Source organism: Coloeus monedula, assembly GCF_965178545.1.
Source record: "Coloeus monedula genome assembly, chromosome: 33".
NCBI classification, from domain to species: Eukaryota; Metazoa; Chordata; class Aves; order Passeriformes; family Corvidae; genus Coloeus; species Coloeus monedula.
The window spans coordinates 1,117,246-1,186,478 of NC_138813.1; the positions used below are offsets into that span (position 1 = coordinate 1,117,246).

Here is a 69,233-nt window from a genome sequence, read left to right on the forward strand (position 1 = left end):
AGCAGAACCTGGTGGAAGAGGCCGTTTTGAGTGGCTCCATGGCACAGGAATCCAATGGGGAGGAAAAGCCGCGGAGATCCCGCAGGAGGAGGGGCTGCAAATGCAGCCCAGGATGCTCTGAGGAGGACAGACCAACCCTGTGCTGGGAAGGCAGCCTGAGATCGAGCCAGAGCTCAGACCTGGTGGTCCATGAGCAGCTTCACACTGTGGAGAAGCCCTACAAGTGTGGGGAATGCTGGAAGAGCTTCAGCCAGAGATCCCACCTGATTGCCCACCAGAGGATCCACAGTGAGGAACGGCCCTATGAGTGTGAGTAATGCTTGAAGACCTTCAGCCACAGCTCCAGCCTCATCCGCCACCAGATGATCCACACGGGGAAGTGGCCCTACAAGTGTGGGGAATGTGGGCAGAGCTTCAGCCGGAGCTCCAACCTGATTGTTCACCAGATGATCCACACTGGGGAACGGCCCTACGAGTGTTCCGAGTGTGGGAAGAGGTTTCCAAAGAGCTCCAGTCTCCTCCTGCACCAGCGGATTCACACAGAGGAGAGGCCCTTCCGCTGCCCCGACTGCAGGAAGGGCTTCAGGCACAACTCCGCCCTCGTCAGGCACCGGCGCATCCACACCGGGGAGAGACCCTACGAGTGTCCCCAGTGTGGGAAGAGCTTCTCCAACAGCTCTCACTTGACCCAACACCAACGGAGGCACCGGTAAGGGAAGCCCTGCGAGTGCCCCGAGTGCAGGAAGAGCTTCATCCTCTACTCCAACTTCATCCCCCAGTGGGGGACCCACGTTTGGCAGAGCCCTGGTGACCCACATTCCCCGTGATCCAGTTTGGGAAGAGCCCTGGCTGGTGCTCTCCACGTCCTCCTGGATCCCCGTAGGCACCTGGGTGAATGCAGGGGCTGGAACATCCATCGGGACTCTGATTGAACTCGGAAATTCATTGGGAAGAGCTGATTTGTTGAGTTTACGGCCCAAAAATTCTTACCTGCTCTGTCCAGTTGTTTCTTCTGTTGGCATCCAGCAATCCTGGATGATCTTGGAGGTCTTTTTCAACCTAAAGAGTTTCCTCCTTCATCCTGTCAAAACAACCAAAATTGGGGTAGAAATAAAGGAATTCAACAAAGGTATCTAAAGCAGCACCATTTTCCCGGGATTTGGGGGTGAATTTGGCATTGGTTCAGGGGAATATTCGGGAGGATTTGGGTGCTGTGAGGCCATGGGCTGGGCAGACGGGGCCACGATCTCGTAGTTGTGCTGGCAGAACGTGTCCACCTGAGCCCGTCTGTTCTCCAGGGCTTGTGGGTGTCTGTCCCAGTCCCTGGTCTGGGTCTCCCCGTTTGGGGTGTGCCCTCCAAAGTGCCCAAATCGCTGCTGAAGTGCCTGAGCTGGTCCCGGCTGGGGATGTTCCTGTCCACCAAGCTCTCCTGGTGAGTGCCATGGGGGGCTGGGAGGGGATAGAGGGGCTCGTGGGGGGATTGGGAGGGGCTTCTGTCACTCTTGATGGGCATTTGTGGTGCTTGGAGGGGGCTTTTGGGGAGGTTGTTGAGGGAGTTTTGGGGTCTTTACTGGGCTGTGTGTCTTGGAGAGAATTTGGGTGGTTCTTGGGGTCATTTATGTTGCAGGGAATGGTTGGGGGGGTTCCTAGCACAGAGCTGTGGGTTGGTTTGAGGGGTTTGGGAGTGGCTGTGGGGCTGGGAGGGAGTTTTGGGGCGCTTGTGATTCCCCAGAGCCCCAAAACTGCCACCAGACCCTGCCCCCCAAGATGCTGCTTGGGTTTTGGGTGCTCCACGTTGGGGTTCATCCTCCTGGCGCTGCGGGAGAAGGTGAGGGGTGTCCCCAGGGGCCGTGCGTGTCCCCCCCAGAGCGTGTGTGACCCCCCCCATCCCGGTGTCACCCCCTTTTCCCTCCCACAGGGCTCCTGAGCCAGGCCCTGCTGCCCCCGGGAGGGAATTTGGGGAGGGGGCAGAGGGGGTGCACAGCCCCCGCCAGGGGATGACCCCGGCCCAGCGCCCTTCGGTCAGCACCGAGCTGGGCTTGGGGCCGCAGGAGGAAGAGGCCGATGGGAAGCAGATCCTGCAGGGGGACAGGGCTTGGGCTCAGGGCAAGGTCCTGCCGGGCACACCTGGCTCAGGTGTGAGCCTGCCCCGGGAAGGGAGCGGGACATTCCCATCCCCAGGGATCGGGGCTGGGAGCAGCGCTGGGAGCAAGGACATGGAAATCCTGGGAGTGACTGGGACCGCACTGGGGGGTGAATTATCCCCCCCAGCACCTTTCCAGGCCGCCCTGTGACCTGAGAAATGCTCGCTGGGCCTCGGCCTTGGCCAAGAGCCCCCGGGCTCAGCTGCTCTGAGCTCAGGCGCTGCCGGCTCCCGCAGCCCGCCCAGGGCCGCCCTGCCCGTGCCGGGGCTGTGCTGGAATTCTCTGCTGCTGCTGGGCCACTCGGGGGGTCTGGCCCAGCAGGAAAGGTGACCCTGAGCCAGGAGCTTTCCTTGGCCTCAGCAAAGCCTCAGTACGGAAAGACCTTCCCAGCGCTGTGCCCTGGGCCGGGAGGGATTGTGCCACCAGAGCTGTCCCTCCATTTCTTCTGCCAGGCAGCTCTAGGACATGGAAAGTGGAGAAGCCAGAGCTGACTCTCAGCTTTCCGCAGTTCTCCAGAAGGATCCTGTGTGGGAAGCAGCCTGGGAACAGGGTTTCTGTGCCAGGGCAGGGGAATTCAGAGCCCTTTCCTCCCGTGTGGGCCGAGGCTCTGGCCCTTGCCCTTTGCAATGGCCCTGCAGCTGCCAGAGGGGCCTTTTTGGCTCAGCTGAGAGCAGTCCTGCTGCAAGGCTGTCCTCGAGCTGCTTGGGCTGCAGATGTGCCCAGGGAATGCTCATTGCTTGCAGTCTCAGGCGCTGTGGGTGTGCAGGTGTAAGTACTGCAGGAGGGAACAGCTCTGCTGGGGGGAGTTCTCTTTTTCTTGGTGTGTTTTTTATGTTGAATGAACGTTCCCTGCCAGCTCTGGGCAGAGCTCTGTACGTGTATGTGCCACTTGTCTGTGGCACTGTGGCTCAGGAGGTGGCCAAGGGGAGCTTGGCCGAGGTGTGGGCAGAGGAATGGCCATCAGGCCAGGCTGGGGGGTCAGCGGCCGGTCAGTTGCGTTGCGTGGCCGCGGCTCTGGAGGCTTGTGTGGGAGCATGTGCAGGGCTGGAAGGCTGGGGCTGCCGCCGCTGTGTCCCAGAGCCGGGAAGGCCGGGGCTGGCCCGGCCCTGGCCCGGCCCCGCCAGCTCTGGCAGCTGCCGGCGGGGACACAAAGGGCAGCTCCGAGCTGCGGCCGCTGCGCTGCGGCCGCACAAAGGCAGCGCCCGCAGAGCTCCAGGGCAAGGTCCTGGCCCTGGCTCGGGGCTGGGCTGGGGCCAGCGGCAGAAAATCAACTTGCAGCTTGGGCCCCGCAGCAGGGAGGAGCAGCAATTGCTGGCTGAGAGAGACTCTTGCCAAGCGCCTGCGGGGCCGGGCCCCAGGGAACGGCTTCCCGCTGCCCGAGGGCAGGCTGAGATGGGATGTGGGGCAGCAATGGTTCCCTGGCAGGGCGCTCAGGGCCTGGCACAGGCTGGCCCGAGAAGCTGCGGCTGCCCCCGCATCCCTGCAAGTGTCCCAGGCCGGCTCGGCCATTGGGGCTTCCTGCCCAGGAGGGCTGGGCTGGGCTGGGCTGGGGCTGCTGAGGGGGGGATGGGCTCTGGCTGAGCCAGCTGAAGGCTGCGCATGATGAGGCCGGGGGGACCCCGTTCCTCAGTGGGTTCTGGGATATCCCCCATTCCTGAAGGGATGTCAGGCTATATCCCGTTCCTGAGGCACTTTGGGGGTCTCCCCAATGCTTCGGGAGGGGTTCTGAGAGTGGGGCTCTGGTACTTGGAAGTGGGACCTATTGGCAGGGATGCGGGGAGCCCATTTTGAGAAGGATGCTGCTGTTTCTGGCAATTTTGAGAGGTTCTGAATGGGCTGTGGGGCCCTGGCTTCATTCTGGGACTTGAGGTGAGCCCATGGGCACAGCGAGGCCTGAGGTGAGGTTCCAACCTCCGATTTTGGATGGAGGGATTGAGCGGTTGCCTCCAATAAACTCAATCCCAGCCCCAATGTGTCGATGGCAGCTGCAAATGGCTCGATCCGTCAGCCCCAAGCCCCGTGTGTGGGGAGTCAGGAACCACAGAAGGGGAATTGGTGTCCAGGAGGGCTGGGATGGGATGGGATGGGATGGGGATAGCATGGGATGGGGATGGCATTGTGGGGGTGGGATGAAGTTTGGGAGTGATGGTGTGGTTTGGGCACTTGGTGTGTGTCACTCCAGGGAGGGAAAGCAGGAGCTGCTTTTGGGGAGGCTCCTGCTTCTTTTTGGCAGTTTTGGGGCCTCTAAGTGTCTTCTGGGAGGTTTCAGGGAATTTGGGGAAGGTGATGTAAAGCCCCCGCAATTTGGGGGGCTGAGGTGAAGTTCCCCACATTTTGGGAGGGTGAGAGGACCCCAATTGGGAGGGGATCCTGCTGCTTTGTAACCCTTCAATGGGGTGAGAAGCGACTTGTGAGGGAAGAAAGAGAGAAAGAGAGAGAAGGAATTCGGAAGGAAGGAAAGAATTCGGAAGGAATTCGGAAGGAATTCGGAATTCGGAAGGAAGGAAGGAAGGAAGGAAGGAAGGAAGGAAGGAAGGAAGGAAGGAAGGAATTCGGAAGGAAGGAAGGAATTCGGAAGGAAGGAAGGAAGGAAGGAAGGAAGGAAGGAAGGAAGGAAGGAAGGAAGGAAGGAAGGAAGGAAGGAAGGAAGGAAGGAATTCGGAAGGAATTCGGAAGGAAGGAAGGAAGGAAGGAATTCGGAAGGAAATCAAAAGACTAAAATCAACAAGAAAATGAAAAAAAAGGAAGAAAAAAGAAAATAAGAAAGAAGGAAAGAAAGATTCAATAACATGAAACCAACAAGAAAATAATTTTTTTAAAAAGACAAAAACTGAAGGAAGAAAGAAACAAGGACAGAAAGAAAGACACAAGAAAAAATACTAGGAAAAAAGAAATAAAGAAGAAAAACAGAAAACAACAAAAAAAACAGGAAAAAAGAAAGAAAAAAGGTAAAAGAATGAAGGAAAAAAACTAAAAGAAATCAACAAGAAAATGAAAAAAGCAAAGAAAAAGAAAAGATGAAAGAAAGACTCAATAACGTGAAACCAAGAAGAAAAATGAAGAGAAAGAAAGAAGAAAGCAACAAGGAACCATATTTAAAAAACACATTAAATATGAAGAAAGAAAGCAAAAAGATAATAAAAATGTAAGAAAGAATGGAAGAAAAAAAGAAAGACTAAATAACATGAAACCAACAAAAAATAAATGTTAAAAGAAGTCAAAAAAAGAAGAAAGAAAGAAACAAGGGAGAAAGAAAAGAAATAAGAGAAAAAAAGACACGAGACAAAAGAAAAAAGGCAAAAAGATAAAAAAATTAAAGAGAAAATCAAAAGACAGAAATCAACAAAGAAAATGAAAACAGAAGAAAAAATAAAAGAAGGAAAGAAGAAAGGAAAAGCAACAAGAAACAAACAGAAGAAAAAAGCAAAAAGATACAAAATGAAAGCAAGAAAGCAGGGAAAAAAGACAAGAAGGAAGAAAGAAAGGAAATGAAAAGACAGAAATCAGCAAGAAAATGAAAAAAGGAAACAAAGAAAACCAGAAAGCAACAACAAAGAAAAAATAGGAAAAAGGAAACAAAAGAATAAAAAATAAAAGGAAGAAAGGAAGAAAACAACAAGAACCGAAAATAAGAAAAAAATAAAAAAGAAAAAAAGAAAGAGAGAAAGAGAAAGAAAGAAAGAAAGAAAGAAAGAAAGAAAGAACGAACTTAAGTAAAAACACAGACAGCAACACGAAAAGGAAAGAGAAAAGAAGAATAAGAAAGAGAAAGAAATAACATGAAACATCAGAAATCAACAAGAACATGAAAAAAGAAAAGAAGAAAGAAACAAGGAAGAAAGGAAAAAAAGAACAAAAAGAAAGAGACAAAGAAAAAAAAGAAAGAAGGCTAAAAAAGAAAGAAGAAACACAGAAAGCATCAAAAAAAAAAGGACAAAAAAATTAAGAAAGGAAAGACTGAAAACTAAAAGTAATCAACAAGAAAATGAAAAAAAGCAAAGGAAAATACAAAAAGACTCAATATTGTGAAACCAAGAAGCAAAATTTTAAAAAAAGAGAGAAAGAAGAGAGAAAAAAGCAGAAAAAGAAAAAAATGACAGAAAGAAAAACATGAGAAAAAATAAAAGTAAAAAAGAAAAGAAGACAGAAAGCAACAAAAAATAGGAAAAAGAAAAATAAAAGAATGAAGAAAGAAAGAAAGCTCAAAGAAATCAAGAAGAAAATGAAAGAAGTGAAGAAAAATAATAGATTAAAAAAGAAAGACTCAATAACGTGAAACCAACAAGAAAAATGGGAAAACAATGAAAGAAATAAGAAAGCAACAAGAAACAATAAAAAACTAAAAAAAAAGAAAGAAAGGAATAAAAAAGCAAAAAGATCATAAAAATGAAAAAAAAAAGGAAGAAAGAAAGAAAATCAGAAGACAAAAATTAACAAGAAAATGAAAAAAGTGAAGAAAAAAGAAAAGAAGAAAGAAAGAAATTAACAAAGTAAATACCATGAAACCAACAAGAATATGAGAGGAAAAAAAAAAAGAAAAAACAAGAAGAATGAAACAAGGAAGAAAGGAAAGAAGAGCAAAAAAGAAAGATGGAAGAAAAAATAAATGAGAAAAGAAAGAAAGCAAAGAGAGAAAGAAGAAAGCAACAAAATCAAAAAAGGAAAAAGAAAGAAAACAGATTTAAAAATGAAGAAAGAAAGAATACTGAAAGAAATCTACAAGACAATGAAAAAAGGAAAGAAAAATAGAAGAAGAAAGGAAGGCTCAATAATGTGAAACCAAGAAGCAGCACGATGTAGCGGGTTGGGTTTGTAACCGGGCGGAAACACCAATTTCGTGTCGTGGTTTGGCCCAAAATACTCATTACTGTTTATCTTATGTGAGATAAGAATTAGGAGAAACGCAAACCAGGCACCAAACTTGAAAGAATATAAAGAAGTTTATTAACAGACCTAAAAGAGGGGGGGAAAAAATTCTACCACACCTTCAGAGCTCTCCTCCTCCCCCCACCTTCCTCCCTTCTCCCACTGACAATGGAAAAAGACAACCCTTGAGATGTTCAGTCTGTTACCACTTCCATAATAACCTTGTTCTGTCCATTTAGAAAGAGAAGTCTCTTCTTGCTCGTGCTATGAAAACATTATCACAACGAGCCAGCCGCCCACTTCCAAGTATTGTTCAGTCCATTTAGGAAGAGGAGTCTCTCTGCTCGCATGTGAGTCCCTTCCCCCGACTTGCAGCTTTTCCTGCAACTGCTTTCGAGGGTCCACTCTTGAAGTTTTTTGGGGTACAACTTTAAGGTTGAGCCGTTCAGAAACAAAAACAGAGGCCCTTCTCCTTCCCTGGGAGCAAAGGGTCTTCCTCATCTTCATCTCTAGGACTATCTCTGGGAGCATCTCTCGGGACTGAGGTTTTCTCCTTTCCCATTTGGAGCCAAAGTCCTCATCTGGTCCATCTCTCCCTGTCCAAACTTCTCATGAAATTACAGCTGTGTCAGCATCTGCCCATCTCAGCGCAGGTGCTTTTGCCTATGGGTTGAACACTCCACTGTAGGAACCCAGAGTGCTGAGATTATTTCTCTGCCTGTTTTTAAGCGGTTTTACCCCCCTGGACACCACTGGTATAGCTTTAAACCTTGGAAAAAATTACCAACAGTCAGACAACAGCTAGAAAATACAGTGGTGTGAATTAGGTTATAGACTATTATGTAAGATTTTCATACGGTGAAAAATTTAGAGGTTTTAGGTTTCTCTTTGTAGTAAATAGATAAGAGTAAAAAATATCAAAATGGAGGATTGTTGTTGTTCTCTAGACCTTCTTCTCCTTCTTCTACCACTCCATATTTTGCAGTAAAAGTAGTTTGGAATGATTGGATAGAAAATTCCGCAGTTCCTGCCTGTGTTACTGAATAATTGGTAAGAAAGTAAAAATAATGTACGTTTTTAGTAACTATTGGTTAAAAATGTCTTTAAAAGGCTGTGTAAATCTTGATAATTGGTCTCTCTCACTCTCACTCCTACTTTTTCTCCTTCCATGCTATACCTGGGTGTTGGGGTTTTAGTTTAGTCCTAGTTTTTTTTCCTGTTAAAGGAATTTTTTCCCATATGCATGTTGCTAGGGGACAAATGGCTGTAGTTAAGAAAGACAAAAGAGCTGCCCATTAGGGGTGGGGTGGGCCTGGCTACTCCTTTGTTTCACCTGGGTGTGGGGTCAGTTCACTCTCAGAGTTTGGAGAGAGAAGCTGCAGAGAAAGGAGCTGCTGGTTTTTTTTCTTCAGCCGTTTTTCTTTTCTGCTGGAAGCAACGCCGGGTTCCCAAAGCCGCTTTCCCTGCCCTGCTGGAGGCTGGGCTGTGGCCGCCCTGCCCCGCTGCTGCTTCGAGCCTTCGCTACGCTGTAGCCGTGCTTGCCCTGCCTGCCCGACCTCCAGGGGGTTCCCCGTTTGGATACATCTCGTCTGTCCTCTGGGATCTGTGCTCGTCCCTGCCACTCCAGCCTGCTGTTCCCGAGAGTCCAGCCGGACACCGGGATCGGCTGCCCAGCGGTTTGTGAAGCTCCTTTGTTCCATCCCTTCCCGGGATCCCAGGGCACCGGTGCCGCGTGCTCCCCGAGCTCGCTCCGGAGCGCCCCCTGCAGCCGCGGGGGAACCATCGCACCTGCCCTGCTCACCGGGAGCCGCCAGCGCCCCTGCCGGCTGCGAGCGGAACTGCACCCGAGGGGAAAGGGCCTGACAGCCGAGAAGGCTGGCACTGGGTTTGGGATTGTTTGCTGTTACTGCCATAGTTATTGCTGTTTGTTTGACTGGTTATATATATAATAGTAAAGAACTGTTATTCCTATTTTCCCACATCATTGCCTAAAAGCCCTTGATTTCAAAATTATAATAACTCAGAGGGAAGGGGGTTACATCTGCCATTCCTAGGGAGGCTTCTGCCTTCCTTAGCAGACACCTGTCTTTCAAACCAAGATAGACCTTGGTGCCCAATGGGGGGCTCGAAGGCATTAAGAGAGAGAGCTGAAAAAGGAATAACAGTTCCTGGATAACTTAATTTTGTGTACTGGATATTGGAACCTTGTTAGGCAGCACTGTGTGGTCTACTTTACCCTGGTTCAGGTGGCAGGTGGCCGTGGCTCTATTCTTCCCCTTTGCAGCTCCTTACCTAAACATGGGTCCTCTGACTAAGGCTACCGTTGCTGTTATCCAGCTTGCGCTATGGGTCGAGAAGGTGAGGAATTCATGGCTTTTAAACTTCCTCCGGAATGTGGGCACATGGATAAACGGCTATCACACACTGAGCGCATGTTTTTGGGGTTATGTTAAAAATGGTACCTTCTGTGAGGAAATGACACCAGGGGAAGTTTTCCCCCAACACCTCAACCAGTTCTTTGGACCCACCCCATCAATTTTCGAAGGGTTTAGACTCCCTCTGAGAACTAACCACCTACTGCTGGTAGGCCTACTCTCTTTAGCACTCAAGGATAAGTTGAGATTGGCTTGGATAACTACCCAGACACCAGCCCCAGAGACCAGAGATCCTACCCCAGAGCCTGATCCTGCCCCAGAACCTGACATGGCCCCAGAGAGTAGAGTTCCTACCCCAGAGCCTGATCCTGCCCCAGAGCCTGACACAGCCCCAGACACTAGAGACCCTGCCCCACAGCCTGATACCGCCCAACAGCCCACCTCAGAAATGGACTACACGAACTGGGTGGGGGTACTGGCAAAAAGGATGCAGGAGATGTGCCAGGAGATGGGCCAGGTGCGCCAGGGGATATGCCAGGAAATGGGCCAGGTGCACCAGGAGATATGCCAGGAGATGGGCCAGGTGCACCAGGAGACATGCCAGGAGATGGGTCAGGTGTGCCAGGAGATATGCCAGGAGATGGGCCAGGTGCACCAGGGGATATGCCAGGAGATGGGCCAGGTGCGCCAGGGGATATGCCAATTGCTAAGGGAATACACCTCCTCAGCTAGTGAAAAACCCTCTCCCTACCCCAAAGAGGGTGAGTCCGATGGTGCAGCAGTGGAACCCACGGATGTTACAACTGTCCAGGCTTCAGCTGAACCACAAGGACAACCACAGCCAGCAGCAGTCGCCCCTGTGCAAAGGAGGTGTAAGACCAAATCAGTACGACCAGTTAATGATGATGGGCAGCCAGGGCCCTCACAACCAGCAGGAGAGCCAGAGCCAGAAATCATCACCGAGTCCCTGTCGCACGACAGTCTCCGTGCTATGCGAAACGACATTGCGCGAAGGGGGGTGAGCCTTATACCACCTGGCTGCTTCGGCTTTGGGACCTTATGGGCACAAGTGTGCAACTGGATAGTGGCGAGGCAAGGTATCTGGGATCGTTGACCCAGGACCCGGCTGTGGACCAGATATTTGTGAGGGAGCCAGGGCCTCTTTCTCTCTGGGAGCGGCTCTTAACGAGTGTGAGAGAAAGGTTCATTCACAAAGAAAGAATGCAGGAGTATCATCATAGAATGCAGTGGAAGACACTCGAGCAAGGGATCCAACAGCTAAGAGAAGTGGCAATATTAGAGGTACTCTTTGGGAAGAATGGACAGCATGATAATGACCCCGATAAGGTCAGGTGCACAGGACAGATGATGTGGAACCTGGCAAGGCTAGGGCCATCGCAATACACCACCTTCATTGCAACGATTGATGCTGACAATACCCGAGAAACCGTGGGCTCTGTCGCCAACAAGCTCAGGAATTATGACAGTATGGTCAGTGTCCCGCTGAAAGCTCATGTCTCTGCTGTGGTCCAGGACCTCAAAGAGGAGATGAAGGAGATCAGGAAAGAGGTGAGGAAGGTCAGTGTGGCACCAGTGTGAGTCACAGGCCCCCAAGTCAGAGCCCGTCATCCCCCTGCTAGAGAGAGAGGGTACACCCCACGAGCTGAGCTGTGGTTTTTCCTGTGTGAGCATGGGGAAGACATGAGAAGGTGGGATGGGAAACCCACCTCTGTCCTGGCAGCGCGGGTGCGTGAACTCAAGGAGGGAGGCACTAACCAAGGGGGTTCCACCAAGGTGAAAGTAGCCTCAGCCTCCGTGACCGAGCTGCCAGGTATTACAGAAGGGAAGATGATATGTCGGATCCCCTTGAAGGTACCTCGAGCATGTACACCCAGGGAAAGAATGATAACCAGGGCTAGAGGGGCCCTGCCTCTAGCCAGGAAGAGGCACGGGAGAACCGAGTTTTCTGGACGGTGTGGATCCGATGGCCTGGCACATCAGAGCCACAAAAATATGATGCATTGGTTGATACTGGGGCACAGTGTACTTCAATGCCATCGGGACATGTGGGGGAAGAACCTGTCTCCACTGCTGGGGTGACCGGGGGATCACAGCAGTTGACCCTTTTGGAAGCTGAGGTGAGCCTGACTGGGAAGGAGTGGCAAAAGCATCCGATTGTGACCGGCCCAGAGGCCCCGTGTATTCTGGGCATAGACTTCCTCCGGAATGGCTATTACAAAGACCCAAAAGGACTCAGGTGGGCATTTGGGATTGCTGCTGTGGAGGCAGAGGGCATTAGGCAATTGAACACCCTGCCTGGACTATCTGAGAATCCTTCTGCAGTTGGGCTCCTGAAAGTGGAAGAGCAATGAGTGCCAATTGCCACCTCGACAGTGCACCGCCGGCAGTATCGGACAACTCGAGATGCTGTGATCCCTATCCACAAGATGATCCGTGAGCTGGAGAGCCAAGGGGTGGTCAGCAAGACCCACTCACCCTTCAACAGCCCCATCTGGCCTGTGCTCAAGTCTGACGGGGAATGGAGATTGACTGTGGACTATCGTGCCCTGAATGAAGTGACTCCACCGCTGAGCGCTGCCGTGCCGGACATGTTGGAGCTCCCGTACGAGCTGGAGTCCAAAGCAGCGAAGTGGTACGCCACTATTGACATTGCCAATGCATTCTTCTCCATTCCTCTGGCAGCAGAGTGCAGGCCTCAGTTTGCCTTCACCTGGAGGGGCGTGCAGTACACCTGGAACCGACTGCCCCAGGGGTGGAAGCACAGTCCCACCATCTGCCATGGACTGATCCAGGCTGCACTGGAAAAGGGTGAGGCTCCAGAACATCTGCAGTACCTTGATGACATCATTGTGTGGGGGAATACCGCAACAGAACTGTTCGAGAAAGGAGAGAGATTAATCCAAATTCTCCTGGAAGCTGGTTTCGCCATCAAGAAGAGCAAAGTCAAGGGACCTGCCCAAGAGATCCAGTTCCTGGGAGTAAAGTGGCAAGATGGACGACGTCAGATTCCCACCGAGGTCATCGATAAGATCACAGCAATGTCTCCACCGACCAACAAGAAGGAAGCACAAGCTTTCCTAGGCGCCATAGGTTTCTGGAGAATGCACATTCCCGAGTACAGCCAGATCGTGAGCCCTCTCTACCTGGTTACCCGCAAGAAGAACGATTTCCACTGGGGCCCTGAACAGCAGCAAGCCTTTGCCCAGATCAAGCAGGAAATCGCTCACACCGTAGCCCTTGGCCCAGTCAGGACAGGACCAGAGGTGAAGAACGTTCTCTACTCTGCAGCCGGGAACAATGGTCTGTCCTGGAGCCTCTGGCAGAAGGTGCCTGGTGAGACTTGGGGCCGACCACTGGGATTCTGGAGCCAAAGCTACAGAGGGTCCGAAGCCAACTACACTCCCACAGAGAAAGAAATCTTGGCAGCCTATGAAGGAGTCCAAGCTGCCTCTGAGGTAATCGGCACAGAGGCACAACTCCTCCTGGCACCCCGACTATCGGTGCTGGGGTGGATGTTCAAAGGAAAGGTTCTCTTTACGCACCATGCCACCAATGCCACATGGAGCAAATGGATTGCTCTCATCACACAGCGCCCGTATCGGAAAACTGAATCGCCCTGGGATTTTGGAAATAATCACAAATTGGCCTGAAAGTGAAAACTTTGGTCTCACTGATGAAGAAGAATAAGTGACATGTGCTGAAGAAGCTCGACCGTACAACCAACTGCCATCAGAAGACACACGCTATGCTCTTTTCACTGATGGTTCTTGTTGCATCGTAGGGATGAAACGAAAGTGGACAACAGCCACTGGAGTCCCACACGACAGGTTGCAGAAGCTACTGAAGGAGAAGGTGGATCAAGCCAACTCGCTGAACCCAAAGCCGTTCAATTAGCTCTGGACATAGCTGAAAGAGAGAAGTGGCCAAAGCTTTACCTCTACACAGATTCATGGATGGCAGCCAATGCTCTGTGGGGATGGTTAGAAAAGTGGGAAAAAGCTAATTGGCAGCGTAGGGGAAAACCAGTCTGGGCTGCTGAAGAGTGGAAAAACATTGCTGCCCGAGTAAGAAAGCTGGTTGTGAAAGTCCCCCATGTAGATGCCCATGTCCCCAAGAGTAGGGCTAATGAGGAACATCGCAACAACAAGCAGGTAGATCAGGCTGCAAAGATAGAAGTGTCACAGGTAGACTTGGACTGGAAACACAAGGGAGAGTTGTTCCTAGCTTGATGGGCCCATGATGCCACAGGTCATCAGGGCAGAGATGCCACCTATAAGTGGGCATGAGACCGAGGGGTGGATCTGACCATGGACAGTATCTCCCAGGTGATCCATGATTGTGAGACATGCGCTGCGATCAAGCAGGCCAAGCGGGTGAAGCCCCTGTGGTATGGTGGGCAGTGGTCCAAATACAAGTATGGGGAGGCCTGGCAGATTGATTACATCACACTGCCTCAAACCCGCCAAGGCAAGCGCTATGTGCTCACAATGGTAGAAGCCACCACTGGATGGCTGGAGACCTACCCTGTGCCTCACGCTACTGCCCGGAACACCATCCTGGGCCTGGAAAAGCAAGTCCTTTGGAGGCATGGCACCCCTGAGAGAATCGAGTCTGACAATGGGACTCATTTCAAGAACAGCCTTATAAACACCTGGGCTAGAGAACATGGCATAGAGTGGGTGTACCACATCCCTTACCATGCACCAGCTGCAGGCAAAGTGGATTGTTGAAAACCATCTTGAAGGCAGTGGGTGGGGGAACTTTCAAAAATTGGGAACAGCATCTGGCAAAGGCCACCTGGTTAGTTAACACCCGAGGTTCCACCAATAGAGCTGGGCCAGCCCAATCTGAATCCCTGCATACAACAGATGGAGATAAGGTCCCAGTAGTGCATGTCAGAGGTCTGATAGGAAAGACTGTGTGGATCAATTCTGCCTCGAGTACAGAAAAACCATCCGTGGGGTTGTCTTTGCTCAGGGACCTGGTTGCACATAGTGGGTAATGCAGAAAGATGGAACATCACGTTGTGTACCACAGGGAGATCTGATTGTTGGGTGAGAACCATCTGTAATGTGGAATGCCTGTGTACCACTGCTTGCTGATTGTCACTGTCACTGTTTGTACATAGCTGTATATATATATATGTTTATGTATTAATGTGTGTGTGTAGAATTAGAATATCTTAGTTTGGGCATTGAGCCAACGATATCGGATAAGGGGTGGAATGTCTTGGGGTGACTTTATGATGTGTATCCCATATCGCTGCCTTATGCCCAGAAATTAATTCTTGTGCCTTTTTATGCCTCTAAACTGAGCCTGAGAGGGGGAAGGAAAAAACTGAGCAAAACTTTTTCAAAGCAGTTTGCAGCTTGTTCAAGGTCACACAGAGATACTTTTTTTTCAGCTGTGGCAGGAGAGTGAGAGGGAAGGGAAGCACCCGGCTTGCTTTTCTTTCCAGCCAGCTTTCAGCAGTTTTTTTTCCTCAGTTTTTTGAATGTTTGTTTTTTCTGGGACTTTTTTCTTTTTTCCTTTTTCTCTCTGCTGGGCAGTTTCAACATCAGAATACATGGGAGGACTTTCCACTGAGGCCTTGGCCCTGGAGGTGGGCCCACCACCCCGTCCCAGCTCCAAGGAGGGGGAGAGATCGATCTATGGCAGGACTCTGAAATTTTCCCAAGTTTCTCTCAGCAGATCGAGAGGTTTTATTATTTAGCATTATTATCCTTTCCCTGTTTGTTTGTTAAATAAATAGGTTTTATCTCTTTCACTTTCCTTTGAGGAAAATTTATTTTTTCCCATACCTGGTGGGCGAGGGGTGCTTGTGCCTTCTCTCAGAGGATATATTTCTAAATTTGATGAAACCGGCACACAGGAGACCCCTATGGAAGGAAGAACAACAACAGCTCTTTACAAACACATGCTCTGAATCTGCTCAGAGACAGGGACACAGACTTGGACACAAGGAAGTGACACCAGAAACCATCAGCTCCACAAAATGGTACTGATTGACACACACTGCTGCTCAGCCAAGGTCCTGCTCAATTCCTCGACTTCCAGAACAACAACAAAGCCGGAACAGAACCATGGACATCGTTTCCTATACAAAAGGGGACAATGATGAGCCAGTTTGCACATTCTCCCAGAGGTAATTAAGGACATGGACACCCAGCGGGGGTAAAAAGGGAAGTTGAGAAGGGGTCTCAGCAACAGGGGACGGATGGTGTTGGTGTGCTGGGAAGGGATTGGTTGAAGGGAGTGTGCAGGAATATGGTTAAGGCAAACAGCAGCAGGAGGAATCTATGTGGTAAGAAAGGAAAAGGAAGACGGAAAAAAGGAGGAAGAGAAAAATACTGCGAATTGGAATGTTTTACAGCATCATTCCCAGTCTTACCCTCCAAGAGGGCCAAAACCCTCTTATCCTCACAGCCAGCTCCACCTCCTTTGTATCCCTGCTTTCTAGGACAGGAAAACAAGGAGGTCAGGATTTCAGGGGGTTTCTCTGTGGTGGGGAGCAGCAGGACAGGGCAGCACGGGCTGGGGTCCTGTGGGGAGCTGTGGGGCCGGGCCGGGGCTGTGGGGCAGCCGGGGCTCAGCGCCGGGCACTGCCTGACCCCAACACCCCCCGGGCAGGGCCGGCAGTGGCCCCCGGCCCCCAGGAGGCTGCGGGATGTGGAAGGATCAGGATTTTCTTTCATTGATCTTGTTTGGGTCACTGGAGAAACGAATGATTTTGCAGAAAGCTCAGCAGCTGTCAGAGGATGAGCACCCACAGGCACTGAGGGGGCTGCAGGAGAGGCACAAGAAGCCCCTGCAGCACTTGGCCAGAAAGGCTCAGCAGGGGAATGTAAGAAGGGATGAGCAAAAGGCCAAGGTGAAGGCAAAGGCCATGGCAGAGTTTCTACAGCCCCCCAGGGATGAACCGCAGGGCCCAAGGGGGCCCCAGCACCCAGGGGACGGCGGCGGCCACAAGCACCTGGCACAGGCATTGCCCTCCTCGGCACGGCAGAGCCGACCCAAACAGCCCCTGGCAAGGAATCAGGGCTCCAGCTGCAGGCCACAAGGACACTGCAAGCACAGACAGCAGCACCCTCAGCACGAGCAAGTGCACCCCTGATGGACATGGATTGTCAGGGCTCTCAGAGCTCCCAGCACACCAGGGACCCACCGCACCAGGGCCCTTGAGAACATTCAGGGCACGTCTGGATCGAGACGAGGCCGCTCCTGATGGACACAGGGGCCTCTCGATCCACTCTGAATCTGAGACCTAAGGGGGGAAATTGTCAAGAAGTTCTTTCATTATTCCGGCAATAAGTGGGAAAGATGAGCAGGGGGGTTTTATTCAACCACTATCAGTAGATGTGGGGGATGGGTTTGAAATGCATCAATTTCTGTTTGTTCCTATTTGTGATTGTAATTTACTGGGAAGGGATTTGGTGGCTCAAGTGGGAATGCAAATTCATATTGTAAAAGGAGCTACAGAGGCTAATGCTGCTGTACCTTTGTGTCAAATGTCTGCGAAGGCCTCTGCTGAAGGGAACCCAGAAGTGTGGGCAGCCCCACGGAAATAGGGAAAATCAGATATGGAGCCTCTCCAAATTCCTCTGAAGCATCCAGGACAAGTGGTGTCTAAAAGCAGTACCCTGTTCCAAGGGAGGCAAGGAAGGGGTTACAGCCTCTTACTGAGGCCCTGCTAAAGGCAGGGCTTCTGGAGCCAGCCATCTCTCCCTCCAACACTCCTCTCCTGCCAGGCAAGAAACCCGATCATGGACACCAGAAGGAAAGCACAACTTTCAAGGCTTCAAAAGCAGATGAACTGAGCCTCCTGCCCTGGCCCTCCCAGACAGAGAAAAACCATTTGAATTGCATGGGGATGTTAATCAGGGCCATGCCAAAGGAATTCCTGGGCTCAAATGTTTAACCCAGTGGCCAGAGAGTGGCCTCATTGTCTGCAGAATTGTGCAGCCCCGGCTTTAATGGGAACTGAGGCCTGAAAACTGACAGCAGCAGAATCTCTGGCTGTTCAAGCCTGGCATCAAGTTAAAGCTTTGTTAACCAAAGGAGCCTCTAAACGGATGAGCAGCACTCGGTTCTTACAGAATGAAACTTGTTGGAGGAACAGGAGGATTCAGAGTTGAGGACAGAGGAAGGGTTGAACCCAGCCTCCTGTTTGAACGGCCCTGGACACGGGGCTGGCAAGAAACCCATGGCTGCAGCCAAGTGACAGAGCTCCAGACCTGGGCTAGCAGAGATTTACCAGACATTCCCTGGCCTGAGGGAGAAAATGTGTTTAGGGATGGCTCTTCAAGGGCAGCAGAAGGGAAAAGAGTGACAAGACACGCTGCTCTTAAGGAAAGGGAATGAGACAAAGCGCAGCTCAGCGCCCGCATGCTCAGCTCAAAGGGCCGAGCTGGGGGTGCTTGGAAGAGCCTGGCACTGAAATGCCCTGAGCAGGGAGGCTTCAACATCTTCTGCTGACAGCATGGCAGCTCACAGCAGGGCAGAAGCATTTCCGACTGCTTCAGCAATCCCTGCATCAGTTCTTAAGGCATGTTTGGAACAAACAATTCCAAGCTATGGGATTGTGGAAGCAATAGACTCAGACAGGGGAACTCATTTTACAGGAAAGATCCTTCAGGGTGTTCTGGCTGCTTTAGGAACACAGTGGCACCTCCAAACGCCCTGGCACCCCCAGAGTTCGGGTCGGGTGGAAAGAATGAATGGGGAAATAAAGAAACACCTTCTGAAGCTGCTGAGAGAAACCAAGATGCCCCAGGTACGGCTGCTGCCATTGGCTTTGGCAAGAAGAAGAGCCAGACCCAGGCCAGATACTCAATTATCACCCCTGGAATTGATGTTTCCAATTCCTCACCCTGGGAATTCCCCACCTGCTGGGGGATGGAGACCAGGGATATCTGTTTCAAGCAGTCTGTGGCCAGAATCCTGTCTCTTGTGAAATCTCTTCCACAGGAAGCTCGGCTGGCACAGACCCTGCCTGGGGACTTTGCTGTCCACAACATCCAACCAGGACATCGGGTCCTGGAGTGCAAAGAAGCACCACTGGTGGCCAAGGGCGTGGCCCATTCCAAGTGTCCCCGAGCACAGAAACAGCCGCCAGCACAGCTGAACACGGGGGGACCCCTCAGCCTCGCCTCAAGCTCTCTGAAGCCCCGTGGATTTGCACTCCCCGGCTGCAGGAGGACCATGCGAGGCCGCCACTGACCTTGCACAGAAGGGGCCGCAGCAGCAGCCAGGGCTCCACAGCGGGGGAAACCCCGGGGGCTGCCCACAGATCCTCTGCTGAAATAGTCTGGCTGGGCACCTCCTCTGGCATCTCCAGGCACTGGGGACCAATCCTCGCTGGCACCGGGCGAGCTTCAGAGCTTTCTGTGCCTGCACTCGCCACAGCTGCTGCGGGAGACAGCGGGAGAATTCCACTCTGGCTCTCAGTTACACTCACACTCTGGGCTGGGTGGGATTCGATTGCTGGAAAATATACCAAGTTCAGAATTGTTTTAAAATTTTATTTCGCTACTGAGGCTTCGTTTGCCTCTGCCTTGGGGAAAGGAATTTGAAAGTGTTTGTTAAGGGATGTTACACCACTCAACAGAGATGAGCTTAACATCTCAACAGACTGGGAATAGCCCAAAAGATAACGCCCATCAGCAAACATCAAGGAACAGCTACCCCAGACACTGCCCCCGGCACAGCTGGAGACCCCTGCTCTGGAAAAGGCCGAGAAGGAAATCAAGGAGTGTGGACCTAATTAACATCAGAGGCCAAGCAATCCGGGGCCAATAGGAAACTAAATACTAAGAACTACCCAACGTGGAACCAATGAACATTAAACCTATGGATTTCTATGGGTTTAGACTGCATAAAGTTGAGGAAAAATTGAGTAAAACTCGTGTGCCATGGAATGATTTTCTCTGCACACCCGGGCTCTGTGTGCATGAAATGATTTCTGTTGCACATCCTGGCCAGAATAAAGTAATGCCTTGATCCTCTAACACTGAAAAGGTCGTTGGAGAGTTTTTGTTCTTCCTGCAGTTTCTGTGACAGGATGACACCATTAGAATGTTTTTTCTTAATAATCCTACTTTGATATTGTCAGTTGGGTTTGGGCCAAAGGTGTGAGAGTCAATTTTTAGTCCGAGGAGAAGTAGCAAAAATCTTTATTGCTTTGGGGCATTTTTCGTCTATGCGTATGTGTGTCTGTTAGTGATGGCAGAATTTTGGAATGAGTTTTTCGATGTTCACGTTTAGGTTGCATTTTGCAAAACTGGAAGAGCTTTAAAACTGACCCTTTTCCTCATAAACAGTTAAAAAATACTAAAGAAAAAAAGAAAGCTGCTTTTGGGGGGGCCACTTGTGAGTCACCTGATGGCTGCCCTGGAAGAGAAGCTTCCTTCCAGGCAGCCAGCAGAGGAGCTTTAGAAATGCAAATTAACTCTGCTGGGGGAAGTGTGCACAATGTCCCAGGCTCTCCTTGCCTGCCACAGGAATTGGGCTGATTCCCTCTGCCCCTCACCCCAAGCTCTGCCTCCCTGCACAGACGGAATTTGCATCGCTAAAGGCAGAGCCCACACTGAGCATCTCTGACTCTGCAACAGAAATCCCTGAAGCTGCAAAGGAAAACAGCAAACGGAGAATGTTGGGAGAACTTCACTCACAAAAGCGGGGGAGAATCATCCCTCTCCCCACTCCAACATCTGCTGGCACTGTCTGTGTTATACAGGGCGGGTTTGACCACTGGGCTGCTTTTGCTGCCACAAGTTCAGCGAAATCACTTGGGAATCCAAGGATGCGATGATTTAATCAGAGAAAAGCGGTCAATTGATGCATCCCTGGCTGGAGGGAGCACCCAAAAACGGGGAAAAGATCAACGGCCACCAGAACAAATCCTACAACACCATGGAGCAGCCCCTAGGAACCCGAACAAATTCATACCAGGTGCCAGAGAACCCACTGATCATTTCAATGCATCATTAGATTACAAGCTGTCCTCCAAATCATAACCAAGCACACAGCTCCAGCTCCTGACCTTCTCACCCACCAATCCACTCCCATGAGCAACGCCACATCTCACCCTGGGATGGCATCAGATTCTCTTCCAGCAGAAGGACCAGGAGGCTGTGGAAAATTAAATGACTCAAACTGCTCTTGGCAAAGAGATGGCCAAGAAAAAGTGGGGAAACAGAGAACAAACAAAATAAGAAAGCAGCTCATATCCCTGTTCAAATGTGGAAAGGATGGGAATGGGACACGTTTTCGTGGTTCCCTGGCAGACCATGCGTTAAACCAATGCTGTTTCTCCTCTCAGGTGCTGCAGCAACGCTCATCTTTTTACCATGCACCACACCTTGCTCAGTGCAGCTCATTCAGCAGGGGATCAAGGGCATGCAGGTGGCAGCCAGGCCTTCTGACCCAGAAACGGCTACAGAAGGACACAGAACGAGGTCACTGAGAATAATCCCAAAACCAAAGAAGGCCCAGGAAGAACAGATTAAGGCATTTTTAAAGTTTGTAAAGAGAAGTACTGAGATAATAAGAAGTGGGGAATTAAAAGGAAAAAAATGAACGTGTCTTTACAAACAGATGGTGTGAATCCCATTGGAGATAGGGCCAGGGACTTGGAGATAAGGAAGTCACCGGAGAAAACATCAGTTTTAGAAAATGTTACTAATTGACACGAACTGCTGCTCAGCCAAGGTCCTGCTAAATTCCTGAACTTCCCGAAGAAGAACAAAGCCTTCACAGAGCCATGAATATCGGATGTTATACAAAGTGGGGGTGCACATTTAAGGGGCACATGCAGCAGGCGGATCGGGAAGTCTGTGCCTTCCAAGGACCTCAGCCACTGGGGAAAAGGACACGGAGATGCGGCCGGGCAAATCGGGACAAAAAGGAGGCTGCGTCCTCCCAACACTTGGACAGACCCCACGGGAAATGCCCCGTGGCCTCTCCCTTTGCCCAGGAATAAAGTTACTTTTACAAGACTCCTCCGGCTCCTCTGGGGACACAAACCTCTGGCCACGGGAACTTTCCCGCACACTCCCGGCCACGGGGCAGCCACCTCTGTCCTACCCACAGCAGCCGCGACGAGCCAGCGCTGCTCCGGCACCGGCTCCTGCCGAGGCAGCAGCGGGAAGGAGACCGCGGGCAGCCGCTCCCGCAGCGCCCTCACGCCAGGGCCAACACGGCGCCCACACGGCACAATGAACCCGCCACAGCCCCCTGCCGCCCCCTCCGCCCGCAGCCAGCCCCGAGCGCGGCTCCCACCTGCGCTGGGGCCGCCTCCGAGCTCCGCCGCCGCCTCAGCGGGCTCCGGCCGCCGCCGCCGCTCCCGGGCCCGCACCGACGCTCCGCCAATGGCGCCTCTGCTGCGCCACGGCCGCCCTGCCGGCGGCTCCGGGCCCGGGCTGCTCCCCGCTCCGACCAATCAGCGCGCCAGAACCACGACTGACGGCAGCAGCGCCCAATCGGAGCGAGGGGCGGGCTCTGCACACGGCCCAGCCCCGCCCCGCGCTCCCAGCGCCCCCCGGGCTGCGTGAGGGGAAAGCCGCAGCTGAGGAACAGCCCTGGAACGGGCCCGGCCCGAGCCGCCGTTCAGCTGAGAAGAGAAACAAAGCTCTCCGCTGCTCCCGGCCCGACCTGCCCAGCCCTGCGTGTGGGGTGGCACCGGCTCCTTGGGAAGCCCTGCAGCCTCGCTACTCCCGCCCCTAATTCGGAGCATCAGTGCATGGCTTTGATTTCCCCGAGAAAGGGAAAACCGCCCCAACCCCCTTTGGCTGCGTGCACGAGGGGAGAGATTTGTGGCAGAAAACTCCCAAAGTCGTTTATGCCCAGCTTGGGAAGAGCAACCCAAGCCAAGCAGAGGTGGGACCCCCCAGCAGCGCCTCTCTGCCGCCCCAGCTGAAGCCCTCGCTGGCTGCTCCAGGCTGGATGGGCAGACTGGGAGCACTGGGAAGGGGCCCCGGCTCGGGGCGCAGCCCCCGGGTCAGCCCCACGGCAGCTCCAAGGCTCCGCCAGCCGGGATGGAACGTGGGAGGGGGAGCAGGGCAAGGGCCGGGGTTGTCGGTGTTCAGGGGGCACAAGGGACAGCGGGGGCACTTCACAAGCGTTTAATGCAAAAGATAAAATCATAAGGAAGACAAAAGCAACAGCAACCGTGGCACCATAGCCCAGGGCCACAGAGGAACATGTCCCGTTGGAGTGGGGGGACGCTGGCCCGATGCCAGGCACCCACCACAACCGCTCTCTCCCTGCCCTCCACAGCCAGAGAGGGGACAGAAAATTTAACCAAGGGCTCATGAGCTGAGATGAGGACCAACAGATTTCTCTTATCAAACACTGTCACAGGTAGAACAGGCTTGAAACTGGAGATATGAATTGAATTTATTGCTAACAAATTCAGAGCAGGATAAGGAGAATTAAAAGAAGGCCCTTCAAAACTTCTTCCTCCCACCCCTCCCTCCTTCCATCTCCACCTCCCACCCCGGCAGTGCAGGACACAGGGAATGGGGGCCATGCTCAGTTCATCCCCCATGCCTTCTCCCGCTGCTCAGGGACAGGAGTCGTTCCCCTGCTGCACTCTGGGCTCCCTCCCACCAGACAGTTCTCCAGGAACTTCTCCACCCTGAGTCCGTCCCACGGGCAGCAGTCCCCTCACACTGCTGCAGCCCCTGCAAGGACAGGCTGCTCCATCAGGGCCCCTCTGTCCACGGGTCTCCCACGGGCTCACAGCCTCTCCTCAGGCATCCCCCTGCTCCGGTGGGGGCTCCTCCAGGGGCTGCGGGGTATCTCTGCATCCCCGTGGATTTCCAAATCTCTTCCACATTCCAAGCCCTTGTGGGGCTTCTCTCCACCCTGAGGCTTCTCCATCAGCTCTGAGCTGTGGCTGGATCTCCGGCTGCCTTTCTGTCTCACGGGGGTTCTTTCCAGCTCGCAGCTCCCTGGGCTGGGTTTGCAGCCCCTCCTCATGGATCTCTTCAGTTTTTCCTCCCCGCTGGATTCCTGCACCGAGGAGCTGCTCAAAGCGGCCTCTTCCACGAGGTTCTGCCGCAGGGATTTGTTCCCCCTGGTCTCCATCTGCAGCTCAGTGCCTGGGGCAGGAAGGAGAAGGAGAGGAAGGGACAGGGAGAAGGGAAAAGGAAAGGGTCGAAGGAGAGGAAGGAACAAGAAGAAGAAACCAGGGAAGAAGGAGAGGAGGAAGGAAAGTGGAAGGAATAAGGACAGAACGAGGAGAGGAAGGAGAGTGGAGAAGGAGAGGATGGGATTTGCCTCCATGCCACAGGGAAGGGCAAGGAGATCCCCCCAGTCTGTCCCCGGCAGGACGGCGTCGGCAGCGGGGTTGTCCTGCAGCCGGGGGCGATGCTGGGCTGGGAGATGGAGCAGGAGAGAGGGGGAAAGGGGCACTGACTTCCTCCTCACCTGCCTGGGTGTCCCGGGGCATCTTCCTCTTTCTTGCAGCCTCCTTCTCCATCTGGCCATAGCTTTGGAATGACAAATCCTGTTTTCAGGGCAAAACCAAGGGGTGAGTGTGTTAGGTTGAGGGTTCCTCCAGCCCAAGTCCATCTCTAGAAGTCACCAAGCATTTGTGTTCATAAAACCCTTCAAAATATTAAGATCCAGCCACAAAAGCCCTAAACACAGAGACACAGCCCCAAAACTCCCAAAATCTTGATATACAGGAAAAACTCCTCCACAATAGGAAAATTCTGCCCTTCAAAAAACCAAACCACCAACATTTAGACCAATAAACCTCAGAAACAACAGATTCCTTCTCTCACCCCCAAAATTTAGAAAATATCAAGATTCAGCCCAAGAGATCCAAATTCAAACAGAAAACTCCAAGATTGAGCAAAAATAACCTCTCAGGGGTTCCCTCTCTCTGGGTTTCTGGGGGTCCTGTGTATTTTGAGGTTCCCCCATATCTGGGGTTCCCACCTTCTCTGGGCTATCAGGGGTCCGGGGAATCCCGGGGGTCCCTGGTTCCCCCACTCTCCATCTTCCCCCTCCCTTCAGGCTGCCAGGAGTCCCCCAGCTCCAGGATTGCCCCTCTCCACTCTTCCCACTCCGTGGCTCTCAGGCTTCCCCCAAACCTGGCTCTCCCAGGCAGTCCCCGAACCCGGTGTCCCTGAAACCGGTGTCCCTCTCACGCCGCACCGGCACCGGGCAATCGCCATGTGGTACCAAAGCCTGACCCAGGGAGACCAACCCACATGTGGGGGGAGACCCTGCATCCCCCACCCACAGCCAGGGCTCTGCTGTGAGCCACCAGCAGGAACCCCCCCCAAAAATCCCTCCCAGGGACCACCCAAGATACTTGGGGCAAGCTTCCCCTCACGGTCCCCTGCAGAATGCGGGGGGGGTGATGCTCCCGGGGCAGGGGGGCTGCAGATACGGGGAGCGATGGACGCACGTGCTGCCTCCTCTTCCTCCTCCTGTTCCTGCTCCCGCTCCTCCTCTATCCCTCCTCTTCCTCCCGCTCCTCCTCCACTTCTCCTCCTTCCATCCCTTCTCCCCCTTCTCCTTCATCCCTCCTCCTCCACCCCTGCTCCTCCTCCCCCCAGACCCAGCGCCCACCCTTGGCCCCCTCCCCCCAGATCCATCGCATCCCGCGGGAGGAGCAGGGATGGAGCCAGGGCCGGTCGGGCTGGGGCAGCGCTGGGCTCTTGGCTGCTCCCACCCGCCGTGGGGGAAGCTGGGAAGGGGAAAAGAGGGAAGATTGTTGTGTGGAGAAAAAAGTTTGGGGCTTGTGGTTACACTAGATGGGGACTTGGACCCCTTTGGTCTCACCGCAGGAGCCTGGAGATTTTGGAGGGGGAATACAGAGATGGGTGTGGGATGCCAAGGGATTTTGGGGACAGGGTGAGGGGTTGTGGGAGCCACTTGCTGGGGGCAGTCAGGCCACAGACCCCTGGGCTGGACTCCTGGTCTGGGCATTCCAGCTCCAATTTTCTGCTCTCTTCCTCCCTTTTTCCCACCTCTCTCAATATTTTCCTGTCGTCCCCACCACACCCCTGAGACACCCACATTCACCTGAGTCCCACTGCCCCCAGACACGGGAGCTCCCAGCACCACCAGTACCACCAGTACGGCCCCAGCTGCCAGCACACGCCCCATGGCCAGCGCCGGGCAAGTGCCGCCAGCCCCAAAGCAGCCACGCTGTGCCGTGGAGGGGTCCCCATGGCCCTGCCCCATGTGGCACTGGGAGCACCAGTCCAGACCAGTGCAGAGCATGGGTGGGCAGCATCAGAACCCACAAAAATGGTTCCACCATGTAGTGGTTTGGCCCAGAATACTCATTACTGTTTATCTTCTGTGAGATAAGAATTAGGAGAAACGCAAACCAGGCACCAAACTTGAAAGAATATAAAGAAGTTTATTAACAGACCTAAAAGAGGGGGGGAAAAAAAAATTATACCACCTTCAGAGCTCTCCTCCTCCCCCCACCTTCCTCCCTTCTCCCACTGACAATGTGAAAAGACAACCCTTGAGATGTTCAGTCTGTTACCACTTCCATAATAACCTTGTTCCGTCCATTTAGAAAGAGAAGTCTCTTCTTGCTCGTGCTATGAAAACATTATCACAACGAGCCAGCCACCCACTTCCAAATGCTGTTCAGTCCGTTTAGGAAGAGGAGTCTCTCTGCTCGCATGTGAGTCCCTTCCCCCAACTTGCAGCTTTTCCTGCAACTGCTTTCGAGGGTCCACTCTTGAAGTTTTTTGGGGTACAATTTTAAGGTTGAGCCGTTCAGAAACAAAAAACAGAGGCCCTTCTCCTTCCCTGGGAGCAAAGGGTCTTCCTCATCTTCATCTCTAGGACTATCTCTGGGAGCATCTCTCGGGACTGAGGTTTTCTCCTTTCCCATTTGGAGCCAAAGTCCTCATCTGGTCCATCTCTCCCTGTCCAAACTTCTCATGAAATTACAGCTGTGTCAGCATCTGCCTATCTCAGCGCAGGTGCTTTTGCCTATGAGTTGAACACTCCACCCCCCATATCTTCATGAAATTACAACGGGATACTCTGATATATCATAGCTTCACAACAGAATTTCAGCTTTAAGCATCTCCTCTTTCTCTTCCCTCAGGTTTTCAGCTCTTCACAGCAATAAAAGGGTTAATCTCACCTCGGCCTTGCAGCTTTGCAGCTGGAATGTTGAATGCTTCTTATCGAAGTGGAGAGGGGGGAGAGCCGAGCCGATCCGGCTGCACACGGACTGGAACAGGTCCATCGACTCCAGGATGGCCATGGCCCAGCCTGGCCTGGCCTGAGCAGGGCCTGGCTGGGCCCGCTGGCCCCCACACGGGGCCCGCAGCCACCTGTGCCAGCACCAGAAACGAGAGAGGGCTTGGGGGGGAGTTTGTCTATTCTTAAGTGTGGATCACAGAGGCGGTCACAAATTTAAGTGGCTTAAAGAATTGTCCATATTCAAACTGGCCAGCTGTTAGATTCTATCAGGTCCCAGAGGAAGCTGTAAGCACCCCTTAGCAAGGACATCCCTTCCGGGACTATGCTTGCTAACCTATGACACACCACAAGCCATTTAGAACCCCCCAAAAGTGGTGGAAAGCATCAGGATCCTCCCAAAAAAGGGATCACCTCCGCCTCCTAAAATGACTGGGAAATCTCCCAGAGCCGTTTATATCCCCCGCCAAAATTGGTGGAAAGCAGCAGGATCTACCCTAAAATGGGCTCCCCATGTCCTTCCCCGTGGGGGCAAGTGCAAAAGCCAGGTGTGTCTTCCCCTCCCAGTAACACATCCCTCAGGACTGGAGGGTGTTGTAATGTGTGTGAACCCTGTTAGTGTGCCCCAGCCAAACCATCTTTAGTGATTCTTATCAGAGCCACCAGGAATGCATCAAGGTAACTGAAATGTAAGCAGCACTCAATTGGGAAAGAAGAAGCTGAGAAGCAGAATACCAAGGCAGTGAGAAATGGATAAAGAAGGACTGTGCTGCACTGGACTAGAACCAATCCTGTTTTCTGAAAAGTGTGTGCAGAACGCGTGGACAAAATCGAGGGACCAATCAAGAAGTGCGTGATCGTGTGCACAGCAGTTGCAAAATGCATAAGTAGAGTGCAATGTAAACAATAAAATGTCTTCTGTGGAATCATATTGGTTTGTTGTTCAGAAGTCCTGAGCTCCCGCATGCTGGTGACCTCGCGACGTGATAAACGCTGCGATAATGAAGCAGACCAGACCCTTTGGATTCTGTCGGGGGTCTGTGGAGTGAAAAGGCAGGAGGCCCCGGTCGGAGCCTGCCGCGGCTGGACCGTGGAGGGGAGAGTCGGAGGACGGCTCCGTTGGAGTTGGGGGAACCGAAGAAAGCTCCTGGGGAAAGAACTCCGGAAAACGTACGCTGCAGCGGGTGCACCCAAAGAGGTGAGAGGCCGGGGGCTGGAGGATGGGGAAGGGTCTGTCGAAAGAGGAGCGGGCCACGTTCAGGGTCCTCCAGCACATTCTCTTTGAGAGAAGCATGACCCGGAGGTCTTGAAAAGACTGTTAAGATGGGGTCAGGAGAGAGGATTTTTTGCCACCCATGGGAGCATTCTCAGCACTCTTGAGTGGGAAAGGCTGGGAATCACTCTTTGGGACACCATAAGCGATGGATTAAAAGAGACTAAGGGGCTTAGTATGTTATGGAAGTTAATAATAACGGCGCTGAGGCAAATAGAGGCAGAAAAAACAGCTGCGGTAGAGGCAGCAGCCTGTCTAGAGCCAGGCCGTCCCGCTGCTGCCTTTCCGATGTAAGCACGAGAATTCTTTGGGGGAGTAGACCCAGTTATACCGTCCCTGCCTTCTGCACCCGCAGAGACGGAGTTACAGGCTCCGCAGCCCGCACCGGAACCAGAGAAAATGGGAGTGGATGAGCTCCCCTCTCCGCAAGCACCAGAACTGCCTCGGAGGTGTCCCGTGGTGTCCCCCGAAGAGTTAACTTTAGCACTGCGGGGGCGTGTGTGTCCCCCGCTGCCCCCATCGCCGTCTGACTCACCGCGGCTTAGCCAGAGCGGGGATTGCAATGCGAACGGCGGGTGTTCAAAGGCAGAGCGATTGAGCCGCTTTGAGAACACAAGCGGCAGGAGAAAGAAAGAGAAAACCAGAAACCGCTACTGGTGGCGGAGGGGAGAAAGAATCCTGAATCAGCTGCTGAATGTGTGTCGCGGTGCCGAGTTTTCGGCCGGCGTTGGCCGCGGGGATCGCGGGCCCGGCTCCCCGGGGGGGTGGCCCCGGTCGGGGTCCGTCCGCCCTGTGACTCCTGCCGAGGAAACAGCTGGCGAACAGAGAAGGGGGGAAAACCGCGGGAGCGAGAAGGGGGTGCAGGGAAATTCCAACCGGGGCAAAAGCTGGAGCGGAGCCGGGGAATCCGGAGAACGACTGATCCCCCGGCTCAAAGGCCGCAGCGGAAAAAAGAAAGTCCTGCCCGCGGCTCCCCAAGCCGCCCTGCTTCCGACAGTCCTGCTCGGCGGTGGCAGGGAATCATACGGGAGGCTTTGATTGAGGGTGAATTTATTGCACAAGCGTTCCCGGGAATTGTTGCCCCCGGTAATCCGAACCAACGCCAGTGGGCGGGGCTCAATTGGAAGCTCGTCCGAGAAGGACAAAAAGCTGGGATGCAGTATGGATTAACCAACCCGGACGTGCAAACTTTGTTGCACCATATTTTTACTGGTGGTTTAATGACTCCGTTTGACTGTAGAAAGCTGGCAGAAATCTTTTTGAAACCCACACAGAGTCTGCTATGGCAAGCGGGTTGGGAAAGGCGTATAGATGGTGCCGTGATTGAAAATCTTGAGCTCCTGCAGGAGGGTGCCCCAAAACCTCCTCAGTGACGGGACCCCTTCAAACCTCTTCATGCCAACATGTGTCTGTCTCATTCCAGATCCCATCCCAGCCATCCTCCCTCTCCCAAATACAGCCCCGTTCTTACGGGGGCAGAGCTGCTTCAGGAGGCATCGGTGAGTGCAGGGGATCCTTTATCCCCCTCGTGCCGCTCCAAGCTGCCGAGGGCAAAGCCCTGGTTTCTAGGGCTGTGCCCGCTCCTCAAATGTGTCGGATTTAATACCCAAGTGTGGCCGGGACACGGCCCCGGGAGCTGCGCTAATGCCCGGCGGTGCCCGGGAGGGTCTGAGGGGAGGGGAGTTCATAAGGCCGAGGCAGCGGCAGCGGGAGCCGCGGGGCCCGGCCCGTGGGGGCGGCCGGGGGTGAAAAGTGCGCGGGGCCCCAGCGCGGTGCCCGAGGGCTGAGCGGAGCTGGTCGGGAACAACCCCCGGAACCCCCCCCGGTGCCCGAGGGCTGAGCGGAGCTGGTCGGGAACGCCCCGCTCGTCTCCGCCGCTCCAAGCCGCTTTCCCGGCTCCGGCTGCCGCCGCCGCCCGGCCCCGGCGCGGTCCCGCGGGGTCGCCGCTCGAGGCGCAGCTGGAGGGGCTCGATCCGGGCCGCGCCCCGCCCGTCCCTCGCTGCGGCTCCTTCAGTGACGCGGGGCGGCCGAGAGTCCTCGGGGCGGCTCCAGAAGACCCCAGAACTGCCCCCGGCTGCGGCTTTTTCGGTGACACGGGGCGGCCGAGAGCCCCCGGTGCTGCCCCGACGGTCCCTCGGTGCGGCTCTTTCAGTCACGGGCAGCGGCCACTCCCGGTGCGGGGTTTGTGTTATTTTTTTATTCTATTCTCTAGAGTTTAGTCCACTCCAGCCTCCCATCCCAAGCCCCTCCAGTGCGGCTTTTTCACCACCGTCACCTCTCGCCGCTCTCTCGGTGCAGCTCTTCAGTGACACGGGGCTGCGGAGATCCCCTGGTGAGGCTCTTTTATTGCATTTTATTCCATCCTCTCTATTTTTTTGTTTTTCTATTCACACCTCTCTACCTCCTCGGCGCTGCCCTTCTGGGCACACCCGACAGCGCCCGTCCCGCGGTGCGGCTCTTCAGTGACACCGGGCCCCGCGGACATCCCGGTGCAGTTTTTTATTCTATTTTACTCCATTCTCTGTATTTTATTCTACTCACCCTCCGCCCGTCCCTCGGTGCAGCTCCTTCAGACGCGGGCGAGGGAGACGCGTGTCGCTGCGGCTCTTCGATTGTATTTTATTCTCTTCTCTGTATTTCCTTTCGTTCCCAGCTCGCCCGTCCCGCGGAGAGACTCCTTCAGGGACCCGGCGCGGCAGAAACCCCTCGGGGCGGCTCCAGCAGAGCCCCGCCCGCCGCCGCTCCCCGAGGCCTCCCCGCTGCTCCCCGGCCATCGGACACCGCAGGCCGACCCGGCCCCTTCTTCTTCTTCCTCCTCCTCCTCCTGCCGGGATTCAGCCCCCGCCGCCGCCCGGCTCCTTCTGCCGCTCCTGCCCGGCACGAAGCGGCGGTGCCGCTGACGGGGCCGGAGCGCGGCTGCCCCGCGACTGCCCCGCGCCTCAGGGCCGGGCCGGGCAGTGACCGCACGGCTGGGGAGGGACCCCCGCTGGACACGGCAAGGATTCCTGTCCCTCGGGGGGAAGCACGAACTCACCGAAACTCCCATCCCTTCTCCGTGCGCCGCTGGCCAGAGGAGGGAGGGAAACGGGGATTGCTCTGGAGTTTTACATTCAATCCTTACAAAGCAGAGACACAGACGGAGCTCCGCTTTCAGCTTCAAACGAGGGAATCCAACGGGAGCGCTGGCGCTTCTGTAACCTCAAGCTCTTCCATGATACTCGACACTTTAGTTCTGGCCATAGGAAGCCCTTCAGCAGCCTATGCAACTCTCCCAGCCACTGGTTTCTGGCTCAGACCCAGCTCGGAGCTGGGACAAGAAACCGAAAGTCCCAGGAGAAGAAGTTCTGCTGTTACTTCCTTTTTTCAGAGTTCTTTTTATTATATTTTAGATATCATCTATATTTTACTGGATTTTTTTTCTTTTTCTGAAATCCCGTGTTTATTCTCTCTTTGCCTCCTCCAGCCCTTGTCCCCCTCCCGGAGGTTTGTGGGGCGGTGCTGTCCCTCAGCCCTTCCTGCCCCGGCACCCGCGGCCGCTCCGGTGCCCTCAGGCCCCGGCTCGAAGCGAAACCACAAAACCCTCTGGAAAGAAAGCCGGTCTGGGGGAAAACCCTGCAGGGGGGATTGAATGCCACGGACAGCGATTGCTGAGAGTTGGAGATTGCAAACGCTCCAAGGGGCCGGAGGGAACCGCGCTGCGGCCTCGGGGCCTCCCTGGGGCACCGCGGGGACCCCCGACCAGAGCGACTCTTCCCACCCCCCAAAATCCGCAGCTTTGCGTCAGCTGAGGAAAAGAGCTGGAAAAAGGGACTGGGAAGGGGCTGGAGCCCGAGGGGACCCCTCAGCCATGGCCCGGAGCAGCCGCAGGAAAATGCCCCGGAAACCAAGGAAATCGATGGAAGTAATGAGGAATTTTGGAACTCTTTCTGCTGCTGTTTCCAGAAGGTCCCGGCCGAGTCCAGCCGGGAGGAGCCGGGGGCAGGGAGGGGCCTCAGGGCTTAATTGGGGAGAAAAGTTGAATTGGGGCAAGGAAGCTTTAATGGTGGGGAGAAGATGTGAACGGAGGGGATTTGAATGGGAGGGGATGATTTGAATTGGGCAGAGAAAATGAAGTGGGGGAGGAGCCCCCCAGCCCTCGGCTGTGCCCCGAAGGTGCTGCCAGCGGTTCCCCTGCTCCCACCCCCCGGGCTGGGGGCGCGGAGCTGCCGCTGCTCGCCGGGAATGCCACGGGATAAAAACTCCACTCAAGCTTTTATGTTCCCAGTCACTCCCAATAAGATCCCAGTTACCTCCAACATGGTCCCAGTTGTTCCCAGTCATGCCCTGTATGGTTCCTTTCACTCTCAGTCCCTCCCAGTAGAGTCAGGTAGGGCCCCAGTCACTTCCACTATGAACCCAGCCACTCCCAGTCAGTCCCTCTGTGATGCCTTTTGTCCCATCATGGTCCCAGTTGCTCTAAGCATGATCCCAGTATGAGTCCAGTCACCCACAGTATGATTCCAGGTAACTTCCCAGTATGAGCCTGGTTTGACTCCTGTCAGCCCCAGTATGATCCCAGTCACTCCCAGAACTATGCCAGTCACTCCAACATGACCCTGTCACTGCAAGTATGATCCCAGTATGACCCCAGCATGGGCCAGCTGCTCCCAGAATGATCCCAGTTGCCCCCTGCATTTTTCCAATTGCTCCCTTTCACCACCATTGTGGTTCCAGTCACTCCCAGTACAATCCCAGTCATTCCCAGTACGGTGCAAATCACTCCCAGTATATCCCAGCAGCACCCATTGGCCCTCAGCATGTTCCCAGTAGCCCTCAGTGTGGTCCCAATATATCCCAGTATAGTCCCTGGTGCTCCAAATCTGGTCCTGCCCAGTCCCGGTCCTGGTCCCAGTGTATCCTGGTGTCCCATTCTGTCCTAGTCCATCCCATTCTGTCCCAGTCCATTCCGGTCCCTTCCCAGCAGCCGCTGCTGTTTCCCAGATCCTCCCCCCCCCACCCCCAAGCTGCCCCCCCGCCCCCCAAGATGCTGACGGGGATCGGGGGGTTCGTGTTGGGCTTCGTCTTCCTGGCGCTGGGGCTCGGCTTCTACCTGTGCAAGCAGGTGACGGGAGGGGCCCGGGGGTCGTGTCCCCCCTCCCCCGGAGCTCTGTGCTCCCCCAGGGCCCCCCTGCCCGGTGTCACCCCCTTTGCTCTGCCCACAGAGCTCCTGAGCCGCCGGCGGCCGCAGCCCCTCCCCGTGGCCTCGGGCCCGGCCGGGACCCCCCGCTCCGTCCCCGCGCTGATTTTGGGGGGTCGTGTGTCCCCCCCAGCCCCGCTGTCACTCTGCCCCCGCCCGGCTGCTCCCTGTGTTCCCAGGAAGGCTTCCCAGTTCGCCCCGGTCCCGTTTATTGGGGAACAGTGGGAAGGGACTTTGGGGGATCCCGCGGGGGGACCGAGAGTGGAGGGGGCAGAACCGGCCCCAGGATGGATCGGGAATGGGGACCCCCATGTGTGACCCCTGTGTCGCCCCCCCCGGGGGGTCCTTGGGAGGCACCTCAACCCCAAATCGGCAGCCAGCGAACCCCAAAGGCGCAGAGACCCCCCCCTAAGCCGCCCCACAGCCCCCAAGGACCAACCAAAATTCCCCGCGAGTATCAGAGAATCAGAGAAGGCGCTGAACAACCTTCAGCCAATCAGAGCGCGCGGCGCTGGTGACTCACCAGTTGCCAGGCAGACCCGCAACGCCCAGCGCTCCCCACCCGGACCCCACCTGCGCCTCCCCTCGCCCCCAGCGCCCCCCGCCAGGGGAATTTGGGGAGGGGGCGCGTGGGGGGCGCTCGGCCGGGCCCAGAGCCCAGCCCTGCCCCAGCCCGACCTGTCCCGGCTCCATCCCGGCTCCTCCCGCCGTATGCGACCGCGCTGGGAAAACGGGGGGCCAAGGGTGGGCGCTGGGCCCGGGGGGAGAAGGAGAAGGGGTGGGGGAGGAGGAGAAGGAGAAGGAGGCATCTTTTAATGATATTTTATTGAGTCTCATTTTTTAGAGACCAGGATCAATTCTCCCCGGGCGTCGGGGCGAGTCCCTCAGGGCTGTGGGGCCCTGCTGCCGGCTCACCCCGTGCCAGCCCAGCGCCAGCGCTCAGCGGGGCTTTGGCTTCCCGTGCCCTTTCCCGTGCCCCCAGCCCAGCGTCACCACCCCCGTGTCCCCAGGTCGTGCCCCACCCCTCACCCCCTCCCCCTTTGTCGAGACACGGAGGATGAGAATTTCCCCACCATCCACCCCAAAGGTTCCCCCGAGGCCATTTCCTCTCGTGCTTTCCCTTGGGAACAGAGCCCCAGCCCTCCTGGCTGCCCCCTCCTGTCAGGGACTTGGAGAGAGCCAGGTCCCCCCTGAGCCTCCTTTCCTCCAGGCTCAGCCCCCTCAGATCCCTCAGCTGCCCCTCAGAAGTCCTCCAGACCCTTTCCCAGCTCCATTCCCATCTCTGGACGTGCTCCAGCCCCTCCATGTCTTTCTTGCAGTTTGAAGCCCAATCGCTGCCCTGTCGCTGCAGGTGCCAAAACCCCAGGGAGACTCCTTGGAAATGGGAGTAGAGAGGAGCCCTTCAAAGGGAAACGTGTGCAAAAATGCTCCCAATGGCCGAGCGGGTTTGGTGTGGCTGCAGGAGGAAGAGATGCTCCGGGACTCCGCCTCGGCCCCGGAGCGGAGCGGCCCGTGCTGCCCCGGGGCGCGCGGGGCTCGGCCGTGGGGCGCGCGGGGGGCAACGGACACACGGGCACCGGACACACGGACACGCGGACAAACGCTCCCAGCGCTTCAGCGGCAGCGGCAGCAGCGGCAGCAGCGGCAGCAGCACAAGAGCAGCACAAGAGCAGCGAGTCCACGAACCCTCTGCGTCCCTTCTCCTGCTCCTCCTCTCCCTCTCCCAGGGTCGCGCACCCTCTCCCGCTCTCCCTTTCGTTCCCCAACCCCCCCTCCCGCGGCCTCCCTCTCCCCACGCCCGGCCGGGCCATGCCCCCGGCCCGCCCCCGGCCCCGGGCGGGGCTGCCCCCTCCCCGCCCCCGGGCGTCCCGCCGCGGTCCCGCCTCCGCCCGGCTCTCGCCGTCCTGGCTGTGGCGCTGCTGGGCGGGCATCAGTGCCTGGCTCCTGGGCACCATCGCCAGCCCCTGGCTCTGGCTGGCCCGACTCCGACCCCGACCCCGACCCCGGCCTCGGCTCCTCCCGGGGCCCGCCGGGGACACAGGCGGCGCGGCCGCTCCCGCCGCCTCCGCAGCGTCTTCCCCGCTCCGAACTCCGCCGCTCTTGAGCGCGGCCGCCGGCCCCGAGCCGCCGGTGTCCGCTTCAAAAGAGCCAACATGTGGGGATGGCCGGCCCGGGGCGGTTGAGCGGCGCTCGGGGGCCGTTCCTGGCCCCGGGCCGAGCGCTGACGGCCGCGTCTCGCCGGCACGGAAGGCGCAGCAGGGCCTGAAGGAGCGCTACCGGCTGGGTTCGCTGCTGGGGCGCGGCGGCTTCGGCAGCGTCTTGGCGGCGACGCGGCTCTCGGACGGCGCCCCGGTGAGTGGCGGGGCCGGCGGCGGGCGCGGGAGGCGGGGGACAAAGGAGGAGGAGAAGGAGCATGGGGCTCGGCACGGCGGGCGGCGAGCTCAGCCCGCTGCTCCCCTTGCCTTGCAGGTGGCCATCAAACGTGTGCCACGGAACCGCATCCACCATTGGGGCCAGCTGGTGAGTGAGCGAGGGGCAGCGGGAGAAGCCGAGGCGCGACGGGCGGGAATGAGCCGAGGCCCGGCAGGGTGGAAGCCGCCAGAACGCCTCGAGGGAGAGCGGCCGTGGGGCCAGCGGAGCGCGCAGAGCGTCCCCGGCTGGCTGAGGGCTTGCCGAGCCCCGGCACGGCATCGGCCCCGCTGACGGCATCGTGCTCCTCCCACAGCCCGACGGCACCCGAGCACCACTGGAGATCGTGCTGCTGGACAAGGTGTCCGCTGGCTTCCCTGGCATCGTCCAGCTCCACGAGTGGCTGGAGCTCCCCAACAACGTGGTGATGGTGCTGGAGCGCCCGAAGCGGTCTCAGGACCTCCTTCACTTCATTCGGGCACGGGGCTTCCTGTGCGAGGAGGTGGCGCGGCACCAGTTCCGCCAGGTGCTGGAGGCCGTGCGGCACTGCACCAGCTGCGGGGTCCTGCACCGGGACATCAAACCGGAGAACATCCTGGTTGACCTGGCCACCGGGCAGGCCAAACTCATTGACTTTGGCTGTGGCACCTACCTGCAAGCCGCAGCCTACACCAGCTTTGCAGGTGAGCCCAGGCAGGGGGAGGCTCCTGGTAGCGGCATCCCAGAGCCCAACAGCTCACAGCCCAAGCCGGCTGTGGCAGGGGGGATTCTCCCTTTTGCTGCCAGTCATGGCAGCCGGAGTCTTCAGCCTTGCTGCTTTTGAGCGGCGCTGGCTGAGGGGCCATCTTCCAGCCCTGCTGGCAGCCTTTGCCAGCCACTCTGCCCAGGACTGGTGCTGGGGCTGGGGCAGCCAGCGCCACAGAAACACCCGTGGGTGGGGGTAGCAGAGAGGGCGGGCCAGAACCTGTGCTCCAGCCCGTTTGGTGTGCAGGCGAGACAGGGCTCGGACTGCTCTGCTGCCCGTGCTTGCCTTGGCTTAAGAATGGTTTCTGGGGCAGTGCAGGCAGGGAGGATGAAAGCGTGGTTTTCCCCAGCACCAAGTGGGTTTTTCCTTTGCATGGAATGCTCGGGCCTTGCCAGGGCTTCCGCTGCCCTCTTGGGACACCAGCGGCTTCTTTTCCAACCCCCAGTTTGTACACAAGCCCCAGGTGCTGGCGAGAGGGCAGCGGGTCACGCTGCGTGCCGCTGGTGCGGCCCCCGCATGCCCGGGGATGCTGGGGCGAGGCTCTGGGAGCAGGCAGCGTCCCCCTGAAGAACTCCATCTCTACTCCATAGGAACACCGTCCTACAGCCCCCCGGAATGGACGCACCTGGGCTGGTACCACGGCGAGGCAGCGACCGTCTGGTCCCTGGGCATCGTGCTGCACCAGATGGTCTGCGGGGAGCACCCTTTCAGGAGGGGCTGGAACAGCACCTGGGGCCGGCTCTCGCTCCCACGACGGCTCTCTCCAGGTGGATCCTCGTCTCTGCAGCACGGGGGGAATAGCAGTGCTGGGAGACAGCAGCGGGCTCAGGAGCATCCCACCCTGGCAGCTGCTGAGGAGGTGGCAATGTCCTGCTCTCCTCCAAAAGAAAGAATTGATGGCAAAGTTTAGGCACAGCCCTGAGCACACGCAGCACGGCCTGGCCATGGCAAGAGTGGGGCAAAGCGGACAGGAGCCTTCTGCAACTGACTGGTGCTTTCTGCTTTCTCTCTGCAGAGTGCCAGGATCTCATCCGACGGTGTTTATCCGTGCTCTCCTCGGAAAGGCCCTCATTAGAAGACCTGTCCTGTGATCCTTGGATGCAGGATATTCGCGTGCCATAGGAGAAGGGAGAGAGCCACACGCACGCTTTGAGCCAGGGAGCCGGTAAGTTCCAGCTGCACACGTGCCTTGGCAAGAAGCAGCAAAGAAAGGCAGAGTTTTTGTCCTGCCTGAATCGCTGCGCAGGGCTCCTCAGCTGGGCACGCACAGCCCTGCTGCTGGAGCTGAGCTGCTCTTCCCAGCACTGGTGGCCCCCATGCCAGCTGCTTTTGCTTGTCCTGCTTCAGCGACAGCTGGGGCCCTGGGCAGAGCACTGACAGCCTGCTCCAGCCCCAGGGAAGAAGGAGGCCCTGGAGAAGCTGTGCCAGGTGCGGCTGCTGCTGCTGGAGACATGGAAGGTGACATCAAGGATGACAAGCTCTTCCTCCACCTGGCAAGCTGAAGATGATGGACTTCAATTGTGGCACCTTCTCCAAAGCCAGGCTCCACAGCGAATTTGCAGATGAGTCCACACGCAGGGGGATGCTCCCAGATGTGGGCATTGCACAGCCTGGCCGGGAAGCAAAGGTTCCCCCCTTTGCTGGGGCGGATGCAACCAATTCTTCAGTCGGCTGCCAAGCTGCTTTTTGGCAGGGCTGGGGGGATGGGCTGGGCTGGTTTTGAACTGGGAGTCTGCTCCTGGCCCTGCCAACAGCCCCCAGCACCCACCGTGGCCCGCGCTTGGGCTGGGGCTGGGGCAGCCAGCGCGACACAAACAAAGCCCCATGGTGGGAGCAGAGGTTGGACACCAGAAGCTGTGCAGGGGCTGCTTTGCTCTGCAGGCAAGGAAGGGCTTGGGCTGCTCCACTGCCCTTGTTGGCTTTGGGCTCAGCATGACTTTTGGGGGCAGTGCAGGGGGAAGGGAGAAAGCGTGGGCTGCCCTGGCCCGTGGGTGGGTTTTTCCCTCGCATGGCAGGCTTGGGCCTTCCTCAAGGCCCCAGCAGAGAGAAGATTTTTTACCTTTTTCCTTGTTTCCCCTTTTTGTCTGTAATCTCTTTTCATTGATTTATGGTTTGTTTTTCCAAAGGAAGCGTTCTAGGTGCTGTCTGGTCTGGATGGGGAAGTGCTTGGGAGACACTGCGGCGTGGGTGGGACGTGCCCTTGGAGAAGGCTGAGGACAGCGTTTGGGAGCAGCTTTTCTTCTGGCGGCGGGAGGCGTGAGGTGGGTGCCCGTCCTCTTGGCACGGCTGGGATAAGGGCTTTTGGGAGACGGCAGCGAGCGCAGCAGCATCCCGCTCTGGGCAGCTGCTGAGGAGGTGGCTGTGCCACGGCCGGCTGCAGGCTGGGCACGTGTCCTGCCCTCCTGCTCTCCTGCCAGAGGCAGCAATGCTGGGCAGCTTTGGGCAGTGCTCTGAGCACAGCCAGCACGGCCTGGGCACCGCGGGCGGCTGGGACAAGGGGGACGGGAGCCTTCAGCTGACGGGCGCTTTCTGCTTTGTCTCCTTGCAGCCGGGCTCTGTGGATGCCGAGGCTGCTCTGGGCTCTGCCAGGGCTCTACTGTGGCTCAGCCCTGGGGCCACGAGAAGCCAAAGAAGAAACGCCGTGACCTGCAGCAGAGACGTGCTTGAGCAGCTCGGCAGTGCAGCACAAGTTTGCAGAGCGTGCACCTGCAGGGGAAAATATGACACCCCCCAATAACAAACTTGTTCAGTAACTTCTGAAATGAAATCAGCCTGGGATGACCCTCAATGACATTTTTCAGCTTGCTCAAGCTGAAGCTCAGCCCTTCTCTGAACAGTTCTCTCCCCCACCTGCCTTTTGCTCCACAAGTGCTCCCTCTTTCCCCCAGGGAGTTCCCAACTCACCACAGTCCCCATTGCACTGTAGCCTTCCTTGATGCCCCTGGCCACGAGGAAGAGTGAGCCCCAGGTTTAGGGACTCATGTTGTCACTGGCTGAAGAACAGCAATGTCTCAGAGGTCTGGTGAGATTTGGGTGTCATTCAGAGCTGCTCTCCAGGCCTCAGCTCTGCTCACTGCTGGCTTCCCACTCCCTTTTCCTCGTTCTTCACAGAGCAGGATGAGCTCTGTGAATGCCCTTGACCCTCACCACTCTTCCCAGCCCAGCCACCCAGCTCAGTTAGGCTTAAGCTGGAGCTTCTTTGTCTCCTCTGGCACCCCAGTGCAGTCCCCTCTGCGGGGAGCAGCAGCCCCAGAGCGCAGCACACAGCAGTGCAGGCTGCACCCAGAGCAGCTCCCTGCAGCCATGGCCTGGCTCTTTGTGGCAACCAAATGCTCCCTGTGTGCAGCTGTCCCTGGAGGATGGTCCCAGGGCAGAGCCCAGCCGGGCTCCAACTGCATCCCCTGGAGCCTGGGGCAGACAGCGCTCGCAGAGCTGAGGTTCATGGTGAGCACCCAGAGCTGTGGCTCGCACTCGGTGTTTGCAAGCGTTGTGATCTCATCTCCTGTGACCTGTGGGGAAAACGAGCTGTGCAGCCAGGCCAGCGCTGCCCCTCTGGGCAGGGACGAGGCTGAAGGCCTTTCCTGTTGCCGAGGAGGCGGCATTAAGCCTTAGCGGGGCCTGGCAGCTGTGGAGCCGGATCTCGCCCGCTGTCCGGGACTCGCTGCCCACCAACCGCCCCCACCCGCCGCGCTCCGTTCTGCAGGGACAGAAGGCTCTGGCTGTGCGAGGGTTTCCATCACGTCTGTCTACCCGTGGCTCTGGAACGCACACGGAGAGGGAAAGTGTCAGTCACGGTGCTGGCACACTCCTTCCTTTCCATACAGGACACGTCCCTGCGCACCCCGGGTGCGGATCTATTCAAAGGAGAGGCGTGGATAGAGATTTCCCACAGAGCTCTGACTCTGGCGGAACTCACCTTGTCAGCCAGCAGCCAGGGGATTTGTTTCCCAGCTCTGTGTCAGTCAGTGCCCAAGAGCTGAAGGGAGCAGCATTTAGAAGCAGTTCCCAGATTTCTAGGCAGGCAGTGGAGCTGACAAGCATCCGCGTAACTCACCGTGTTCATCGGGAGGGGCTGCTGCTTCTTTGGGAATACGGCACAACGGAGACACGAGACTTGGAAAAATCCCAGCTCTCTGTGGATTTGTGCAGAAGGGGGAGCAGCAGAAACACTTTGTGTCTGCTTGTGGGGACACAAGGTCCAAGGAGCGGGGCTGGCAGAGGGTGACCTGGGCTGCTGGCAGCTCAAGTCCCGTGTGTTGCGTCTGCCTGAGGGAAAGTTCACGGGCCTTCCAGGGCTGTGCTTTGCATTGGTAGCTGGACAGGTGCTGATAACAGAGCGGTGTTCTGGCTGCTGCCCAGCAGCGCTGTCCCTCTGCCATTCCTTCCCCCATCAGAGGGGATGGGAGTGGGCAGGATCCTGGCAGGGGACACAGCCAGGGCAGCTGACCCAAATCAGCCAAGGGGATGTTCCAACCATATGACTCCAGATCGGATGTATAAAGCAAAGGGAGAGAGGAGGAAGGGCACCTTTTCCCCCAGAAGCTGAAGTTTCCCTGAGTGTTCCAGTTCCAAACTGTTGACCCTTTTTGGAGGCATAAGGTTCTCTCCCCGTAGTCTTCCAGTCACCCTCGAGTTGTAGAATTTTAGAGCAGTCAAATTAATCAAGTTCGCATTTTCTAGATCTTGCTGTGTCGTTTTCTTGATATCCATGTGAGAGGGGACACAGTGATGGATGGGTTTGCATGGGAGCTGCAGAGCCCCGGAATGGAGAGCCTGAGTGTCCCAGCAGGATTTGCAGGAGTGTGGAGGGCAGCTGGAAAGAAGATCGTGGGCAATATTCTCCTGCCTCCATCTTCCAAGGAAGCTTTGATTCGATCCCTGTCTGCACTGTGCCACGGGGCCTCCAGAGGCCCAGGGAGGTGTCTGGGTGGCCCCAGAAGGCACTTGCAGGACCCTGGGGCACCAGGGAAGGGGCAGGAGCATCCCTGTGGTGCTGGGAGAGACACCCAGAGGGGGCCACCCCTGGGGCCCGGGCAAGAGCTGCATTCAGGCAGCCAAATTCATGCAGCGTCTGCCCGGGCGCTGCCAAGGACCAGTCCAGTGAGCTCCAGTCCTGTTTCACCTCTTTGTATTTCTTTGTATTTATTTCTTTGTATTTATCCTTATTATTATTATCTTTGTTGACCCTCAAAATGCCATTAGAAATCATTTTCCCTCCAAATAAATACTGACTTATTTTAGTGTGCTGCTTTGGACAAATTTGGAGGAAAATATCCTCTGACAGAGGCAGGTTACAACCAGCCCTCTCCCACCAGGTCTGGGAAAAAATATTTTCCTCTGAGGAAAGTGAAAGAGAAAAAGAACCTATTTATTTAACAAACAGACAGGAAAAGGATAATAATGCTGAATACTAAAACCTCTCGCTGTGGAGAGAAACCTGGGAAGATTTCAGAGTCCTTCTGTAGGTGTGCTCTCTCTCCTCCTCCTTGGAGCTGGGTTGGTGTCCTCCAGGGCCTCGGTGGAAAATTCTCCCGGTGTGTTCTGATGTTGAAAGAGTCCAGAAGAGAAGAAGGGAAAAAGCCCAAGTCCCAGGAAAACAAACTTCAACTCTCCGTCTCCCTCCGGAGAAAAGGAGCCGAAAGCGCGCTGCAAAGCAAGCAGGGCGCTCCCTCCGCTCTTCTCGCTGCCGCAGCAGAACGCAGAGGAGTGTGTGTCGGTGTCCTTGAACAACCGCTTTGAAAAGTTCGCTCGGGTTTTCCTCTCTCCCCCGTCGGGCTCAGTTTAAAGGCACAGAAAGGCACAGGATTGATTTCTGGGCAGAGAGCAGCCATAGGGGATACACATCATAAAGTCACCCCCAGACAGGAATGTACGGAGCTGGAGAGCTCTACAGTCCTGTGTCTTTAGTTACAAGGGTATGGAAGTGTCGATGGGTCCTTTGGTAATCGCACAGTTCTGGATCGGTTCCCGCCGTGTGGAGCCATTTTTACACAGAAGTCAGTGTATTCACACAGCACAGATTGTTGTGTTTTCCTGTGTATCAATTTCTGTGTAAACCTGCATCCCATTGTACAGTTTTATCGATGTATGAATTTCTGTGTAAAGCTGCGTGGCCTTGTAGAGTTTGGTTCAGGCTCTGTGGGTGTTGAGAGAGTGCGATGGATGTTTGGCTTTCTCTCCAGACGTGTATCTGTACAGGCACCACCGTGTGACCCGTCAGACATTTAACTGTGTGAACAGAAAGGGATCTTTGTATCTTTCCATATGGTCAGCAGAGATGGAACAATCTGCAGGAAGCTCGTAACAGAATGTTGGGGTTTTAGGAGTTCTCCTTGGGGTTTTTTTCTGTTAAAGGAGTTTTCCCCATAGATGTTGCCACAGGGACAAATTACTGGATGCTTAAGAAAAACAAAAGACCTGGCCATAGGGGTGGGGTGCATCTTGCTACTCTTTTTTTCACCTGGGTGTGTGGGCAGTCAGTCCCCAATGTTTTGGATGACGGAGAGAGAGGCTGCTCCTTCAGCTGCCTTCCTTCTACCGGAGAGACCCCGGGATTCCCAAGCCTGCCTTCCCTGCCCCGCTGGGAGCCAGGCCGTGGCCGCCCTGCCCCTGCCATTGCTTCGAGCCTTCGCTACTCTCTAGCCCCGCTCGCCCTGCCTGCCCAGACCTCCACAGGTTCCCACCACAGCTCCAGAATTTTGATACATCTTGTCTGCCACCCAGGATTTGTGCTCATCCCTGCCGCTCCAGCCTGCTGGTCCTGAGGGTCCGGCCGGACACCGGGATCGGCTGCCCAGGGGTTTGTGAAGCTCCTTTTTTCCATCCCTTCCCGGGATCCCAGGGCACCGGTGCCGCGTGCTCCCCGAGCTCGCTCCGGAGCGCCCCCTGCAGCCGCGGGGGAACCATCGCACCTGCCCTGCTCACCGGGAGCCGCCAGCGCCCCTGCCGGCTGCGAGCGGAACTGCACCCGAGGGGAAAGGGCCTGACAGCCGAGAAGGCTGGCACTGGGTTTGGGATTGTTTGCTGTTACTGCCATAGTTATTGCTGTTTGTTTGACTGGTTATACACATAAAGATATATATTAGTAAAGAACAGTTATTCCTATTTCCCATATCTTTGCCTGAAAGCTCCTTAATTTCCAAATTATAATAATTCAGAGGGAAGGGGGTTGCAATTTTTTTTCTTCCATTTCAGGAGAGACTCCTGCCTTCCTTGGCAGACACCTGTCTTTCAAACCAAGACACTGGGAGCAACTGGGACCACAGTGGGGGCAAGTACAATCATACAGGGAGTGACTGGGTTCATACTGGAAGTGACTGGAGCCACACTGGACTCTTACTGAGAGTGAAATGAACCATACTGGGTGTGACTGGGAGCCACTGGGACCATGCTGCAGGCAACTGGGATCTTATTGGGAGCAACTGGGACCATACTGAAAACACAGTGGGAGTGACTCTAAGCGACTGGGATGATGCTGGGAGTGATCATGCCGGGATCATACTGGGGGTGACTGGGAACCACCGCTGAGGCGGCGGCGGCGGAGCTCAGAGGCGGCCCCAGCGCAGGTGGGAGCCGCGCTCGGTTCTGGTGGGGCTCGGGGCTGGCTGCGGGCGGAGGGGGCGGCAGGGGGCTGTGGCAGGTTCGTTGTGCCGTGTGGGCGCCGTGTTCGCCCTGGCATGAGGGTGCTGCGGGAGCGGCTGCCCGCGGTCGCCTTCCCGCTGATGCCTCGGCAGGAGCCAGTGCCGGAGCAGTGCTGGCTCGTCCTGGTTGCTGTGCCAGGACTGTTTCTTGGAAGGTTCAGACTTCCCAATCCACCCTCCAATATGCACACACCCGTTTTGTTTGTTTTAGTAAAACAAAACAATATTAATAACTCCATTGAGTCTTTGTTCTTCTTCTCTAAGTTCAGGAATTTAACACGGCCTTGGCTGAGCAGCAGTTCATGGCAATCAGTACCATTTTCTGGAAGTGATAGTTTCTTTCATTCCTTCCTACCTACAGCTCCCTGGCCCTATCTAACGCAGATTCACGGGCTTTGTTTGTTTAAGTCACATTCACCTTATTCCTTTCCCCCCTCTCACTGCCGGAGCCCCTCCCCTGCTTGCGCTCGCAGGTGCCACCGAATGCGTGTCCCGGGATCGCATCTCCCTGCCTGCAGCCTCCAGCGCCCGCCCTGTCCCGGGCTGGGTCTGGGCTGGCGGCAGCGAGCCCGACAGAAACCAACGCCCGCGGGGCCACCTGCGCCGGGGCTCAGAGCCATGCAAGGGACGCTTTGGTTTGCAGGGGCGGAAGGGCCTGGGCCCCTCCCCTGCCCCGTTTGACTTGGTTTAGGATTCAATGTTTTGGCCGATGTGAGAGGGGAAAAAGGCGTGGTTTTTCTCAGCACTGGGCAGGTTTTTGTCCCTCGCATTTGGGCCTTCCCCGGGCCCCCTCTGGCCTCTGGCAGAACCAGTGGCATTTCCCACCCCATGCGGTTTGTAAACAAGAGTCGGCTGCAGTCGAGAAGGCTCCAGGCGCCTCCTTCCAGGCTGACTCTGCCGATGCTGAGGCTGTTCTGGGCTCTGCCGGGGCTCTGTTGGGGCTCAGCTCTGGGCAAGGCTGGGCCCGCTCTCCCCTCGCATTGCTCCGGGCAGCTGAGTCATAGGGGGACAAGGAAGGGACACATCAAGGGATTTGAGGTTTAACAGAGTTTTTATTCAAAAAACTGCCAGAACTACCAGGCTGTCCTAACCACCATAACTAACTAGCAGTGCTAACTACCATAACTATCCACTTGTTCTAACTACTGTAACGAAAAGCTGTCCCCAGGTGCTTCAGGTCCTCCGCTGCTCCCTCAATTGCTTTGCTGTGGTGATCAGAGGGCTCAGGCTGGAGAGAGGCTTGGCTGATGATAAAAATGGGTGCTGCCCAAAGGATGAAAAAGAAAGAAATGAACTGTTACTTTCCCAAGTCAAGTTCCTCACAGGCTCTGTTGCACCAGGACAAAGGGGAATGGTTTGAAACTCAGGAGAGGGAAGCAGGCTCAGATTAGATGTGAGGCAGAATTTTTTAATCAGAAGAGTGGGGAAACACGGGCAGAGGGTGCCCAGAGATGTGGGAGGTGCCTCCTCCCTGGAAACATCCAGGCTCAGGTCAGGCAGGGCTCTGAGCCACCTGATCTGCTTGAAGATGTCCCTGCTCCTTGCGGGGCACCTGGTCCAGATGACCTGCAAAGGACCCTGCCAAGCCAAACCAGGCGAGGATTCTGCTGGCTTTGCATGTGCAAAGCAGCGAGACCGGAGACTATTGGAGGGGGGCCCCACGAGAAAACCCCTCCCTCGCGCTGCTCTTTCCCCTGCAGCCGCTTCGCATCCACCTGCAGCAGCTCCTGGGCAGACCAGCGCTGCTCCTCGTCCGGCTCCAGGCTGCACTCCAGGAAGTCCCGCAGCAGAGCCGACAGGCGCCTGGGCTCCTGCAGCTGCGGGGTCCCGTTCTGCCGGATCAGACAGCGAGCCTGCGCGAAAAGCAAACACTTCTGAAAAAGCTCTGCCAGCTTCCTTCACACCCACGAGTGCTCACAGCGACCCCAGTTTCTCAGCCCCAGTCTCTGGGGACAGTTTCCTCCCTGGCAGAGATGCTGCTCAGAGCTCATTTTTCTATGCCAACCAAAAAAGCCAAACACTGCTGCAGCCACAGCCATTCCAACATCCAGATGATCTTGCCTTGAGAGCCAATGTCATTGGCTGACTTTGTTAGTTGGAACCTCCATCAGAAATAGCCCATTTTGCTTCTCCAAATACGGACACCAGCTTTACAGGCCATTTGCAAGAGTCTGCTTGTGTTATTTCCAAGGATTCTTACATCAAAGGCATCCCTGCAGTGCCACTGACACTCAAGTAAATGCATTCATGATGTTCCATCCCAGAAACTGCCAGGCAAGAAACCTGAGGTTTGGGTTGCTGAAAGCTCAGGCTTGGTGACATGGAGAAAGTAGCTTGGGCTAGGAAAGAAATATGTTAGACTATGGGGATGTTAAACAATCATCTTCATGTTTTAGACAAGTTCCCCAGTGAGAAGAGTCAGGGGGAGTTCATCTCACAGAACCTCTTTCAGAAACTCCTTCAGAAAATTTGTTGGCTTTGGGTGTGGGTTTTGGGGTTGGTCTGGGGTTTTCTGCAAGAGAAGATTAGAGCTGATGCTCTGGCTTCATGTTTTCAGGTCATCCTCACAGACAGAAGAGCTGCAACACCTTAAAACCTACAGCAAATTCTGGAGACTGCAGAATATTGGTCTGTGCTCAGGCTCCAATCCTCTGGGAATTCCCTTCCCGAAGGGCAGAGCCCTCCGGCTGCTCCTCCCAGGGCGGGGTCCCTCTGTGCTCACAGGCCTCTGCAAACTCTGGGAAATTTGCCTCTTACCATGGCCGCCGTGTGCTCGAAGTAAGGAGGTTCTCCTTCCACCATCTCGATGGTCACAATGCCCAAGGACCAGATGTCCACCTTGGGGCCATAAGGAGAACTGGTCACAACCTCTGGGGCCATCCAGTGAGCAGTGCCCACCATGGAGCTGCGCTGCTCCTGCTCAGGGCTCAGCTGAGCGCAGAGGCCAAAATCAGCTGAGGACAGAAACAAACACTGTCAAAGGCAGCTGGAATGAGGAAACCAAGCACAAAGATTGCCCACACTCAGTCTGAGAATGCAGTGCTGAATCCAGCTGGAAGAGTCCTCAGGGCTGTAGCCAAGGCAAGATGGAAGTGGACCCTTAAAGGAACCCTCAGCTTTCATGCAGTGGCTTTTAGTGATTCCCTTGAAGCTTCAGATTCCAACTCCCGCCCCTCTGCAAGGGCCATACCCAGAGCAAAGCCACTGCTGACACCCTGCTCCTCTCCTGAGCTCTCTGCATGGGGCAGCCGCTCTCAGCTGCCAGCAGGGGCCGGGCACCGCCACCAGCAGCACTTGTGGGGCTCTGGCCGTCACTGGGAAGCAGCCCCACACCCGCAGCCCGGGAGCGCCGTGCCTGACCACGAACACCCACCCAGCTTGACAGAGCCGTCCGTTGCCAGAAGGATGTTGGAGCTCTTCAGATCTCTGTGGATCACCCAGTTCGAGTGGAGGAAATCCAGGCCCTGCAGACACTGAGAAAGAACAAGAAACACGAGGGTGGAGATCGATGGCTGGAATACACAATCACACAAGAAAGGACAGTTTAGAATTCTGCCAGCAGCAGCTTTGCTGTGACAGGCCAGGAGTGCAGTGCAGACAAGCTCCAGGCAAATGGTTCAAGGCAAAGCTGAGAACAGCAAATCAAATCAAAAAAGACAGAGAGTCCCACAACAGCAGGAAAGAGCAGAGTGGAAGTGCAGTGACACTGGCACGCCGTTCACTTCAGAGGCTCTTTCTTCTCCAGCTCATAAAAACAACACAGAAACAAAGCTCTGAGCATGGAGCCACTCCTGTTCTCAGGCCCTGCTTGGAAGGAGCATTGTGTCCAAGCCATGGGAAGCACGAGCAGGATCCCTCACCTCCCGACTGACAGCTGCCATCTCTCCTTCAGCCATGCGTGTCTGTCTGACAACGTCCTGCAAAGTTCCTCCATCCATGTATTCCATCACCAGCCAGAGATCTTCATCAACAAGGAAGCTGGAAGAGGCAAACAATGGCATGGAGATGAACGTGCACTGCTCAATTCCCCGATGGAAAAGCCTCGAGTGGAGTTTTGTTTCCAGGTCACTTGTAAATGAGGACAGAATCCAATGCAGAGACATTCCTGCCAGGCTGCACAGTCCTTGGGATCTGCACAGTCTAAAGGAGAAGGAGACGCCTGTGGGAAAGGAGAGGCCTTAGATGGCAAGCAAGTGAAAAATGCAGTTTAGCAACAGCCCAGATCAATGTGGAACCACAACACTTGCCCCCAGCTGGTTCAGCATCTGAACTCAGCAGTTCCACCGTTCCCTCCAGAACAAGGCAACACAACTTCCAGAGTCATCCAGGGCAGGAGGCCGTGCGGCACTTAGGACAAAAGTGGTCAAGTGTTTGGAAAACCTTGCAGAAAGTCCCTTCAGAAACAGGCAAGGCCATTGCAAAATGGGCACCTGAGGCGTTTCTGGAAACAAGAACCTGGTCTTCCTGGCATCTGCAGCAATGGAAAAGAGTTGGGAAGGAGAAGCCAAGGGAAATAATTTCTGACAGGGTTTATCAGCTCTTGTTGTAAGACCCAGGAAATGGGGTCAGCTTGAAGTGAAAACCAAACCAAAGCAACAAAAGCACACGGAGGGAGTGAACTGACAGGCTGTTGTTTTGGGAAGCTACGGCCGGGTGAGGCTTTTTCAAAACAGGCTACAGACTGCGGATGCCAGGAGAGATTAAGGCAGGGCCTGTGCACGGGATAAGAGCTGAAGCACTCACCTGTCCAAAGAGCTGACAATGTTGGGGTTCTTCTTGTCCTTCAGGACCAGGATCTCATTCACAGCTCGTTCCCCGTTCTGCCCTCTGAGACTCATTTTCTTTATGGCCACCTGAAAGGACATTTGGGCCCTTGAACTGGAGGAGTCTGGGGCAGGAGGCCGCAGCAAACACAGAGCGAGTCTTTGTGGAGCGACGGAGCCGGGCTGTGCCAAACTGCCTTGGGATGGGACACCCGGGCTCAGCAAGTGACATTCCCACAGCCCATTTCTCTGCTTGCTGCGGGGCTGCTTACAGGACACAGGACCAGAGACATTTGGCCTTGGAAGCTCTGCAGAAATGGTCCCTCAGCTCTCAGCCTCAAAGCTCTCACAACATTCTCTGCACCTGCAGTCTTCTCAAACAGCCCTAGTTTACCACCACTCTCATTATCATTCAAACACATTTTGCAAGCAGCAAGTAATTCTGGTTCTGCGACAACAGAGCAAAACAGCCGGGAACCCTTTAGCAATCCTGTGGGATTTGGTCATGATTTCAAATGCAACTGCTCTCTTTGGGATTGCACAACAGAGCAAACACGCACAAACGTTGCTCAGATGATCCCTGTCACAGGCTGTCACTCACACCAGACCCAAACACAGCTGCAGGGTTTAGGGGAGAGCTTTGCTCTGCACATCCATCTTCTCATTCCTCTCCCTCTCTCTGGGAACAGCTGCAGTAGGACTAAAACCCCAAACTGATGCCAAGCAGGATCGCTCCTTAATTAGGTCTTGAGGTATCCTTTGAAGATGAAGCACAGGATGGAAAAACTGCTAAACGGTGTTCCTGTCCGAGGCTGGGATGAAGATAAATTAGGCCTCAGCCTCCACCAGCTGATGCACTGATGTTTTCAGATATGAAGACCAAGCCAGCGTGCCCTGCTCTGACAGACACCGCTGCCCTCCTTGCATTCCTTTGGGCACTTCAGAAGGCTCAAGTCTGTCCCAGCCGTGCTCTGCAGGCTGACACTGCTGTGCCTTCAGAGGAACAGCCTGTGCAGGAAAGCTCTGCTGGCCCCCCAAAGCTGCAGCCACAGCTCCCAGCAGAGGGGAAAGCCCTCGAGAGCTGCCCAATGCGCTGGGCGTGGTGACACTGACCTCTCCTCCAGTGGCCCTGTCGAGTCCTTTATAAATGGTTCCGAAAGCCCTGGAGACAGAACAGCAGAGAAGAAAGAAGCAGCGCTTTAGGCCCTGGGAGTGAAAGCCAGCCCAGACAGGAGATCTCTGCTGCCTGCAGCCTTTACAAAACACCTGGGTGCATCGACCCTTCAAACAGCAGCGCAGCAGCCACCAGCCCTGTGCCACGCAAGGTGTGCGAGAGGAAACTGAGGCCCAACACGAAGGAAAAGGGCTGGAGCAAATCCCAAATGTCCACGCTGAATTACTTTAGTCCAAAACCTAGGGTGGGAGCGGGTGTCTAAAGAACTGGAAAAGAATGTATTTCATCCTTTTCCATCTCCTGCCTATGAGCTGCAGGATCCACAAGGGCCCTGCCATCAGGCAGCTGATGCATTTTCCCCTCGAGTGCAGCAGCTCTGTGCCTGTTACTGAATGTACGGGGTTTACTACCTGTGCTGAAAAGAGCGCTTATTAGTTCATCTCTGGTTTCTGTTTCTAAACCGTTATGTAGATAATCCTGACCGGTGGATATTTTTGGAAACAAAATACTTGAAAGGAATCTTCTTGGAACTGTTTTCTGACAGTCACCAGATGGTGAGCTGCTCTTTCAGGCAATCAAATTCCAGGGACAGAAGATCTTCCAGGTCCTGCTCCTTGCTGCAGGCAGGACACTGCCAGCCTCAGGGGCTTTTGACGGTGCCTTCTGACCACAGTTACCAATTCTGATCAGCACTGAGAGACAGCAGCATCGTGCCCCAGCGTCTGAAGCTGTTTGCAGCTTGCCTGGCTTCTCACTTGATCTTGCACCAGCAAATACCTGGCCCCTGCTTGTGCAGAAGTAACTGCCGTGCACTTACCCTTGGCCGATCTGCTCCAGTTCCAGGTATTTCTCGGCAGGCTCCCCCACGCTCACGGTGCTCCCTGAAAGAAACCACATGGAAGACGCTCCCTCCCACACGGAGACCCCGCCTTGCAGCAGGGCCAAAATGCAGCCCCACTCCCTGGGGCCGGGAGCCCCTTGGTCTCAGCTGGGCAAGGACAATAAATGACTCTGTGACATTCAGCTGCAGAGCAAGCCTGGGTGCAGCTGATGCTGAGACACACACGCAGCACCCTGCTCTGGCACACAGCAGCAGAGCGGACGTACTCAGCTGCATCAGGCACCACTCCTCTCTGCCCTCTGGCTGCAGGGCTGTGCTGCTGTCAGAATGTTCAGCCCAGGATCCCGCAGCACAGGGAGCTTCAGTGTCCTCTTCCCAAGCAGAGGGAGGTTCCCCATCCTCTTCCCAAAATGCAACGGGTTCCTGGTCTTCTTTCCAAGCCACAGGATGTTTGCCATCCTCTTCCCATGCCGGGAGAATTGCAGCCTCCTCTTCCCAAATCACAGGATGTCCTCTGTCCTCGTCCCATGCTGGGAGATGTCCGTCGTCCTTGTCCCATGCTGCTGGAGCCTCGCTGTCCTCGTCCCACACCGGGTGATGTCCACCATCCTCGCCCCACACCACAGGAGCCTCACTGTTGTATTCCCAACCCGTGGGATGTTTGCCCTCATCTCCCGGGACAGAGGGAGGTTCACCATCATCCCCCAGAATGGGGGGAAGTTCACTGCTGTCTTCCTCCTCTTTGGCCTCCTCTTTGGAAGCAGAGGGAGCCAGAGGAGGAGCTGATGCTGCTTTTGTGCCCTGTGGACAGATGGTAGCGTGAGGGATGGGAAGTTCTATCTCAGTTATCGCCTTATTTATCCTCAGCTACACATCCAGCTGCACTAAGCAGAAATGGGATTCGGAGCTGTTCAGACTAGGAATGGGCTAAAGTCGACATTGCCACTTATTGCTGGGCATTCCATATTCCACCGTGGCTAAAGCCAGCAAGCAATCTTCTGCCTGCAAAACCAGACCTGCAGCTCTTCAAAAGCTCTTCAGCAGAGAAGGAGAAAAGTGCCAGGGATCCCTTTGCTGCTGCTGCTGCTGCTGCTGCAAAGACACTGGCAGGAACTTTCCTTCAGCCTCCCAGGCTGGCGCTCGACTGCCACACGCCAAGCTCACAACTCTCTGCACAGTTCCGACCACCAAAGGTTCCTTTCCCACTCACCGAAGGAGGAGCTGCTCGGGATCCACGCGTGAGGTGCCCTGCAACGGGACAGGGAACACGAACCAGATGCTGTTAGGAAAAACCTGCCCGTGGTGGGAACTCCCACGGAGCAAGGCAACCCCGAGAGAGCATTTTGCTTCCACAACATCCCTCCAGGAGCCACAGTCCCTTCGCACAGCAAGCAAGAGAACAGCACAGAATCCTGGGCTGTGTCAGCTCTTGGCTGGAGCAGCCACCGGAGGGAGTTGCAGGCTCCGCTGGCACAGACTCTGCGCTTGAGGGAACAGAACCCCCCCGGCTCCATTGCAAATGCTGTGCACGCCCCGCTGGCTGCAGACACCCCCTTTTTCAGCTGCAGCTGCTGGCAGGAGCTCTCCCAAACCAACGGTGTCTTAATGGCAATTTGGTTACAAAGGCAGCTCAGTTCCAGTGGGAGAACAGAAAGCACCCAGCAAGCCCGAAGGCACCGATGCTGCACCCAGGGAAAACCTCGACTTACGTGCCAAGTGGGCTAAAAAATAGCCCGAATAAGCCACAGAGTACAGAGTGCAAACTGCAGCAACCGCTTGCTGGATCATTTTGGCCGTGCTGCACACGTCGCAGACTGTACCCCTGCAAGCACAGAAGGACACCCGTCAGGGGCTGGGCTGGCTGCTGAGAATGCCTCGGGCAGGAGGATCCTCCGGCAAGCAGCGGGTGCCCAGAGCCGCTCTGGACACTGAGGGCTCCGTGCCCCACAGCAACGGGAACACGGCGAGGACGCGGCAGCGTTCCCGTGACATCACAGCAGCAGCTCACGCAAGGACCGCCTGGAAGGTTCTCCTCTGTCACAAAGGAGCACAAAGGATCCTCCCGGGGCACAGCCTGTTGCTCAAAGGATCCAAGAGGAACCCAGAAAATGCAGCACACAAGGACAGCCCATAGCCAAGCCTGAACACTGAGGAGGAACGAGGACAGGACCAAAACAAAGGAATCACGACCTTTAGTCACTGATGCTGCTGACTAAAACCAGCAAGGATTGTTCCTTCTGGGATCTCTGTTCTAGTTCTAAAAACAAGCAAAGTTCTCCACTCTAAATGTACAGAAAGCAGGAACTGGGGAGGAGGCGGGATAAGGAAGGAGGAGAACAGCAGGAGGTGGAGGAGAGAGGAAAAGGAGGAAAAGGAGGAGCAGGAGCAGGAACAGGAATAGAAGGAGAAGCAGGAGGTTCCAGTGCCCGCTGTGTCCGCAGCACTCCCGGCCCCGGGAGCGTCCCCCCACGGCATCCTGCAGGTGGCTGGGGAGGGGGAGCTCGTCCCAAATCTATTAGGGGGTCCCTGAGAGGGTTTTTTTATTGGGGAGTGTTTGGAGCTGGCAGATTCCAGAACCGAGCCCCAAATATCTTTTAGTGTCCTGGGAGGATTTTTTTCTGTGTGTATGTTTGGATCTTTCAGGACGCTAAAGCTGAGCCCCTTGGGGGGAATCATCTCCCCTTACATCAGCCAATACACACAGAGGAGAGGCCCTTCCGCTGCCCTGAGTGTGGGAAGGGTTTCAACCACAGCTCAACACCAACGGAGGCACCGCTAAGGGAAGCCCTGCGAGTGCCCCGAGTGCGGGAAGAGCTTCGTGCGCTGCTCCAGCTCCATCCCCCGTGGGAGGATCGGCGTTGGATGATCCCCAGTGACCCCCGTGGGGCAGAGCCCTGGTGACCCCCGTTCCGGGTGATCCCCACTGGGTGGGGGGAAGATGTTGGAGAGATTTCTTTGCCTTCTCCTTGTGCTGCTGTGATGTGGTTGGTAATAAATTCCCTCCCTGGGCTCAGGCTGGGTCTGTTGTGCCCGTGCCGGTGCTCGGGGCGGGATCTCTCCCGGTCCTTCTCTCAGCTGCTGGGCTTTTCCTTGTATTTCCTGTCCCTGTGCAGTAGCAGAGGGCAGGGACAGAGCGGTTTTGGTGTCTCCCGGCATCCAGGCAGGGCCAGCCCAGCCCCGGGGGTTGTGAGGGGCTTGTGGGGGTCCCCCGTTTGCGGGACATCCGCTTGGTTTGGGCTGTTCTTCCCAAGGCGGGGAAAAACGACTTTGGGAGTTTTCTGCCACAAATCTCTCCCCTCGTGCACGCAGCCAGAGGGGTTTGGGGCGGTTTTCCCTTTCTCGGGGAAATCAAAGCTATGCACTGATGCTCCGATTTAGGGGCGGGAGTAGCGAGGCTGCAGGGCTTCCCAAGGAGCCGGTGCCACCCCACACGCAGGGCTGGGCAGGTCGGGCCGGGAGCAGCGGAGAGCTTTGTTTCTCTTCTCAGCTGAACGGCGGCTCGGGCCGGGCCCGTTCCAGGGCTGTTCCTCAGCTGCGGCTTTCCCCTCACGCAGCCCGGGGGGCGCTGGGAGCGCGGGGCGGGGCTGGGCCGTGTGCAGAGCCCGCCCCTCGCTCCGATTGGGCGCTGCTGCCGTCAGTCGTGGTTCTGGCGCGCTGATTGGTCGGAGCGGGGAGCAGCCTGGGCCCGGAGCCGCCGGCAGGGCGGCCGTGGCGCAGCAGAGGCGCCATTGGCGGAGCGTCGGTGCGGGCCCGGGAGCGGCGGCGGCGGCCGGAGCCCGCTGAGGCGGCGGCGGCGGCGGAGCTCGGAGGCGGCCCCAGCGCAGGTGGGAGCCGCGCTCGGTTCTGGCGGGGCTCGGGGCTGGCTGCGGGCGGAGGGGGCGGCAGGGGGCTGTGGCGGGTTCGTTGTGCCGTGTGGGCGCCGTGTTGGCCCTGGCGTGAGGGCGCTGCGGGAGCGGCTGCCCGCGGTCTCCTTCCCGCTGCTGCCTCGGCAGGAGCCGGTGCCGGAGCAGCGCTGGCTCGTCGCGGCTGCTGTGGGTAGGACAGAGGTGGCTGCCCCGTGGCCGGGAGTGTGCGGGAAAGTTCCCGTGGCCAGAGGTTTGTGTGCCCAGAGGAGCCGGAGGAGTCTTGTAAAAGTAACTTTATTCCTGGGCAAAGGGAGAGGCCACGGGGCATTTCCCGTGGGGTCTGTCCAAGTGTTGGAGGACGCAGCCTCCTTTTTGTCCCGATTTGCCCGGCCGCATCTCCGTGTCCTTTTCCCCAGTGGCTGAGGTCCTTGGAAGGTACAGACTTCCCGATCCGCCTGCTGCATGTGCCCCTTAATGTGCACCTCCTCTTTGTATAACATCCAATATTCATGGCTCTGTGAAGTCTTTGTTCTTCTTCGGGAAGTTCAGGAATTTAGCAGGACCTTGGCTGAGCAGCAATTCGTTTCAGTTAGTAACATTTTCTGAAATTTATGGTTTCTCCCATTACTTCCTTATCTCCGAATCCCATCCTTTCCACGTTTGGAGCGGTACATGAGCTGCTTTCTTATTTCCTTTGTTCTCTGTTTCACCACTTTTCCTTGGCCATCTCTTTGCCAAGAGCAGCTTGAGTCATTTAATTTTCCACAACCTCCTGGTCCTTCTGCTGGAAGAGAATCTGATGCCATCCCAGGGTGAGATGTGGCGTTGCTCATGGGAGTGGATTGGTGGGTGAGAAGGTCAGGAGCTGGAGCTGTGTGCTTGGTTATGATTTGGAGGACAGCTTGTAATCTAATGATGCATTGAAATGATCAGTGGTTCTCTGGCACCTGGTATGAATTCGTTCGGGTTCCCAGGGGCTGCTCCATGGTGTTGTAGGATTTGTTCTGGTGGCCATTCATCTTTTTCCCGTTTTTGGGCGCTCCCAGACATGCCAGGGATGCATCAATTGACCGCTTTTCTCTGATTAAATCATCACATCCTTGGATTCCCAAGTGATTTCGCTGAACTTGTGGCAGCAAAAGCAGCCCAGTGGTCAAACCCGCCCTGTATAACACAGACAGTGCCAGCAGATGTTGGAGTGGGGAGAGGGATGATTCCCCCCCCCCGCTTTTGTGAGTGAAGTTCTCCCAACATTCTCCGTTTGCTGTTTTCCTTTGCAGCTTCAGGGATTTCTGTTGCAGGGTCAGAGATGCTCGGTGTGGGCTCTGCCTTTAGCGATGCAAATTCCGTCTGTGCAGGGAGGCAGAGCTTGGGGTGAGGGGCAGAGGGAATCAGCCCAATTCCTGTGGCAGGCAAGGAGAGCCTGGGACATTGTGCACACTTCCCCCAGCAGAGTTAATTTGCATTTCTAAAGCTCCTCTGCTGGCTGCCTGGAAGGAAGCTTCTCTTCCAGGGCAGCCATCAGGTGACTCACAAGTGGCCCCCAAAAGCAGCTTTCTTTTTTTCTTTAGTATTTTTTAACTGTTTATTAGGAAAAGGGTCAGTTTTAAAGCTCTTCCAGTTTTGCAAAATGCAACCTAAACGTGAACATCGAAAAACTCATTCTGAAATTCTGCCATCACTAACAGCCACACACACACACACACATAAATGCCCCAGAGCAATAAAGATTTTTGCTACTTCTCCTCGGACTAAAAGTTGACTCTCACACCTTTGGCCCAAACCCAACTGACAGTACCAAATTAGGATTATTAGGAAAAAACATTCTAATGGTGTCATCTTGTCACAGAAACTGCAGGAAGAACAAAAACTCTCCAACGACCTTTTCAGTGTTGTAGGATCAAGGCATTACTTTATTCTGGCCAGGATGTGCAAGAGAAATAATTTCATGGACACATAGCCCGGGTGTGCAGAGAAAATCATTCCAAGGCACACGAGTTTTACTCAATTTTTCCTCAACTTTATGCAGTCTAAACCCATAGAAATCCGTAGGTTTAATGTTCATTGGTTCCACGTTGGGTAGTTCTTAGTATTTAGTTTCCTATTGGCCCCGGATTGCTTGGCCTCTGATGTTAATTAGGTCCACACTCCCTGATTTCCTTCTCAGCCTTTTCCAGAGCAGGGGTCTCCAGCTGTGCCGGGGGCAGTGTCTGGGGTAGCTGTTCCTTGATGTTTGCTGATGGGCGTTGATGTTTTGTTGGTTGTCGTTATCTTTTGGGATGTTCTCAGTCTGTGGAGATGTTAAGTTCATCTCTGTTAAGGGGTGTAACTTCCCTTAAAGTCCCCAGGCAGGGTCTGTGCCAGCTGAGCTTCCTGTGGAAGAGATTTCACAAGAGACAGGATTCTGGCCACCGACTGCTTGAAAGAGACATCCCTGATCTCCACCCCCCACTAGGTCGAGAATGAGCAGGGTGAGGAATGGAGACATCAGTTCCAGGGGAGATAATTGAATATCTGCCCTGGGTCTGGCTCTTCTTCTTGCCAAAGCCAATGGCAGCAGCCGTACCTGGGGCATCTTGGTTTCTCTCAGCAGCTTCAGAAGGTGTTTCTTTATTTCCCCATTCATTCTTTACACCCGACCTGAACTCTGGGGGTGCCAGGGCGTTTGGAGGTGCCACTGTGTTCCTAAAGCAGCCAGAACGCCCTGAAGGATCTTTCCTGTAAAATGAGTAAGGGAAGCCTTCCTGGGAACACTGGGAGCAGCAGGGCGGGGGCAGAGTGACAGTGGGGCATGGGGGGGACACGACCCCTCCAAAATCAGCGCGGGGATGGAGCGGGGGGTCCCGGCCGGGTCCGAGGCCACGGGGAGGGGCTGCGGCCGCCGGCGGCTCAGGAGCTCTGTGGGCAGAGCAAAGGGGGTGACACCGGGCTGGGGGGCCGGGGGGGGGCACACACGCTCTGGGGGAGGGGGGATGCGATCCCCGGGACCCCCCGTCACCTTCTCGAGCAAGTGAAAGCCGAGCCCCAGCGCCAGGAAGATGAAGCCCAACACGAAGTCCCCGATCCCCATCAGAATCTTGCTCCGGGCAGTGTCCGCTGGCATCTCTGGGGGGTCCGCAGGGGTCAGGACCTCTGAAAAAACCCCCCAGAGAGCCATCAGGACCCCCCAAACCCCTATTTTTTTCATCCCCAATCTGTCCAGAACGCCGTTAAACCTTCCAGCACATGCCAAACCCACTCTCATCTCCTCCAGGACTCCACAAACCCCATCCCAGTTGCTCCCTGCCTTCCGAGGATCCCCCCAAACCCTCTCCCAGCCCCTTTGCCAAGGCTAAAAAGAAGGGTGGCTCTTGATGGAATGCCCAACACCGAAAAACAGGACAAGAGATCGGCCTAGAAGCATAGACAGCTTCGGGTTGGAGTGTTCTGAGAGAAGTGAGCTGCCCTCGTGAGAGGGGAGTGGATTGAGAGCACTGGGGAGGCACTGGGAGGGCGCTGGGAGCGACTGGGAATGGAGCGCGCGGCACTGGGAGGCCGAGTCCAGCACGGGGCAGTCGGCGCTGCGGGTCTGCCTGGCAACTGATGAGTCATCAGAGAGGCGCGCTCTGATTGGCTGAGGGGCGTCAGGGCCACGCAGGGCTGGGATGGACACGCGCGGGGGCACTGGGAGACACTGGGATGGACTGGGAGAGACTGGGAGAGCTCAGGGGAACCTGGAAGGACAAGAGGCCCCGGGGATGGGCACCAGGCGGGCTGAGGGGCTCCAGGCTCATCCGCAGGGCAGGGCCCGAGGGGACTCGCTCTGCCCGACGTTCTGCACCTCTGCGCTCCGCGAGCAGCGGGGCAACGATGTCGCGGTTGTGCCGGCAGAGCCTGTCCGCCAGAGCCCCTTTGTACCCCAGTCTTGCTGGATGGCTGTTCCAGCACTGCGCCTGTTTCTCTCCACACGGGGTGTCCCCCACAAACAGCCCCACATCGCCGTCGAGTGCAGTTGCTGCTCCCGGTGTCAGATGCTCCTCTGCACCAACCTCACCCGCTCGGTGCCCTTAATGAAGTGACACTCGGATTCATCATCCCCTGGAACACCCCTGTGTGTGCGGGACACAGGTCAGGGGGTGGCCCCCCTGCAGCCCCCAGCACGCCCAGAGCTCCGGGAGCCTCCCCGGATCCGCGCTCCGCACCCCCTGTGCCCCACGGCCGCCATGGGACCCTCCTGCCTGTGCTCCCACTTCCTCTTTTCCACCCTTCTCCCTATTTCACATCCCCTCCCCCGCCATTTCCAGCTGCTCCCCAGAGGAGTTTTGGGAGTCCCATTCCCCCCTTTTCACCCTTTCCACCCCTTTTCCCCCAATCCCCAGCCCACTCCCGCTCACTTTTAGGGTCCCATCCTCCACTTTTCCCCACTTTCCCACCCCCTCCCACCCGTTTCTCCCCCACTCTTCGGCCCCCTCCTGCTCTTCCTTTGAGGGTCCCCTCCCCCTCTCACTCATTTTAGGGGTCCCATCACCCCTTTTTCCCCTTCTCCCCCCCTTTCCCATCGCATCCCGCCCCCCCCGCTCACCCAAGAGCTCCGCGCCCGCAGCCAGGAGGGCTCCCAGCACCACCAGTGCCACCAGTACGGCTCCAGCTGCCACCACTTGCCCCATGGCCAGCTCTGGCCATGATTTTGATTGGCTGAGGGGGTTTAGGGACGCTGCAGCCCTGCGGTGGGGTTTTTTGGGAGGGGGAGCCTCGAGGTGCAGGGCAGGTGGGAGCTCAGTTGTGCCCAGAAATGTGTCCCCAGGGATGCGGGATCTCAGGGGTGCCCATGGCCTGGGGTGACGCTGGCCCGGTGCCAGGCACCCACCAAAGCCACTCTGTCCCTGCCCCCCGCAGCTGCACAGGGGAGAGAAAATGGAACCGAGGGTTCCTGGGTGGGGATAAGGACCGGGAGAGATCCCTCAGCAAACACCAGCACGGGCACAACAGGCTCTAATTAGAGATATTAATTAAATTGATGACACTGAAAAAATAAGAGCAGGAGAATGAGAAGGAAAAGAAGACTCTTAAAAACACCCTCCGCCCACCCCTCCCTCCTTCCCAGGGGCTGTGGGGGCATCTCTGCATCCCGCACCTCCATCTTTGGAGCCACCAGGGATTGGCTCTGCCAGACATGGAGGAAGCTTCCAGATCCTTCTCTCAGAAGCCACCTGTGAACCAACGCCACTACCAAAACCAGGCTGTGCAAGCCAAATAGAGCCCCAAAACTGGGATCCCAGGTATCCAGGAGCTCAGCTGCACCCCAAAATGGGGATGGAGATGTCCAGGGGCTCAGGTGTGCCCAAAAACGAGGCCCCAGCTGAGGGCGTTCTCTGCTTGGCTGAGCACTGCCTGAGGGCTGGGGCTGCAGCAAGAGGGGACACCCTCCTCCAGCGAGAGTGTCCTGAAAAACCCCTCACAACCCCCGGGGCTGGGCTGGCCCTGCCTGGATGCCGGGAGACACCAAAACCGCTCTGTCCCTGCCCTCTGCTACTGCACAGGGACAGGAAATACAAGGAAAAGCCCAGCAGCTGAGAGAAGGACCGGGAGAGATCCCGCCCCGAGCACCGGCACGGGCACAACAGACCCAGCCTGAGCCCAGGGAGGGAATTTATTACCAACCACATCACAGCAGCACAAGGAGAAGGCAAAGAAATCTCTCCAACATCTTCCCCCCACCCAGTGGGGATCACCCGGAACGGGGGTCACCAGGGCTCTGCCCCACGGGGGTCACTGGGGATCATCCAACGCCGATCCTCCCACGGGGGATGGAGCTGGAGCAGCGCACGAAGCTCTTCCCGCACTCGGGGCACTCGCAGGGCTTCCCTTAGCGGTGCCTCCGTTGGTGTTGAGCTGTGGTTGAAACCCTTCCCACACTCAGGGCAGCGGAAGGGCCTCTCCTCTGTGTGTATTGGCTGATGTAAGGGGAGATGATTCCCCCCAAGGGGCTCAGCTTTAGCGTCCTGAAAGATCCAAACATACACACAGAAAAAAATCCTCCCAGGACACTAAAAGATATTTGGGGCTCGGTTCTGGAATCTGCCAGCTCCAAACACTCCCCAATAAAAAAACCCTCTCAGGGACCCCCTAATAGATTTGGGACGAGCTCCCCCTCCCCAGCCACCTGCAGGATGCCGTGGGGGGACGCTCCCGGGGCCGGGAGTGCTGCGGACACAGCGGGCACTGGAACCTCCTGCTTCTCCTTCTATTCCTGTTCCTGCTCCTGCTCCTCCTTTTCCTCCTTTTCCTCTCTCCTCCACCTCCTGCTGTTCTCCTCCTTCCTTATCCCGCCTCCTCCCCAGTTCCTGCTTTCTGTACATTTAGAGTGGAGAACTTTGCTTGTTTTTAGAACTAGAACAGAGATCCCAGAAGGAACAATCCTTGCTGGTTTTAGTCAGCAGCATCAGTGACTAAAGGTCGTGATTCCTTTGTTTTGGTCCTGTCCTCGTTCCTCCTCAGTGTTCAGGCTTGGCTATGGGCTGTCCTTGTGTGCTGCATTTTCTGGGTTCCTCTTGGATCCTTTGAGCAACAGGCTGTGCCCCGGGAGGATCCTTTGTGCTCCTTTGTGACAGAGGAGAACCTTCCAGGCGGTCCTTGCGTGAGCTGCTGCTGTGATGTCACGGGAACGCTGCCGCGTCCTCGCCGTGTTCCCGTTGCTGTGGGGCACGGAGCCCTCAGTGTCCAGAGCGGCTCTGGGCACCCGCTGCTTGCCGGAGGATCCTCCTGCCCGAGGCATTCTCAGCAGCCAGCCCAGCCCCTGACGGGTGTCCTTCTGTGCTTGCAGGGGTACAGTCTGCGACGTGTGCAGCACGGCCAAAATGATCCAGCAAGCGGTTGCTGCAGTTTGCACTCTGTACTCTGTGGCTTATTCGGGCTATTTTTTAGCCCACTTGGCACGTAAGTCGAGGTTTTCCCTGGGTGCAGCATCGGTGCCTTCGGGCTTGCTGGGTGCTTTCTGTTCTCCCACTGGAACTGAGCTGCCTTTGTAACCAAATTGCCATTAAGACACCGTTGGTTTGGGAGAGCTCCTGCCAGCAGCTGCAGCTGAAAAAGGGGGTGTCTGCAGCCAGCGGGGCATGCACAGCATTTGCAATGGAGCCGGGGGGGTTCTGTTCCCTCAAGCGCAGAGTCTGTGCCAGCGGAGCCTGCAACTCCCTCCGGTGGCTGCTCCAGCCAAGAGCTGACACAGCCCAGGATTCTGTGCTGTTCTCTTGCTTGCTGTGCGAAGGGACTGTGGCTCCTGGAGGGATGTTGTGGAAGCAAAATGCTCTCTCGGGGTTGCCTTGCTCCGTGGGAGTTCCCACCACGGGCAGGTTTTTCCTAACAGCATCTGGTTCGTGTTCCCTGTCCCGTTGCAGGGCACCTCACGCGTGGATCCCGAGCAGCTCCTCCTTCGGTGAGTGGGAAAGGAACCTTTGGTGGTCGGAACTGTGCAGAGAGTTGTGAGCTTGGCGTGTGGCAGTCGAGCGCCAGCCTGGGAGGCTGAAGGAAAGTTCCTGCCAGTGTCTTTGCAGCAGCAGCAGCAGCAGCAGCAAAGGGATCCCTGGCACTTTTCTCCTTCTCTGCTGAAGAGCTTTTGAAGAGCTGCAGGTCTGGTTTTGCAGGCAGAAGATTGCTTGCTGGCTTTAGCCACGGTGGAATATGGAATGCCCAGCAATAAGTGGCAATGTCGACTTTAGCCCATTCCTAGTCTGAACAGCTCCGAATCCCATTTCTGCTTAGTGCAGCTGGATGTGTAGCTGAGGATAAATAAGGCGATAACTGAGATAGAACTTCCCATCCCTCACGCTACCATCTGTCCACAGGGCACAAAAGCAGCATCAGCTCCTCCTCTGGCTCCCTCTGCTTCCAAAGAGGAGGCCAAAGAGGAGGAAGACAGCAGTGAACTTCCCCCCATTCTGGGGGATGATGGTGAACCTCCCTCTGTCCCGGGAGATGAGGGCAAACATCCCACGGGTTGGGAATACAACAGTGAGGCTCCTGTGGTGTGGGGCGAGGATGGTGGACATCACCCGGTGTGGGACGAGGACAGCGAGGCTCCAGCAGCATGGGACAAGGACGACGGACATCTCCCAGCATGGGACGAGGACAGAGGACATCCTGTGATTTGGGAAGAGGAGGCTGCAATTCTCCCGGCATGGGAAGAGGATGGCAAACATCCTGTGGCTTGGAAAGAAGACCAGGAACCCGTTGCATTTTGGGAAGAGGATGGGGAACCTCCCTCTGCTTGGGAAGAGGACACTGAAGCTCCCTGTGCTGCGGGATCCTGGGCTGAACATTCTGACAGCAGCACAGCCCTGCAGCCAGAGGGCAGAGAGGAGTGGTGCCTGATGCAGCTGAGTACGTCCGCTCTGCTGCTGTGTGCCAGAGCAGGGTGCTGCGTGTGTGTCTCAGCATCAGCTGCACCCAGGCTTGCTCTGCAGCTGAATGTCACAGAGTCATTTATTGTCCTTGCCCAGCTGAGACCAAGGGGCTCCCGGCCCCAGGGAGTGGGGCTGCATTTTGGCCCTGCTGCAAGGCGGGGTCTCCGTGTGGGAGGGAGCGTCTTCCATGTGGTTTCTTTCAGGGAGCACCGTGAGCGTGGGGGAGCCTGCCGAGAAATACCTGGAACTGGAGCAGATCGGCCAAGGGTAAGTGCACGGCAGTTACTTCTGCACAAGCAGGGGCCAGGTATTTGCTGGTGCAAGATCAAGTGAGAAGCCAGGCAAGCTGCAAACAGCTTCAGACGCTGGGGCACGATGCTGCTGTCTCTCAGTGCTGATCAGAATTGGTAACTGTGGTCAGAAGGCACCGTCAAAAGCCCCTGAGGCTGGCAGTGTCCTGCCTGCAGCAAGGAGCAGGACCTGGAAGATCTTCTGTCCCTGGAATTTGATTGCCTGAAAGAGCAGCTCACCATCTGGTGACTGTCAGAAAACAGTTCCAAGAAGATTCCTTTCAAGTATTTTGTTTCCAAAAATATCCACCGGTCAGGATTATCTACATAACGGTTTAGAAACAGAAACCAGAGATGAACTAATAAGCGCTCTTTTCAGCACAGGTAGTAAACCCCGTACATTCAGTAACAGGCACAGAGCTGCTGCACTCGAGGGGAAAATGCATCAGCTGCCTGATGGCAGGGCCCTTGTGGATCCTGCAGCTCATAGGCAGGAGATGGAAAAGGATGAAATACATTCTTTTCCAGTTCTTTAGACACCCGCTCCCACCCTAGGTTTTGGACTAAAGTAATTCAGCGTGGACATTTGGGATTTGCTCCAGCCCTTTTCCTTCGTGTTGGGCCTCAGTTTCCTCTCGCACACCTTGCGTGGCACAGGGCTGGTGGCTGCTGCGCTGCTGTTTGAAGGGTCGATGCACCCAGGTGTTTTGTAAAGGCTGCAGGCAGCAGAGATCTCCTGTCTGGGCTGGCTTTCACTCCCAGGGCCTAAAGCGCTGCTTCTTTCTTCTCTGCTGTTCTGTCTCCAGGGCTTTCGGAACCATTTATAAAGGACTCGACAGGGCCACTGGAGGAGAGGTCAGTGTCACCACGCCCAGCGCATTGGGCAGCTCTCGAGGGCTTTCCCCTCTGCTGGGAGCTGTGGCTGCAGCTTTGGGGGGCCAGCAGAGCTTTCCTGCACAGGCTGTTCCTCTGAAGGCACAGCAGTGTCAGCCTGCAGAGCACGGCTGGGACAGACTTGAGCCTTCTGAAGTGCCCAAAGGAATGCAAGGAGGGCAGCGGTGTCTGTCAGAGCAGGGCACGCTGGCTTGGTCTTCATATCTGAAAACATCAGTGCATCAGCTGGTGGAGGCTGAGGCCTAATTTATCTTCATCCCAGCCTCGGACAGGAACACCGTTTAGCAGTTTTTCCATCCTGTGCTTCATCTTCAAAGGATACCTCAAGACCTAATTAAGGAGCGATCCTGCTTGGCATCAGTTTGGGGTTTTAGTCCTACTGCAGCTGTTCCCAGAGAGAGGGAGAGGAATGAGAAGATGGATGTGCAGAGCAAAGCTCTCCCCTAAACCCTGCAGCTGTGTTTGGGTCTGGTGTGAGTGACAGCCTGTGACAGGGATCATCTGAGCAACGTTTGTGCGTGTTTGCTCTGTTGTGCAATCCCAAAGAGAGCAGTTGCATTTGAAATCATGACCAAATCCCACAGGATTGCTAAAGGGTTCCCGGCTGTTTTGCTCTGTTGTCGCAGAACCAGAATTACTTGCTGCTTGCAAAATGTGTTTGAATGATAATGAGAGTGGTGGTAAACTAGGGCTGTTTGAGAAGACTGCAGGTGCAGAGAATGTTGTGAGAGCTTTGAGGCTGAGAGCTGAGGGACCATTTCTGCAGAGCTTCCAAGGCCAAATGTCTCTGGTCCTGTGTCCTGTAAGCAGCCCCGCAGCAAGCAGAGAAATGGGCTGTGGGAATGTCACTTGCTGAGCCCGGGTGTCCCATCCCAAGGCAGTTTGGCACAGCCCGGCTCCGTCGCTCCACAAAGACTCGCTCTGTGTTTGCTGCGGCCTCCTGCCCCAGACTCCTCCAGTTCAAGGGCCCAAATGTCCTTTCAGGTGGCCATAAAGAAAATGAGTCTCAGAGGGCAGAACGGGGAACGAGCTGTGAATGAGATCCTGGTCCTGAAGGACAAGAAGAACCCCAACATTGTCAGCTCTTTGGACAGGTGAGTGCTTCAGCTCTTATCCCGTGCACAGGCCCTGCCTTAATCTCTCCTGGCATCCGCAGTCTGTAGCCTGTTTTGAAAAAGCCTCACCCGGCCGTAGCTTCCCAAAACAACAGCCTGTCAGTTCACTCCCTCCGTGTGCTTTTGTTGCTTTGGTTTGGTTTTCACTTCAAGCTGACCCCATTTCCTGGGTCTTACAACAAGAGCTGATAAACCCTGTCAGAAATTATTTCCCTTGGCTTCTCCTTCCCAACTCTTTTCCATTGCTGCAGATGCCAGGAAGACCAGGTTCTTGTTTCCAGAAACGCCTCAGGTGCCCATTTTGCAATGGCCTTGCCTGTTTCTGAAGGGACTTTCTGCAAGGTTTTCCAAACACTTGACCACTTTTGTCCTAAGTGCCGCACGGCCTCCTGCCCTGGATGACTCTGGAAGTTGTGTTGCCTTGTTCTGGAGGGAATGGTGGAACTGCTGAGTTCAGATGCTGAACCAGCTGGGGGCAAGTGTTGTGGTTCCACATTGATCTGGGCTGTTGCTAAACTGCATTTTTCACTTGCTTGCCATCTAAGGCCTCTCCTTTCCCACAGGCGTCTCCTTCTCCTTTAGACTGTGCAGATCCCAAGGACTGTGCAGCCTGGCAGGAATGTCTCTGCATTGGATTCTGTCCTCATTTACAAGTGACCTGGAAACAAAACTCCACTCGAGGCTTTTCCATCGGGGAATTGAGCAGTGCACGTTCATCTCCATGCCATTGTTTGCCTCTTCCAGCTTCCTTGTTGATGAAGATCTCTGGCTGGTGATGGAATACATGGATGGAGGAACTTTGCAGGACGTTGTCAGACAGACACGCATGGCTGAAGGAGAGATGGCAGCTGTCAGTCGGGAGGTGAGGGATCCTGCTCGTGCTTCCCATGGCTTGGACACAATGCTCCTTCCAAGCAGGGCCTGAGAACAGGAGTGGCTCCATGCTCAGAGCTTTGTTTCTGTGTTGTTTTTATGAGCTGGAGAAGAAAGAGCCTCTGAAGTGAACGGCGTGCCAGTGTCACTGCACTTCCACTCTGCTCTTTCCTGCTGTTGTGGGACTCTCTGTCTTTTTTGATTTGATTTGCTGTTCTCAGCTTTGCCTTGAACCATTTGCCTGGAGCTTGTCTGCACTGCACTCCTGGCCTGTCACAGCAAAGCTGCTGCTGGCAGAATTCTAAACTGTCCTTTCTTGTGTGATTGTGTATTCCAGCCATCGATCTCCACCCTCGTGTTTCTTGTTCTTTCTCAGTGTCTGCAGGGCCTGGATTTCCTCCACTCGAACTGGGTGATCCACAGAGATCTGAAGAGCTCCAACATCCTTCTGGCAACGGACGGCTCTGTCAAGCTGGGTGGGTGTTCGTGGTCAGGCACGGCGCTCCCGGGCTGCGGGTGTGGGGCTGCTTCCCAGTGACGGCCAGAGCCCCACAAGTGCTGCTGGTGGCGGTGCCCGGCCCCTGCTGGCAGCTGAGAGCGGCTGCCCCATGCAGAGAGCTCAGGAGAGGAGCAGGGTGTCAGCAGTGGCTTTGCTCTGGGTATGGCCCTTGCAGAGGGGCGGGAGTTGGAATCTGAAGCTTCAAGGGAATCACTAAAAGCCACTGCATGAAAGCTGAGGGTTCCTTTAAGGGTCCACTTCCATCTTGCCTTGGCTACAGCCCTGAGGACTCTTCCAGCTGGATTCAGCACTGCATTCTCAGACTGAGTGTGGGCAATCTTTGTGCTTGGTTTCCTCATTCCAGCTGCCTTTGACAGTGTTTGTTTCTGTCCTCAGCTGATTTTGGCCTCTGCGCTCAGCTGAGCCCTGAGCAGGAGCAGCGCAGCTCCATGGTGGGCACTGCTCACTGGATGGCCCCAGAGGTTGTGACCAGTTCTCCTTATGGCCCCAAGGTGGACATCTGGTCCTTGGGCATTGTGACCATCGAGATGGTGGAAGGAGAACCTCCTTACTTCGAGCACACGGCGGCCATGGTAAGAGGCAAATTTCCCAGAGTTTGCAGAGGCCTGTGAGCACAGAGGGACCCCGCCCTGGGAGGAGCAGCCGGAGGGCTCTGCCCTTCGGGAAGGGAATTCCCAGAGGATTGGAGCCTGAGCACAGACCAATATTCTGCAGTCTCCAGAATTTGCTGTAGGTTTTAAGGTGTTGCAGCTCTTCTGTCTGTGAGGATGACCTGAAAACATGAAGCCAGAGCATCAGCTCTAATCTTCTCTTGCAGAAAACCCCAGACCAACCCCAAAACCCACACCCAAAGCCAACAAATTTTCTGAAGGAGTTTCTGAAAGAGGTTCTGTGAGATGAACTCCCCCTGACTCTTCTCACTGGGGAACTTGTCTAAAACATGAAGATGATTGTTTAACATCCCCATAGTCTAACATATTTCTTTCCTAGCCCAAGCTACTTTCTCCATGTCACCAAGCCTGAGCTTTCAGCAACCCAAACCTCAGGTTTCTTGCCTGGCAGTTTCTGGGATGGAACATCATGAATGCATTTACTTGAGTGTCAGTGGCACTGCAGGGATGCCTTTGATGTAAGAATCCTTGGAAATAACACAAGCAGACTCTTGCAAATGGCCTGTAAAGCTGGTGTCCGTATTTGGAGAAGCAAAATGGGCTATTTCTGATGGAGGTTCCAACTAACAAAGTCAGCCAATGACATTGGCTCTCAAGGCAAGATCATCTGGATGTTGGAATGGCTGTGGCTGCAGCAGTGTTTGGCTTTTTTGGTTGGCATAGAAAAATGAGCTCTGAGCAGCATCTCTGCCAGGGAGGAAACTGTCCCCAGAGACTGGGGCTGAGAAACTGGGGTCGCTGTGAGCACTCGTGGGTGTGAAGGAAGCTGGCAGAGCTTTTTCAGAAGTGTTTGCTTTTCGCGCAGGCTCGCTGTCTGATCCGGCAGAACGGGACCCCGCAGCTGCAGGAGCCCAGGCGCCTGTCGGCTCTGCTGCGGGACTTCCTGGAGTGCAGCCTGGAGCCGGACGAGGAGCAGCGCTGGTCTGCCCAGGAGCTGCTGCAGGTGGATGCGAAGCGGCTGCAGGGGAAAGAGCAGCGCGAGGGAGGGGTTTTCTCGTGGGGCCCCCCTCCAATAGTCTCCGGTCTCGCTGCTTTGCACATGCAAAGCCAGCAGAATCCTCGCCTGGTTTGGCTTGGCAGGGTCCTTTGCAGGTCATCTGGACCAGGTGCCCCGCAAGGAGCAGGGACATCTTCAAGCAGATCAGGTGGCTCAGAGCCCTGCCTGACCTGAGCCTGGATGTTTCCAGGGAGGAGGCACCTCCCACATCTCTGGGCACCCTCTGCCCGTGTTTCCCCACTCTTCTGATTAAAAAATTCTGCCTCACATCTAATCTGAGCCTGCTTCCCTCTCCTGAGTTTCAAACCATTCCCCTTTGTCCTGGTGCAACAGAGCCTGTGAGGAACTTGACTTGGGAAAGTAACAGTTCATTTCTTTCTTTTTCATCCTTTGGGCAGCACCCATTTTTATCATCAGCCAAGCCTCTCTCCAGCCTGAGCCCTCTGATCACCACAGCAAAGCAATTGAGGGAGCAGCGGAGGACCTGAAGCACCTGGGGACAGCTTTTCGTTACAGTAGTTAGAACAAGTGGATAGTTATGGTAGTTAGCACTGCTAGTTAGTTATGGTGGTTAGGACAGCCTGGTAGTTCTGGCAGTTTTTTGAATAAAAACTCTGTTAAACCTCAAATCCCTTGATGTGTCCCTTCCTTGTCCCCCTATGACTCAGCTGCCCGGAGCAATGCGAGGGGAGAGCGGGCCCAGCCTTGCCCAGAGCTGAGCCCCAACAGAGCCCCGGCAGAGCCCAGAACAGCCTCAGCATCGGCAGAGTCAGCCTGGAAGGAGGCGCCTGGAGCCTTCTCGACTGCAGCCGACTCTTGTTTACAAACCGCATGGGGTGGGAAATGCCACTGGTTCTGCCAGAGGCCAGAGGGGGCCCGGGGAAGGCCCAAATGCGAGGGACAAAAACCTGCCCAGTGCTGAGAAAAACCACGCCTTTTTCCCCTCTCACATCGGCCAAAACATTGAATCCTAAACCAAGTCAAACGGGGCAGGGGAGGGGCCCAGGCCCTTCCGCCCCTGCAAACCAAA

At 55.6% G+C, this 69,233-nt stretch overlaps 2 protein-coding genes and 1 long non-coding RNA gene across 3 annotated transcripts; 1 reads left to right on the plus strand and 2 right to left on the minus strand.

Annotated features, from left to right (window-relative positions):
* Positions 1-7,171: 7,171 nt before the first annotated feature.
* On the minus strand, positions 7,172-21,824 carry LOC309583890. The gene is made up of 3 exons (XR_014227181.1): positions 21,686-21,824; positions 15,208-15,285; positions 7,172-7,673 (listed from the first exon to the last, which is right to left on the minus strand). It is a non-coding gene; the product is annotated as an uncharacterized lncRNA (long non-coding RNA).
* Positions 21,825-44,938: 23,114 nt separating this feature from the next.
* On the minus strand, positions 44,939-54,346 carry LOC309583828 (uncharacterized protein; the record flags this gene model as incomplete). Its single annotated transcript, XM_082299655.1, has 10 exons — positions 44,939-45,692; positions 46,597-46,793; positions 47,213-47,312; positions 47,700-47,817; positions 48,583-48,692; positions 49,716-49,764; positions 50,594-50,657; positions 50,884-51,453; positions 52,327-52,439; positions 54,168-54,346. 10 exons carry the CDS (start codon positions 54,344-54,346, stop codon positions 45,327-45,329), a joined length of 1,866 nt encoding a protein of 621 aa, XP_082155781.1. The 3' UTR covers positions 44,939-45,326.
* Positions 54,347-60,611: 6,265 nt separating this feature from the next.
* LOC309583829 (serine/threonine-protein kinase PAK 3-like) lies at positions 60,612-68,765 on the plus strand (the record flags this gene model as incomplete). Its single annotated transcript, XM_082299656.1, has 10 exons — positions 60,612-60,616; positions 61,265-61,377; positions 62,251-62,820; positions 63,047-63,110; positions 63,940-63,988; positions 65,012-65,121; positions 65,887-66,004; positions 66,392-66,491; positions 66,911-67,107; positions 68,012-68,765. 10 exons carry the CDS (start codon positions 60,612-60,614, stop codon positions 68,375-68,377), a joined length of 1,692 nt encoding a protein of 563 aa, XP_082155782.1. The 3' UTR covers positions 68,378-68,765.
* Between the last annotated feature and the right edge of the window lie 468 nt (positions 68,766-69,233).